This window comes from Pleurodeles waltl, chromosome 12, assembly GCF_031143425.1.
Source record: "Pleurodeles waltl isolate 20211129_DDA chromosome 12, aPleWal1.hap1.20221129, whole genome shotgun sequence".
In the NCBI taxonomy this organism is placed as follows: domain Eukaryota; kingdom Metazoa; phylum Chordata; class Amphibia; order Caudata; family Salamandridae; genus Pleurodeles; species Pleurodeles waltl.
This window is the reverse complement of record NC_090451.1, coordinates 104,854,202-104,926,290: the sequence shown is the minus strand read 5'-3', so window position 1 is coordinate 104,926,290 and position 72,089 is coordinate 104,854,202. Positions and strand designations below refer to the sequence as shown.

The window sequence follows — 72,089 nt, the reverse complement described above, 5'->3', positions numbered from 1 at the left end:
GTAATGAGACGGCGGGCAGACGACGCCTTGTACAATAATTCCAGCGCTCGGCACAGAGGGGGCTCTGCGGGAAAGCAGGAGTACCGTGCCTGCAACAAGGCCCGGATCCTAAAAAAGAACAGGTGATAAATCACAGTGCGCTCCCAGTGCGTCCTCCAAGGAAACAAACGTTCCCGCTGAAAACCAAGACCCCAAAGTAACCATATTTAACTCCCAGAGGTGTTCAGCTATCTGGCCATCCTCCAACAGAGGGAGGCCCACTGCATCTTGTACTGGCATCGAAGGCACAAACACATCACGCACTCCGGCCCACCTCAGCAAGCACGTCCAAGCCCCTGCCGAACATACCACGGTGACCACATCCCGCCGACGGGACCTAGATGGTCCGCTGACTACCCCCTCCAACCTGTCCTGCTATACCGACTCATGTTCAGGAGCAAGGTGCGGCAAATAGCGTATGAGATGCAACCAAAAATACACAAAGTGGGCCTGCGCGCAGTAATAATAAAGTTCCAGATCCGGGGCCGCAAGCCCTCCCTGCTTGAACGGTAGAGTCAGAGTTTCCCATGAAATTCTGGGCTGTCCCCCTGCCCACGCAAGAGCCACAAGCGAAGATCGAAGCCGCTTCAAGAAGCCAGTCGTGAGCACCAGAGGTAAGTTAACAAAAAGATAAAAAAATGTAGACAGAACCACCATGTTTGCAATTGCAATGCGTCCGGTCAGCAACAGCAAGAGCCAGACCACCACTTTATCCTCCAGCCATGCAATTGCCGCGCCATAGTTAGCCGACCACAGTTCATCCACCTTCCGACTCAGCCAGATAGCGCAAAGGCCCATCCACCCAACACAGGGGGTAGATAGATCGGCACTGCACGGTGGCATCAGACAGATGCAGCACCACCGACTTGGACCAGTTAATCAGAATCCCAGGGAGCCAGCCAAATTGAACAACCTCATCCAGCAGAACATCATAATGCACCTGCAGGTCGCGGACATACAACGTAACGTCATCTGCATACAGGGAAATTAGAATAGGGCGCTGTGGAAAAGACCAACCCCCTATGGTTAAAGTCGCCACCACAAAAAGTAGCGGTGAAAGGGGGCCACCCTGACAAATGCCCCGGCAATCGGAAAAGAAGCCAACAGTATCCCGTTGATTCTCAATCGAGCAGTCGGCCTGGACTACAGCAGACGGATCAATTGAATGAACCTAGTGCTAAGCCCCACTCTGGCTAGTATATACAACCAATCCAGCGAATCGAATGCCTTCGCGGCATCCAGGAAGACTGCCGCTGCGCCATTGTCAGGCCCAATAATATGAGAAATCGCAAAAAAGGTACACAGATTATACAGTGTTGAACGTCCTGGCACAAAGCCGGATTGGTCCGGTAATACCACGGATGTAAGTAAGGGCTGCAGACGCGTCACAATGAGTTTTGCTAAGATCTTATCTATATTTATATAGTGGCTGATACGAGTCGCAACTACTAGGGTCTTTCCCAGGTTTCAAAATCGTCACTACAAGAGCCTCCGGCAATGAAGCTGCAAGGACACCACCCTCAAGCGCTTCAGCGTAGACCTCAAGAAAGAGCGGCACCAGGACATCTGCATACTCCTTATACAGTAGAAGGGAGGCATCAAGCCATCCAGTCCCAGGGCCTTATCACTTGGCAAACTACGTATAGCCTAAATCACATCCTCAACCGAAAAAGGAGCTTCCAGGAACTGTCTATGGGAGTTCTCAAGCCAAATCAAGCTAACCTCCTCAAAATGAGCAGCAGCATCCGAACCACTCAACCCCGGCTGTTCAGCATACAGTTTCAAATAGAAGTCTGACATGACACGCTGAACCACTGCCATACCCGTCTGAAGCGTCCCCGTCGAGTCGGTCAGTTCTACAATATAATTCCCAGCCCACGACCTACGAAGCATGGCTGCCAATGTCTTTCCAGCCCGCTCCCTGTCACCATAGCGCCGCGCCCTCGCCTTCTTGCCCAGGAAGCACACCTCGCAAAGTGCTGCCTCCACATAACAGGTCAGCGCCTCCCGAAACTCAGCCAGAAGGTCCGCAGACTAGTCAGAAGCCAATTGCCTCTCCAGGTCCGCAAGTCGCGCTTCCAGTTCTGCCAAATGGTTGAATGACTCAGCACCCCATGTTGCTTAGCCAGACAAATACCGCGGATCACAACCTTAAAGGCTTCCCAGAGGGTATCCGCAGAAGACACCAAGCCGTGATTGATCTCAAAGTAGTCCACGACAGCAGCATGAATTTCCTCCCAAAAGACACGGTCTCTCAGTGCTCTACAAGGCAACCGCCACAAAAACGCGCAGCCAGGACCCTCGGGCACATGCAGCTCCAACAAGACCGGCAAATGATCCGATAGAGTGCGAGGCATATGCTTAATGGACTTCGTCCAGAGTTCCACATCTCTGATGCCCAGCCAACTATCTAGTCTAGACCAGCTGTCATGTGCATAATTAACACACGTGCCTTGCCTATCCCCACCGTGTCTGGCCCTCCACAGATCCACCAGAGCTCCCTCAGCCATGATGTGCGTCAGTGCCCTCGCAACCGCCACATGTTGAGGTCTGGCACAGCTCTCGCGGTCCGCCTCCAGGTTCAAGACCACACTGCAATCACCACCCCATAAGATGGAGCCAGGACCCAGCGAACCAATCAAGTGCCAAACTTCCCCAAAAAATTCAGAGTCGACGACACTGGGGTCATAGAGGGATATCATACAGAACGGCTCATCATACAAAGTCCCCCTGAGCATGACACAGCGCCCACGCCTATGCACCACGGCAGTCCCTTCCGGATCAAAATCGCCACCTCTCGCACATAGCCCGAATACATCGCCATGTGACTCTCCCCGATCCAGCCAGCCCTCACCCTCACTCTTGTGCCCTCGACCAAGTGGGTCTCCTGCAGCATGAAGATATCAATCTGGTGACGCTGCATATAGGCCAACAGCAATCGCATCTTGCGTCCATCATTCAGCCCCCTGACATTCCAAGTGAGGCACCTAACAGCCGTCGCGCTTGTATTCACCATCCCAACAGCCATCCAATCGCATGCCTTCCTCAGCCATTCTACATAAAGCAGCAGCTGCTAAAGCAAGGGAAAAAGAAAGAGGGGGAAGAAGTATAGCGCCAACAACCCCAACTACCAAAAGTGCACAACCCCACGCACACTGGCCCCCCAATCAGACCAGTCCAGTAAGCCCACCTGCACCCAAACTCAGAACCCATTGCAAAACAGCAAACGTCTTATTAGGACTCATCGAGTGGGGCCTTAGCGAGGCCATCCGGTAACCGCCCTGAGTGGAGTGGATGGGCTGGAGCACCAAGATATCGTTCATAGCCCTGGACCGACCACTGCAGAGCCAGCCCAAGTCAAATCTGATCCAGGTCCATCAGACAGGCAGAGGGGCCATCGCAAACCTCAGCATCAGAACAGAGTTTAGTCGGTATCGCTACCATCAGGGAGCTCCGCACCCACCCCATCTGCCTGTCCGCAAGCCGGAGGCAAATTTTTTGGGATGGTCTTGACGTATCTGGCAGCCTGTTTCGGGTCCGTAAAGAAATGTAGCTTGTCCTTATGTAGTACACACAGCTTGGCAGGATAAATTAGGGAAAACTTGACATCCGTCTGACTCAAAGTGCGTTTAACTGGAAGAAACGCCCTACGAGCGGCTTGCACCCCTGGAGTAAAGCCCGGAAAAATGCTGAGCTCATTGTTGTTATGGATCACTGGGCGACGTTCTCGAGCCAGCCAAAGTATTGTGTCCCTCTCTCTGTAATTCAATAAGCGCACAATGATTGGCTGTGCCGGCGCTTCCGGAGGGGGCCAAGAGACCGGTGCGCCCGCTTCACCACCAGCAACTGAGAGAGCTCACCAGGGAAAAGGGATGTAAACATAGTCTCCATATAATCCTCCATCCGTCCCGTGGTGGTCGACTCCGGCAGACCCAAAATGCAAACATTATTGCGGCGGGGCCTCAAGGTCCTCGTTCTTATTGCAGATAAGTTCTAACACCCCCTCCATCCGCAGTAGCTTCTCTCCATCTTCGCGACGGCCATCTTCTAGATCCGATATGCGAGACTCCACATGCTCAAGACGAGTGGTATAACCATCCACCCTCTCCTTCAAGTGTTCCATTTGTTCACTCAGATGGTCCAGTTTCCCATCAATGCTAGCCAGGCTATGTTTAAGGTCTACGAACATAGCTTTCACAGATGGCAATTGCGTGTCCTCTTCTTGGGGTAGGTCGTCTGACGAACTACCAGCTTGGCCGCTTTTCTTTTTGCCCTCAAACGTAAGTTTGGGCTGCTTCTGATCCACCTTCCCCATGGCAAACAGCTCTCACTGCACCACACAAGTCTACACCATGAAACACGCCAGCATGGGCAGCCACCCGGGCCAAAGGGAGGACAGGAGACGTCGTCTATCTCTCAACTCAACTGGGGCCAAACACCCTCACCTACAGCTACCAGACGGTATCAGCACGCCCCGTCAAAAGTAGAGGTAAATAGGACCCCACCTGGAGCACCAGCTCACTCCAATGTGAGTGCCGCCTCCCGGTCCCAGCAGCAGTCACTGCCATTGCGGCCACGTGTTGCGGGGTTTGAGCGCCACCTCCAGTAGGCCGCAGCAGGAAGCCCACAGTAAAGGCGCCAAGCAAGGCCACCGGAACACACTTCTGAAATCAGGGGGGCTGCCATCCAGCCGCGACACCCTCACCCTGCGCCAGGACTCAGGCGCGTCTTTGGGGCACCAACGTGCCCCCCCCCTTCAAATGGATCCAGGCTATGCGGAGAAGCAGAGCACAAGCGTAGCCCCGCCCGCCTAGGCTACCAGCACACAAACACCAGCAGATTTTAGTAATCAACCTTACATCAATCTGAGCAAAACTGGAAAGTAAAGTGAAACAAAAGGGCACCCAGAAAGTCTCTTATCTTCGTGTGATATTGATTAAATGAGGGGCCCCCAGAAATAGCCATAGGAGGTTACAAGGGTGCATGTATGGCTAAAGTTTACCCAAAAGAGGCATTTACATGCTGCCCAGTCTGAAACAGAGTTTTCTGCTTCGGGATGGCAGGCAGAGAAACCTGCAATTGTTGATCCGTGGGGTCCAAGGGATCAAAAGCTCTTCGGTGTCCCAACTTGTCACATAGGGTCACCTGTCAAGGGCAGGACATATAAGCCAAACTTTTGTCTCCTTATTAAAGATGCTGCAGAAATGGCAACCCCTTCTGGAAGCCCCACAGTCTGACCCGTGTGTAGCATGGGTTACCGAGAGGATGCTCTCTGGAAAGTAGTATGTGAGAGCGCAGGAGGAAAAGCCCAAAGACATTAAAAACCGTCCAAGTGCTGATAGTAGGGCAGTTCTTGCCAAGGCTGAGGTTTTGGATGTGGGTTATACCAGGACTCACACACAAAAGAATAAGCGATGTTCTGTTAACCTAATGCACGTCTAAAGTTCCTACACCGAGAAGGGCTCCAAAACAGTTGTAAATGTACTCCAACCCAAACCTGCAGTAAGTCGAGTACCATACATGGCTAATTACTGGAAATGCAACACACTTCTATACAAAACTAATAAATTCAGGGATTTACCCCTTAAGGAAATAATGGTAAAAAATTATTTTGACTTTTGAAAAACATATATATATATACATTTAATATTAAAGTGTATATTTCAAAACCAAATATTTTAAAGTGTTTTAATAAACCTAAAATTTTAAAATACATATAACAATCTTTTTGTATTAAATCTTCTATACACAACTTTTAGGAATGTATAATACATATGAAAAAATACACATTTTACTGAAGGTGGGATGTTTTAAATACTTAAGTGATTACACACTAATTAAAAATATTTAAAGTAATTAATTTTAATACAATTTTCAAACCACAGTTCTGTCACTTTACATGACTTCTAGGTTCATGAAAAATAAATAAAATTAGTTTACATTAACACATAACTTATTTATACTAAATGTTTAAAAGGTTATTAAACCTTTTTACTTTTCTCCATACTTTACCATAGGCAGATCTTTGTCCCAGTGGCGGAGACCTTCGCCTGAATGTGCAAAGTTATTAATAGTAGTAGTAACTTTATACTCTTAAATGTGGCTCCACGCAATGGTTTCAGGGGTTGTGGGGCATGCAAGTCTACACTTTAGATTACCTTTGCACTCAGAAACGTTGAACAGCCGAAAGCAGCGAAGTTGCTACACAGGCAAATGTACACATGTAAATTTACCTTTGTGAATAGGGTCCATTATCATGGGCACGATTCAAAAATACCTAGAATTCCGCCATGTCCATTTTCATACACTAGATTTTACCATATAAACTGATACATGCTTGGTACACAATAAATAACCATTATAAACTGCAGCTCAGTTATCTCTAGGCAGTGGTTAATTTGAAAAAGAATGAGTGCCAGTGCCCAAAGCTCTGCTCAGAATCCCGCTGCTGGCGCTGTTACAGTCACAGCACTGAATACAAAGGTGGCATAGTCTTGAATCCACCTCATGCCTCTTTAATCAACTACCAGATACTCCCTGCCCGTATATTTCACTTTTACATGTTCCGCCTTTCTCCCTCTGCAACGGTTTTCAGTCTTTCTCGTTTTCCTTCTTTCCCCTTAGTTTGGTCTTCACTCTCTTGGGAAATATCCAACAAGGAAAAATAAGAGCCGGTCTTCAAAACTGAGTGAAGGTGGGCCCCACTGGCAACCACCGGCTCAAATTAAGCACTGTCTTTAAGTATCTTCAAGCCACAAAAAAATAGGGAAAGCAGAATACCACTTAGAAGAATGCAAGAACTGCAGTAAAAATTTCAGCACATCAACCCTTTTGTTGGTGCCAGTTTAAAAAATTGCACTTTCGTGCACAACACTCCCCCTCTCCAAACAAAAAAATGTTACAATTTAAGCTACTTACTAGGATCCCTCCAAGCGAACCCACAAACCATGGGTAGCTTTAGAATCCACATGTGGAGGGAAAAAAGGATGCAAATTTGGCCTGAATGAGCTCTGTGGAAAAAAAGTTCTGAAGGACCAAGCATGAACTGCCCTAAACATCGGACAAGCACTGGCAAAGCCAACAGGTCGTGCCTTTCGGACCTAATGGATTTGCCAATGCTGTCTGCACAACACTGGCAAAAAAAAGCATTTGCAATGAAGTGGGTCTTGCGTTGGCTCGAGTTAGAGCTATTAGCGTTTTAAACTCCCAACTGGACTTTTCTTGCCACCTAAATTGAAAATGAAAAGTAAAACAGTTGACATAAGCGAGCTGATTCAAAGAGCCAGGGCCGCCATCAGCGTGAGCACAAAGGAGAGACACAAAAGGAAAAATAAGTTCTCTCGCAGTCAAACGTATGAGCAATCGTGCAATTATACATGTAACGGGGTCGATGTCCAAGACGGTAACAAAACTGCCCCAAGGAGGGAAAAACGGAAAGCATTTACCAATGATAACACAGGATTTTTGAAAGGCAAGCCCGTGAAAGAGTGACAGTGATGGCATGCCCTAGGCGTGGTTAAAAGCCCACATAGATACCAACACGTCTGAAAAGCAGCACTTGCGCGCTTCTAGGCTCAACCTAGAGCCTAGAAGAAAAGTGCTTTGGCGCAACTTCTGTTGCCGGTCTCGAAAACCTGTAAACATGAGTCAGCATGTTATGTGCGCACCTATGGAAAGAAGTGGGTGCCGTTTGTCATTTTTATTTACTGATTCACGATAGCAGGCAGTAAATAAAAAATAATAATTTTCAGTGCAAAATTAAATATAAAGTAAAGTGGTGCAGTGGCACTGGAGGAGCAGGTGGTGGACATTTAGGACATATGCACACAGGTAGTCGTTTGTTTTGGTGTAAAAAGATTGTAAATGTGCATCAGGTGGACTTTGTAGAAGTAAGGTCAATGGGAGTTGATTACAAGAGTTACTGTCTTTGACAAAGTGGTTTAACAATATTGTGCATTAACTGTTTTAGGAGCACGCTATTATCAATACAGAAAGGAAAGCTGTGGCCATTCTGCTTATCTGTCTAATGAACTGCATTGACCAAGGGAAAGGGTGCTGCAACCCATTTGCAGTAGATTTCCTGCAGTGCTTTCCGTGTGTGTCGAATCTAAAGGGGGAAAACTAAATTCCTCTGAAAGGTTTCTGGGAGCAAGATCGTAAAAATGAAACCAGTTGCCACTGACCAATGAAAAGAAAACGAATGAGAGTGACGAAGAAGCCTACCAATGGTAAGTAATGGGCAGACTTGGGCCCTCATTCTGACCCTGGCGGATACAATCCGCCAGGGCCAAGGGGCGCGGGAGCACCGCCGACAGGCCGGCGGTGCCCCTAAGGGCATTCTGACCGCGGCGCTAACGCCGCGGTCAGACAGGGAAAACTGGCGGTCTCCCGCCAGTTTCCCGCTGCCCTGGGGAATCCTCCATGGCGGCGCAGCATGCTGCGCCGCCATGGGGATTCCGACCCCCTTCCCGCCGGCCTGGCTCTGGCGGTTCTTACCGCCAGAACCTGGCCGGCGGGAACGGGCGTCTTGGGGCCCCTGGGGGCCCCTGCAGTGCCCATGCCCATGGCATGGGCACTGCAGGGGCCCCCTAACAGGGCCCAACTAGGCTTTTCAGTGTCTGCGATGCAGACACTGAAAAGCGTGACGGGTGCTGCTGCACCCGTCGCACGCCTTCCACTCCGCCGGCTCGATTCCGAGCCGGCTTCCTTGTGGAAGGCGCTTTCCCGCTTGGCCGGCGGGCGATCTGATTCAGATCGCCCGCCGGCCCAGCGGGAAAGTCAGAATACCCCTCGCGGTCTATTGACCGCGGGGCGGTATTCAGGCGGCTTCCGACGGGCGGGCGGCAACCGCCGCCCGCCTAGGTCGGAATGACCACCTTGATGTCCTTATTACGTTTTTTTTTTTATTTAGATAACAAAAGCTCTCGAAGGCAAAAGTGTGGCTCCAGGTGAGACCTAAAAACTAGACATTTGTGGTAATTATAAGTTTACATTTTGGTAGGGCTGACTTTGGGCTTCGCTCTTCTGAGAGACTTAGCAGCAATCTAGGTAAAAAAAATGTATATACTGTGCTACAGAGCATGAAGACTATAGCACAAAATCCCATTTCACCTGTGAAACTAAGAAATCTTTTTTTTTCCTAATTCTGACATCCACACTTAATGAGACTGTGAATCCCGGGCAGATCGCCTTACCTCCTGTGGTTTTGGACCATGTAAAACTAGCAGAACCGCAGTATTAGAAACTGTTGCTTCCCAGGTTCAATTTCTTTCAGGTGCCTACTCCCCATTGCTAAGGTAAGAGAGCGTCCGCTACTTACCATAGTTGTCACTTTAAATCCACTCTCTGCTAGGACCAAGTCTCGCTGCTGACAGTCAGGCCTGCCCAAATCGCCGGGTTGGCGTCACATCCCGACCCCTCACATGCAAGGAGTTCAGCTTGCGATGCAGGTCACCTGTTGTGTCCTGATAGAAGTCCCCACCAGAACAAGGGGACGAGGGTTGCACAAATCAGATCCCGACATATATTGGTTGCTCCAGGGGCACAACTAGAGCTGAACTTCGGGGAGGGTTAGCGCACCTAGCAGTAGGGCGGGGCTAACACACCAAGGGATGGGACGGAGCTAACATGCAAAGCAATGGGGGTGGGGGGCTCACATGTTGCCAATCTGATAAAGTGTGAGAGAATGCATCCATTCCTCCACTGTGTAGTCATTCTTGCATTTACCCACTTACCCCCTGCATAAATCAGACATAAACTCTGTAAGCAAAGACAGAATACATTGAAAGAATGTAATTAGGATGAGCAGCCCTGTAGGACTGCCTGGTTGCCAAACACCACAATACCTGCAAATACAGTTGGACATTCTGTGTAACAAATAACCTGTGCATAGGCTTTTACCCAGTATAATAAGAATCTACCCTTAAAAATCTATTGGCTTTAACATATGATTCTCATGATAAGTGAGGCCTAGTACAGTGCTTGTAATTTTTTTTATAACAAACAGACTGAACCAATGGTATTGGGCATTACTTTTTCTTAATGAACCAATCAGGCCTATAACCTTTATAATTGGCCTTCTAACTAGGCAGCCGTGTGGGAAAGAGTCAGCAAAGTCACCAATCCATATAAAATTAATGTTGGCAAAACTTCTCTTAGGAAGCACTAACAAGGACTACAGCAGTGGCAAACTTCTGCTCCAGTAGATAATTCAGGGGGGAAACCAATAGCAAAATCCTTGCATACTAAGGTAACTTGTGAGATTCATTGTAGCAAAATTCCGGTCTACAGCTGGCCTGTTTGTTCTGATAAAAACATTTAACAATAGATTAGTCAGGTCTACTTCCTTTATAATAAATGTAAGCTATGCTTTTACAATAAGTAAGTCAGACATACTGTCGTTATTGTAACAAATCAGACCAGATCAATTCTCAATGCAACAGTCAAGCATATAGACTTTATACCTGGTTTCTCACCATAACCAACACAGGCCTAATGCATTAAGCATAAGCTTTCTCAGAAGGTAATTGTCAGGCAGAAAGTCGTAAAAGTAAGAAAATGTACAAAGTTAGAAAGGTACCACAATATTCAACCTATCCCAAAAGGACCTAGCAGGTATTATAACAGTGCAAATTTTCTAGTGACAGGGTTTGACAGGGGGGTAAACAAAACCGGAATACCTGTCTATGATACTGATCTGTGAGATTCCATGTAACAATATATCTGAAATACCTACCTAGTCTTTAACACAGTGTAAAGCCAATCCACCCTTAAAGTGCTATTGGCTTTAATATATGTGTTTCAGAATAAATATGTTAGGTCTACTGACTTTTTCATCTTTTCATAATAAACAAATTAGATCTATGGCATCTATCAATTTGTTCCAAAGAACCAGCCAAGCCTACAGCCTTCATCATTGGCTTGTCACCATAACCAACTGACGTCTCTTGTATTATGCGTATACTGGCAACCATCAAGTATACAGGCATAAGATTACAAATATATACAGAAATATATTTATCCTGAAATGCCTAGCAAGGACTATTCCATTACAAATCTTCAACATCAAGTGTTTGTCAGAGGAGATAACCAATGCTGGAAACCTTGATTACATTTAACTAAACATCTGTTTATAGCTTTTAATGCACCCAAATGGAAACCCACTCGTAAATGCCTACTGGTGCCAACAAACCCTTTTTACAATAAATTTGACAGGCCTACTTCTTTTGTTGTAACCTTTCAAATCACAAAATCAGAAATATGACATCTGACATAAATGTTCCTAATGAACCAATCAGGCCTATAGCCTTTATCATTAGCTTGTCACCATAACTTAATCAGCCCTACTGAATTCTGCATAAAGGTTTTCATAATGCAACCCTCTGGCATAAAGTCAGAAAATTATAAATATTCACAAAATAATATTAAACCTCCACCTACTAGGCTAAATAAGGACCATTAAAGTATAAATCTACTTGTAGGGTTTGTCAAAGGGGGAGCAACACCAGAAACCTTGCCTGCTACGGTACGTGTCCATAGGCACATTAAAAAAGTGTGATAACAATCCATCCTTAGAGGCCTATTGGCTTTAACATATCATTTTCACAATAAATAGGTCAGGCCTTCTGCGTTCTGTCAGAAATGTTCATAATACAAAGGTTAGACCTAAGAACTCCAATATACCTCATCCAATTACCTAATCTTCATAAAATTAAAAGAATTTCTCCTCTGGATGTTGCCACTTATTTGCTCACCAAGGTACTGCTTTTCTGTTGCGGTGGTGCTATTATATCTTCAAGGTACGCCAACCCCTTGCTCTCTCCTAAGTATAATGAAAGGCTCCCAGCTCCACAGTATCCTGGCCACATTTTCTCGTAATGTATCCCTCTCAGTGTGCTGTTTTTAAGCTCTGTCATTCTTGCTCACTAAATATGGGAGTTTCCTCCTTTGGGGTGCTGGTCTTTTGTTTTCAGAGAGTGGTTTTCTGTCACACTCATGGTATGTGACGCTCTCTCGTAGGATGTTGACCCCTATTAAGTGTGACTGCCCACACTCTGACTGCTACATCTGCCTCCTCATTAGGGTGTCATTCTCTCCTTTCCTAGTACTGTCCTGTTATTCTGAATGTGCCGCTATCTTTCTGAATACTCCCTCCCGCCAGGTGAAGTTCTCTCCTCTTGATTCCCCACTGTCCCTCACAAAAACACACATACTCTCAAGGGTGCTGCTCTAACTACTGCTTCTTTCTGAGGGCATTGCTACTCAATCTGGTGTTATTTCCCAGTCACTGCCCTTCCCTGTGAACCCTTAGTGCTGATGTCTCTTTATGATACTGCTCTCTTTTAGGATACCACCTTGTTTCTTCTGCCTCTCAAGCTGCTCTCCTGTCAGTCTGCACCCCACCATTATACTGTTCTGTCTTTCTTGTGAATGTGCTGCTCTCTCTTGGGATACAATCAAATCCCCTCACTGCATGCAGCTTTCTTGAAGTGTGCTGCTCCAAAACACTGATAGTCCCCTCAATGCACTACTGTACCCTAAAATGTTGGTGCAGGCTTCCTGTGATGCCCTTCTCAGGGTACTGCTCAGACATTGTTTGCTTAGGTTACTGCTCTTTGTGTCCACTGCTCTCTCCCATCCTACAGGTCATGGTGCTGGCTCCTCTCTCTGGAAACCCCTAAGGGTGCTGTGCTGATTTCTCCTTTTGTGTGCTGCCTTATCTCAGGGTACTGCCCCCTTCCTATGAAACACCTCTCCAGAAGCAACTCTCTGACGGTGCTTCTCCATTCTAGGGATAGTCCTCAGTTCACTGTTGTTACTCAAGGTGTGACTCTCAAGGTGCTGCTGTCCTCTATCTTTTGTGCTATTCGTCAGAATGGTTTCACTTCCCCCGGTCTTCTTATCAGGATAACCCACTTGCTCAGAGTCCTGCGCCCTCTGCTACCTTGCAGATTACTGTCCTTTCCATCTGCAACCCTTAGTTTTCTGTTCCACTCAAGATACTGCTGATCTCTTAAATGCACCTAACTGGATTTCCCATCCACTCAGGTTGATCTAGCTTTCTACCTACATCGTTGGCATGGTATCCACTTTATCCTTGCTTGGCCATCAGTCACACACTTTCACAGAGTGGGCTTTGTGTCACAAAACTGTCACTGTTCTGCCCACGTGTCTAAAAAGGAGTGCCCATTTGTTGTTATTCCGAGTCATTTCTAATCGTAATTAGGCTTTTATGTGTGAAATAAAGCTGTGATTTACAGAAATCTAATATGTTCTTTTCACATTCTATAAGTGATTCTGTTTATTTTATATGCTATTTTCAGCCTTGAAATTCTCCATCCATTAGCACTGATTTCCCTTTTCAATCCATTGGATTTGTCTCTCCAGCCATCTTGGGACTGTGTACCTCCTTGCTTCTACTGCTCCACTTGCTATTAACCCTTGGCATTGTCTTTTTGTCTACCCATGGTCTCTTCCCCATCCCTTGTACTACCTTGCCCATCCATCCATTCACCTTGTCACCCGTTCATCCCTCTATCCTTGCCTCTCCACCTTTCCTTTGGCCCTCACTTTCCATGTTTGTCTTGTCTCTCCCTCCATACCTTGATCATGTATCTGAAAGTATCCCTTTGTCTGGGTCTCAACCCAGTGTGTCTAGTATCCTCAGTTTCTCCACTAATCCGTGTCTCGCCACATATCGCAAGCCATGACTCACATCCCTCCAGTCTTCCTTCAGCCCACACTTTGGCTCTGTGTTTCCACCCATATATATCCATCTATCAATTCCTTAAACCTAGTTTCTTCACTGGTTGCTGGTTACTCCACGCAGACAATGGCCCTCTGTCTTTATCCACTCTCCCAACCTCCCCTTGCCTTTATCTTCCCTTGTCTCCACACATATCATGACCATCCATCTAATCCGTTCCTTCACCCTGCCCTTGCCACTAACCATTCCGTGCTCCCTGAGCCATACTGTTCTCTCGGTCTCCTTCCTGTCTCTTTTCCCTCCACCCATCCCTTGGACTGGTATTTTGAGAAAATCCACATTTTAAATTACAGACACAGCTGATTTTGTTGTCAAGTTTTAGAGACTTGCACAGTAATGTCTGATATTGACTAACAAGATAGCCAATGATTTGAATCCCCTACAGGAAAGCATGTGTAGCTCCAGAGGCGATCAGCAGCTAGCCTGCCGGTTATGTTTACATCCTATCAAGGCTGGTCCGGCTAAGTATTTCATCCTTCTGAGGTCAACAAAGGGAGCCTGAAATACGGAGGGTAACAAATCCATTTGCATAAACTTAGAAATGTTGTGCTGCATTCACTCAAGGCCCCCAGTTCCCTCTCAGCTGCCTCCCAGTGCACAGGGTTCGCCATCGGACCTCTGCAGGACTCCTGGTCTCCCAAATGTACTTAAATCCCCTTTTCTCTCTACTTCTACTCCTCATATAGTTTCTCTACCCCAACACAGCAATTTTTAGGCTTGCGCTCCACTTTAGATAATGTTGTTCTCTGGTGTGGGCAGAGCCAGTTGCTTCTTAAAAGACATAGCACCGCAGGTCACACTTCCAGTCCCCCTCCCAATCAGGCTGCCAAATTCGGTTGCCCAGTTGTTTGGTGGGCTCCTAATGGTCAGCTGAAATAGGTGTGCTTATTTCTTTACTAATCTTGCTGGCGTCACTGACCATTTAAATGGTGTCCGGCGCTGAGGATGTATATTGAAAGCCATGAATGAGGGGCTACGGCGACAGCAGGAATTTGGGGATTAGAAATTGTTCCCCAGAATCTTCCACCCAGGTCATCCCGTGTTTTTCCCTGTTGCATACACCATCTTCCCGTCCCTTGCACATGTTGCACAGCGACCGGAGGTCAAATTCGTGATCTCAAGTAGAAGTTGCAGCCTTTCTCTAGCCAGGCTGAACAACGGTGGTGGCTGAAGCCCTTTTAGCCTAATGTGTGTTGTGTTTTTCTATTTGTATCTTGTTTTATGCTCATTCAAGTTAGGCCACCATAACTGTGTGCTCCGGAATCTGGCAGAAGGATTCCAGATGACTGAGGAATGGAAAAGAGGCAGCAGTCAGGAGAGCTGTCACTTCCAGGATAGGGCTAAAATAACAGGAACTTATACTGAACTACTAGCTTCTGAGTGGTGAATGCCAAAATTGACAAAGAGTTAGCAGCCGTGTCAAAATATCCTACTGGAGACACTTCAAGAATTGCCCTGGATTGCTTGTATTTCAAAGATCGTGACAAAGTGTACTGAATTAAACACAGAATTGTGTCGGATTAATTATATTTCAAGATTTGTGACAGCATGTACTGCATTGAACGTGCTTTCTACAGAGGGGCAACTCGTGGACAAACCCTGAACCTTACTGAATTAAGTAACTGAATAATGGCAATGAATAGTAGTTGGAACCATAGCCCATTGTCGAGCACCATCAGCCTGTGAAAAAATGTATTTGCCCTAAACTCCACAAACAGTTAAAACATTTTGTCAATGTTTTGTGGAGCACTCTGGCGTAATACATCATCACGCAAGGTTATGCTACAAGACCTTCCACAGAGCCATATTGAGTAAGTAATTAGGTGCAGTTGGAGCACAGAGTGCCATGTATTGAACAGCAGAATACAGTAGATGTTTGAGCCTTCTAAAGAATATTCTGTTTTAAAGAAATACAACATATTCAGATGTCAGCATCAAGTTACGGCGAGAAGCAGATCTAATTCCTATCAATCCTGTTCTAGTGACTATATAAATTAAACTGTAACGTATCGAACATTTATAAAGAAATTACAGCATAGTTTTAAAAAACTGCATTTTGTAACCATAGCAGATTTTAGCTGTGTGTAAGGACATCATGTGTGCAACGAACACCTTTAATCTCACTCCTCCCTAACAAATTTTACCTACAAATGCAGACCTTTAACTGAAGTGGGAGGACTGGGGGTAATATTTTATTGACTATATTTTTATGACCGATGAGAAAGATTTGACACCGGAATGGAAAAATATACATTTTATTGCATTGCTAAGGTCCAGAGCGATTGAAAACGTACAATCGATTTTAAAAGAAACCTAGATAACCAGTTCAGGGAGATGCATTCCAACATACACTAAAGGATTTAGATACATACTTTCCTTCAACCATGTACACAGCAGTTGATCGTTGCAGGTTTTAGCTCAGAGCGCAAAATAAAGAAGAAAATATAACTGATTATGTTGCTACACTTAAAGAAAATTGGAATTAACATGCTGGTTGGATCATTACACAAGAAACTCTTTAAAACCCAAACAGCCATACATGTGAATAATCCAAAAATTCAAGACAGGTTGTGGGTGAAAGGAAAATCAGATCTAAAAGAAGTATTAGCAATAGCAACAAAAATGAAGAACTGAACTTAGTGGTAGATACTCGAAAGCTGCCTAAAAGGATGAAGAAAAATGATATAGTAGGAAGAGCAAAGGTTAAGAAAGATGACAAATGTAAGGATCCAAGGAGAACAAATGTGAATTGGAATAGAGAAATTCCAAAAGGAAGTCAAGAAAGATGCTATCGGTAGTACAGAACACCTAGCAAATACAAAGAAGTGTTCAGCTTTAAGCCGAAAATGTTAAGGTTGCGGAATCAAAGGGCATTTTTACAGTTTTTCTTAAGAAGGAATGATGATCATGTTAAATCAATTATGGAAGTGGATAAATATGGTTGCTCAGAAAACAGTGTGGTACCAAAAATATGTAAAGATAACTATTGTGTATTGAGTGTTGCAGATGACGTTGTGGGAATTAAAGTTTGTTGTTCTCGGTAGAACCAATCTGTGAAAATAATTCTTAAAGATGTGAAGATGAATACCGTTTCTGACTCAGGGTCACCATACTCGATAGTTAATGAGGAGGCGTGGAAAGGTCTTTAAAAAAATGGAAGCCTTAGAAGCAACTCGTGTTAACCCAGAGAGTGTTACAGAAGAACACACAGAAATGTTGGGTTCAGGAAATTAATATTTGAATTTAAAGATGGAAAGGCAGAATGTAAGTTGTGCATCACGAAAAAACAGAGAAGGCAGTTTTAGGATGGAGGGACCAAGGCGAGCTAGGAATGATAATCAATCCCAAAAGCCTGGAGACAGTGAAAGGGAAGAAAAGGTTTGCTCTTTAGATGTTAGACACTTAGGGCCAAATGTACGAACACATTTTCTCATTGACACAAAATGGGTAAAACCCTTTGCTACATCTGGCCCCTAGTGCGCTGTTTTCTCAGGAACATTTTGAATTAGGGTAATTTAAGCACAAGATTGTTTTTATACTAAATATACAGGCGTGTGTTCACAAAGCAAAAAACGCTCCGTTGTCTATAAGCGAGGTGGAGCAAGAGTTGATGAAATTACACGATGAAGTAATTATTGAGCAGGTGGAATGGGTCTGGGTAGCTGGAGAAAAAGGTCGGGGCAAGGACAACAACCGCTTTCAGGATAGCACTGTCAATAAAGGAACTTAAGAAGAAGGGCACAATAAACACTAGTTTGTGAGTATTTTATGCAAGAATAGGTATTGTACACCACCACCGTTAGCTCACTGGCTGCAGACGGGGCGTTTGTGATGCAGTTTTCGCCTATCAGTCCCTGCTCTAGCTCTTGGCATCTCGCGTGCTGGTGCAGTGGTCCGAGTCTGCACGCCCTCCAGCTGTCTCCCGGCTTTCGTGTTACGTCCAAGGACGCGCGGACTTTTCGTTCTGCAGCAAACTGAGTTCCTTGACCCGTAGCCAAATTACCGGGTGCCTCACTCCAACCGCACCCCAACCACATTTCTAAAGGGAACTCCGGTGCACATAATGTTAACCTGTGATCATTCACCAATCACTTCCGGGGCAGTGTGCGGTGTTTCCCGGACCAGCTGAGCAATCTCTTCCGGGTCAGCATCCTTTTCTGGCCAATCGCAGGATAGATGAGGCTTGTGTTGACACCTACCGCCACCCAACAGTGGTTTCCCTTAGCTCGTGGAGTAATAGTAGTATAGTATTTCTATAGCGCTTACTACCCCTGACGAGGCGATGTGATGTAACTTGCCTGTTACCCAATTTCACTATTTGCCTCCTCTGTTTGAAGCCGCCTGGTGTCGAAAGCGAGCGAGAACTGTTCCTATTTAATGACCCTTCGTTAAGAGGTAAGGCTGGTGCCCTAAAATTATCTCCAGGATCGTGGGTGCCCGTTGCCCCACGGTCCTCTCCAGAGACACCCGTCTGTGGCAGAGAGCTGCGGCATGATACTATTATTTAAGCAAATATCTAATAAGTCCGACACAACTCTGTGGCTAGTGTAGATGTTAATAGTTTTAAACCAATCAGGTAAAAGCCTGGCGGCCCTCAACATTATGAACAGGTGCAGCGCTAGACTTGGGATGGCATAGTGCCTGGTTAGCGTACTCCCCAAAACCTTAAGTAGATTTAGCCATCTGACTGCCTCTTTAAAGCATAGTTATGCTGTTAAGAGGCTGCACAAATAACAATGACCTATTAGGTAATAACTAGTTCTTAATACTGTGAACACCAACGAATCAACACAGGTAGCAGGCCTCAAATGGCAGCAGCAAGACTTTCAGGTTGCTGACTTGGAATATCACATAAGCAATAATGCCATTAGAATTTGCATATTCAGTAACTCATCCACCTATGCATTCTCCTCAGTAACTTAGCACCGATCCCAGCTATCGGTTTGCAAGCTATATGTCACTCATGCATTAACTGCGCATGTTTTGTGAGTAAAGAAAGCTAGTACTAATCGGCACCTGTCGGATCTGTTCTATGGGAAATGGAAGACTGCGTGTATTGCCGTATGTGAGAGAGGGATGCTTGCTTTGCTACTGCCATATTGCCCCAGTTATGTAAAAAAAAGTAAATCTTGAACTGCTGTTGTCATCATAAATCAAAAAAAAAAAAAAACACAGTGGCAAAGCCGTTAGGTCACACCTTTGTGACAGCTTTTGGGTTTGTGAACGTTTTATCCATTTTGTATAGCAGTGCTATGATGCTGTCATAGCATTTGCTTTGTTTGCTTTAAGCCATACAGTATAGCAGCTGCACTACTATACAACATGGCTAAACACATTGACGAAGCCGAAAGCTGTCACGTAGATGTGACCTAACGGCTTTGCCAATGTGTTATTTTTTTTTTGGCTGAATGTTGATAATAATAAAGAAGGGGCAATTGTGACTGATTTGAACTCAGAAACAACGGTCGGTCATTTAAGCGAAAAAGAAAGGTAAGTAGAATTATCAGTCTACATCATAATATGCCAAATTAATACTTAAATAACATGTACCACAAGCTGGACAAGCCTACATGTGAGCTGAAACCAAATCCAAACATCTCCTGCCATTTAAAACAATAGACCCTGCACATGAAAATAATTTAAATGGGATCTTTCCAAATGCACGCTTCAGTTTCGAACAGGACTCCTTTCTGTCATCTGTCCCCTCTTTTACCTCGTGGGCTGCAAGAGACCACAGCTAACATTTTATGGGATCGAATGCTACAAACAATAATTAAAGGCTGTGACAGCTTGTGAAAACAACTTTTAAGTTTGGAGATTACGAACAGAACTCTGCAGCAGGCACATGGATCTACTGTGTTATCTTGGCAGCAAATACAAAGTTCTGAACTGTGTGAACGGCGTTTGTGTTGACATAATACCTTTTAGAGGTGTTACTGATGTGTAGAAGGAGCGGGATAGGGGCTAGCAGTTGGCACAAGAAGCAGGATTTGGTGCGGATAGAAAGGCAGAGCAGCAGAGGAAGTGATCAATGACATGAGGCAGTTGCTATATGGAGCACAGAGGGGAATTTTGAAAAGAGTTGGACCTATTTGGTTCACTTGAAGCACCTTCTGTCTATAGTAGTGTTTTAAAGCGGGGAAGACCGTGTTATGCAAAACCATCAGCTAACAGTGGCTGCCTGCAGTCTAATGCTTCTCTTTTCTTGCACGCTTAAAAGGAAACACACTTCCAAGCGGCAAATATTACTGCGATTTAGAAGTGAAAGGAATCCATGAAATCCAGAAAGTCTCCCTGGATACCAAACGGATTCCCTGTCAACAGTGGGGCACAATTTCACACAAGGTTTTAATGACATTGGTGAAAAAAAGATTCACCTTAAGAGCCCAGTCAGTGGATGCAACTACTACCAAATATCAGAAAAAATTGTGCAATTTCACTAGAATTGGAGTGGTTATTTGTTTCCTGTATTGTTCTTTACGAGCCATAAAGTTGTATGTTGAGCGAAATGAAACAGCATTCTCTCGAAGTGTTTGTATGAAAACGCTCAGAGATGCAGTGCTCTGTAAATATGGATTTGTTGTGCAGTGATATATAGCACAAATGTGACCCAAATGTATTGTAGTGCTTTACATGAGCACCAGTCACATTACAAAAGGACTCCTTATATTTTTTGTTTTTTATAGGCACTGGGAAATTGAGTGATTTGCCCAAAATCACAGTGTGTTGATCTGACGCCAACACTCAAACCTGGTTCCACAGTTCCATAGTCAGCAGGTCAGTTGTGGTAAATGTCATGTAATTTGTAACACGTCCCTGATTTGGACTAATGACTGTTACTCCTCTTCTAAACCCCACAACAGATCAGTTTCCTAACTCACATCATATTTTCCGGTCCTGTCAATTACAAGGTTGCTGATTTGAGGCAGGATAAGCAAGAAAGCTGCAGTTCTTTTGCCACTAAAACTCTCATCTTCCTGGGACAGTGAGATGATCTAGCCGAGTCTGCCCTTCTGAGAACCACACACAGATGCTGTCACAGAGGTACTGATGGAGGTTGGAAGGGGCAGAGGCAATAGAAAACAAGGGCTGCAATGCTGACTTTCACTCAATTTGAGTCTTTTGTTTCTCTCTATATCTCCATGTACACATGTGCTGCATGCTAAAAAAGTGTGTACTCCCACAATTCTCACTGCAGCTGTATCTTATGTATACACACCAAATTTCACTATATAGTAAGTGAAAGTGGGTGACGAAGATATAACAAAAAATCAGAACTCACTACTGTTTCACAATATTTGATGTGAGATACCTGTATTCCTAGTGAAGACGCATGATCCCACAGGGGCAATCTTCAAGCACAAAAACATGATGATGGAAAAGAGGAATGGGGTCTTTTGCTTTGCTCTCCTGTTTGTAATCCTATGGGAGGGAGACAACAGTAACCAGCATTTTAGCTCACCCACTTAAATTTTAATATAGATCTGACAGTTTAAAAAAGGCAGAACATAAATGTTGACATAAGTGACATAGCCACACCCAAAATAGAGAACCCATTAACGGAGACTTACAACCAGTGAACATTAGTACTTTTGCATGCTCCCCATTGCAAGATATGGAACCCACTAATATAGCCTACCTCACTATGTAGGTGAGTGTTCTTCATCCTAAAGGAGTATATCAATCAATCAATCTAACAGGATTTGTAAAGCGCAACTAATCACCCTCATGGGCATCCAGATGCTTGCAGGTCTCAGAGCCTCATTCAAATAGCCAGGTCTTGAGAGCTCTACTGAATTCTGGATGAGATATGATGGTTCGGAGAGGCTGTTCCAGGTTTTTGCTGCTATGTGGGCGAACAGATGATGGACGGAATTCTGAACAATACAAACATTCACCCCCCCTCACAGAGATCTGGGTTTAATCCATTGTTTTTTTGCCCACCATGCCACCCCAGTTTGAACCCAGCCATATGCAAATCAGTCCTGACCCTGTTCCTCATGCTAACAGTCCAGCCTGAACTGCCGGACCAGGCCATGATAAGCATCCTGGGACCAGTTTCGAGATATCACCCCTAATCAGCCAGGCTAGCTTGAATCCAGTGGCACAGTGAGCACAAGACACACATCTGGGCATACCCTATCCACTTAGGGCGACAAAAGCAAAAAAGAACAGATGATGGACGGAATGCTGAACAATGCAAATATTCACCCCCAGTGACAGAGATCTGGGTTTAATCCATCACCCAAACTGGGGTGGCTTGGTGGGCAAAAAAACAATGGATTAAACCCAGATCTTTGTGACTGGGGAGGAATGTTCAAAGGATGCTTGTTTCGGTCTGGCAGTTCGGACTGGACTGTTCCCATGGGGAGCAGGGTCAGAACTGATTTGCATATGGCTGGGTTCAAACTGTGGTGGCGTGGTGGGCAAAAATCGATGGATTAAACCCAAATCTTTGTGACTGGGGTGACTGCAGTGATCAGCATTCTGTACATCATCTGTTCTTTTTGCTATGTGAAAGAAGCCACGTCCTCCACTTCCGTTTAGTTGGAAGTATGGAGTGTGGGAAAGTGTAGGGACGGTTGGTGGAAATTCAGGCGGTTGGTGGAATTTCAGGCGGTGGTTAATGTAGACGGGTTCTTGGTTGTGTAGAGATTTATATTCGTGGGTATGGAGCTTCAACATGCACCTCTTCTGCACTGGGAGTCAGTGGAGTTGCCTGAGGTGTGGTGTGATATGGGATCATCAGAGAAGGTCGAGGATGAGTCTTGCTGAGGCATTCTGTATGGCTGGAATTCCTATGTAAAGGGCGTTGCCGTAGTCTAGTCGACTGGTGATGATGGCCTTTGCCACGGTGCTTCTTGTGCGCGGGGGTAGGCACTTGAAGATGCTAAGTAGCATTCACAGAGTGAGGAAGCAGGTGGAGGAGATGGTGTTAATCTGTGATTCCAGTGATGATTCTGAGGTATCTGGCATGTTCCAAGGGACCGGGTGCGGGTCCTACTTCTGAAAGTCTTGTCTGTGTTTAGCTGCAGTCAGTTTTCTTTCATCCAGTTGGGGACCATGATCATGCATCTGTGGCAGTTGGTGTTGATGGTGGGGTCATCGGTGAGGGAGAGAATGAGTGGGTGTCATCTCCATAGAAGATTACGTTGAGGACATGGGATCTGAAGATGTTGGCTAGCAGGGTCATATATGTGTTAAAAAGCGTGGGGCTGAAGGGTGACTCTTGGGGGACCCCCTCAGGTGAAGTCTTTTGGTTCAGATATGAAAGGAGATAGGTGAATCCCCTGGGTTCTTCCAGTGAGGAAGGAAGTGATCCATCTGAGTGCGTCCCTTTGGATGTCAATGTGGTGGAGTCTTTTAATCAGCGTGGTGGGATACAGTATCAGAGGCTGCCAAGAGGTCGAGGAGGGTCACAGTAGCTGTTTCTCCTTGGTCAAGTTGGGTATGGATGTTGTCTGTGGCTGCCATCAGGGCAGTTCTTGGTGCTGTGATTGCTGTGGAAGCCGGATTGTGAGGTGTCGAGTAGCTGGTTCTGCTTCAGGTAGGTCACAAGTTGTTGTTGATTCCAGTACCCTTGCTGGGCAAGGGAGCAGGTAGATTGGACGGTTGTTTGTGAGTTCACTGGGTCTGCGGTGGGTTTTTAGAGAAGTAGTTTGACTTTGTCATGTTTCCAAGTTTCGGCGAAGGTTGCATTGGTGATGAAGGTGTTGAGTAGAGTGATGAGTTTCTGGCCGATTCTTTGGTTTCTGAGATTGAAGATGTGGTGCGGCAGGGATCTGTGGGGCTTCCGAGAAGATGGATTTCATGGTGGAGGCGGTGTCCTCGGTGGAGAGAGGGTTCCAGGTGGTTAGTGTTGGTTGTGATAGTGGCAAATCTGTGGATGAAGTCCGTAGGTGTAGGTTGGGGTTTGAAGTTCCTATATATGGTTGCAGTCTTGTTGTGAAAGAAATCGTCAAGGTTTTTTCCCCGCTTCCGTGAGTGTGTGATGATGCTTTCACTAGCTGCCGGATTGGAGGATGCTTTGACGATGTTAAAGATTTCCTTGGTGTTGTTGCTGCTGGTTTCTATACGCATGGCTAGTGTTGCCTTCTTTGTTGCTCTAGCAGGCAATGGTAGATTTTGAGGGAGTCTTTGAAAGCTGCCCTGTCAAAGGTGTCTTTGCTGACACGCCTCTTCCTCTCCAGCTGGTTGCTGTCTCGTTTAGTTGGTCTGAGTTCAGGTAGTATTCGCTGGCCTTTTTTGGATGGTTTTCCCTGGATGCTGCATTTGACGGGGACGGTGCTGTTAGTGCAATTGGTGATCCAGGTGTTGAAGTTCTTTACTCCTTGTTCGAGGGCGGTGGTGGGGCTGGAAGTGTTAAGGGCCTTAGTCCAGTTGGTTTCTGAAACTGCCCCACGCTTGGGGATGCTGGATATCTTGGGGGTGTCAGTGTATGGGCTGAAGATGTTGAAGTGGACGTGGGAGTGGTCAGTTCTTGTGAGTTTGGTGATGTGGCTGTATGTGACATGTCTGCTGAAGGTGAAAATGGGGGTCCAGCATGTGTCCTGCAGTGTGCGTTGGGTCGTGGATGATCTGGGTTAATCAGAGGCAGCTCATACTGTTGAGGAGGTGTACGGTGTTGTTGTTGGGGTTTTCGATGTGGAAGTTAAGGTCGAAGAGGAAGATGTAGTCCTTGGATCTTAAGGCTAAGAGCACGAAGAAATCTGCGATGGCATTGCAGAAGCTGGTGCGCAGGCCCGGTATGCTTAGGTACCTAAGATGGTAGCCTTGTCGTCTGTGCGGAGCTTGAAGTTGAGGTGCTCCATGGGGGTGGTAGTGTTGTCGGTGGGGGTGGTAGTGTTATCGGTGGGGGTGGTGCACTTTATGGTTTCTTAAACGTATATTAATTCCATTAGAGTTTTGGCAGTTTCTACTGTGAGTTTTGTACTCCTCGTATGTTTATAGAAATCATACAGTAGTCTTTAACTTGTCTCTCTCCTTCTTTAGAGTGTTAGCTATCTGTGTTGAATCTGTCCTGTGTGAGAGAATCGTGTTCTGGTACTTCTGCTACTGCCACCTGTCCTTAACTTATTTGTGTTGTGGATGGTTGTGCTGCAGCTATGAGTATTGTGCCTTTATTGTGTTGTGAAGCTCCGTATAAACATTTTCTATTATGCTTAAGCAAAAATGATTCAAATTGCCAATGCTTGTTTTAATGCATATTTATGCAGAGTTTAAGTTTGGATTTACTCAAGAAACAAACAATTTTTAAATGGAGTATTCAGCTTCGTAAAAATTTAAAACGGCTGACAAGTCAGCTTTGTAAAATTAAAAAACACATGGCTCCCAAGTGGCCAATTCTGTTTTTTTTTAGCTAGAAGCAATTGTATACTTGGTTTTTGAGTCCATGAAGAAACTGTGCAAAGGAAAAGTACAAGCCTCACAATGCAACATGCCGTTGATTGAAAAAAAATAACATAAACGTAGCGGCAAAGTTCATAGTTGTGAAATGAAAAATAAAATGTAATTTCTTTGTTCTCTTCTTCAATCTTCTTATTTATTTATTTTAACAGTAGACAATCACAGGTTAAACAGCCCAGCGAATGAGAGGGCAGTGCTAGTTTTCAGATGCAAATGGTAACATCTCCAGCTAATCAGTTAACATTAACGCTCATTAGAAAACGTGCAAAAGGATGTTAAAAGGCATCATATACCACAACAATGTGAGAAACAGCAGTCAGGGGTGTAGCTTCAGGGGGGCGTTTGGGGTGTTACACCCAACATAACAAATGTAATTGTGATAAATAGTCGGGCGCAGGCGCTTTCAGTCGGGTATGGTGAGGTGTCTGTCATATTTGTATTTATTTATTTTATTTTTTATTCTCTCTCTCTCTCCCTCCACACACACACTTCCTCGCTCTGTTTGGAAATACTTAAAAAATGTTGGTTGTTTCACACAAAAATGTGCTCCCATGTTCGTGGTAGAATATATTTTAACATTATGTGCCAGCTGATTGGAAATCTAAAGCTCAGCCAGTCTTGCAGACCAAGCTACGCCCTTGGCAACAGTTAGCGGTCTAGAGGCACGCAGAAAGGAAAGCTAATGTCTGCTGCTGCTGTTCTCCCACACGTCTCAGCTTAGAACTTGATGCGATTTAGATGGTGCAGTTACAACACTACTTTGAGGTGCCCTGTGCTAAAGAAGTACAGCACGTGCCACAGGTGCTACCCCGCGAGGGTCGCCAGTGATGTTAATGTGCCACAAAGCGGGCATTTTGCGCTTATGACTCGTTCCCGGTGTGATCAGGTTAGTGCTCTTCCTGAGTGGCGCGCCCATTGAAATCAATGGCGACAAAAAGTTTTCAGGAGTGTGAGGTTCCCAGCATGCATGATTCAACAAAGCCTGTTGGAGTGTGAGCAGGGAAGAGATGTCTTGGGATGGTGACGCCGTCCCAGTGAAGGTGCAACCAAGGGCTTTAAGTGGGATACAAAAAGTGGGTGGATCCCTGAAAGGGGCAGGCCCTATAGAATTAAAGGCGTCGCTTAAACATATACACTAAAATTCGCATAGTGTGCCACCCAACCCAACATCTGCTTAGAATCACAACTAAGAATTGAATGGCCATGTATTCTGAATACCTTGTTTACTCCTGACAGGCACTGAGAGAAACTCGCACTGCCTTCAAACACAGCTCAATTGTGCCCTGTTATAAACACCTGGGTACGACTCAATTCAAATTATGCACTAGAGGAGAGTAATATGCTACCTGAAAATAAAAAAAGGAACACAACATCCTGGAAAAGCAAACACTCACAGGGAATGCAAGATTAAGTAAAGCATGTGAAACATAAGCAGGAACAAAATGGATTATCTTGATGTTTTTACACCCATTGTTCCGGAATCGTTCAGTGTTTTTCCATGACAAGTTAAGGGCATGAATACAGGGCCCAAAAGTGGTCTGTTTCAGTGTAGGGTGGAACATAACGTGCCACACTGTGGTCCAGTGTGCGAGTGCCTCTTTATTATGCCGTTCAAGTACATGCCTGCCAGCATCAGTTCCCCCTGAAAACTACCCTGGACTGACGACAAGAATTTGCAAACTTTGCACATTCTTAAAATCACATAATCCATGCTACATACTTATTATCGTCACTTGGCTCAATTTCGCGCCCACATGCTAAGAATATCACCACACGTCTACATTGAATAACAGATCATCAGCATCACACAAGGTATCCTGTTATTGTCACTCAAACACATTGTCTGCTCAACATGTCATTGAGTCCGGTAGTTTTTGTCTTTGATACACTTCTCCATGTGCATGACACTACTCTGATCATCTGACCCATCTGAACTCCAGTCTTTGCACTTCCTAACTCAAGAGTTTCTCCTTGTTTCAATCTGGTACTTTGTACCAAATAATTTCTTGTGCTTTTGCGTTTTTGGAAGCCACACGCATGCCCTATGTGTGAAAGCTGCAGTTAGCCGCAACAGTTCAGAATTATTGATAACAGACTTTGTTCTTCTCAACCAAGCTGAAAATCACATTTCGGAACTAAACATGTTGCCCACAACCTACATTTCTTTAAATACAATATTGCCTGTAAAGTAACCATCATGTTTAATCTTTGTGCTTCATATGTGTCACAGAAGGTACGTGGCTCACATTGACATTTTAATGTTTTGATTTCATTTTTCTTGTACTGTTCCTTTTAAATTAGTTTGTAACTGCATACTAAATCTGTGCACCTGGCCAGCTCTAAGTTTGCTTCTGGGTGATATTTACCCCACTTATCTTCAGGTCAGTTCTTCCTTTTCCCAGGCTTCCTTCGCCTGTGCTTGGCTGCCAAGGTTTAAGATCGCTATGTGTGACATTTTCATACGTTCAGTGTAGTAATGAGTGACATTTGAACGACTGAGTGACACTCTCGCAAGCAAAATCAAGCAACGAAGACAAGAGAAACACTGACTTACCATAGCTGCCAAGTTTCCAGCTGCTTATGAGTGACATTTCCAAGGTTGGAGAGCACCTGTGTGTCACATTTGTATGCCTTCAATGTGACACTTTGCGTGAGGCTTTGTAAGGAGCAGGAAAAGGATATAGATGTCAGAAAAAATCTCAGCCTTTTGGTCTACAAAGGGTTTAAAAACAGCTGTGGCACTCATGAAATGCTTAGTTAAGCTATAGAATCGAGAGGGCGCATATGGAGCAGAGCACGACGTAAGTCAGGCCATCCAGCCCGGCACAGTTTGGTGTAGGTGATATGTATACCAACTAGTAGCTAACTACTTGTAAAGTGAAAACATTTGCTTCCTTTCTGAAAGTGCACAATGTATCAGACTGGCTAAACACTCCATGTTGTTTTAAGTGCTCCAGGCAATGCAAGACAGGAGAACACTTCTTTGAGCCGCCTCAAACCCTGCGATCACACCCCACAGCCCGATCGCCCGCCCGCCCGCCCACTGGGCCTCTGCCGGTCAGGGCCAGCAGGGCAGGCCAGAGGTTGGGAGAAGCTGCACAGTAAGCAGTACTCATGACTGCAACTCTGCCAGTGCTGCTGCTGCTGCCCTCTTACCTCAAAGCCAGTGCTGGGAAAGATATTTACTTTTTGACTGCTGATTTGAACTTTTTTACATTAAAAAAGCACAATCTTGCGAGAGGACTCTTCCTTGGAGCTGGTCCATGACTGGTGAGCGCGGAGCCTCAGATTACGACTGTCTCACAAGTGCGAGATTCTTTCAACTGGTGAAATGTTTCTTGAAATAAAACTTGGCAACTGTGCTGGGGTCTACAGCAAACGTGTTGCGATATATTTAGTGTGTGTCTGTACCTGCAGCTCATAGGGATGCGTGCGGCCCACCTGTAAATAAAATACATTCATTAAAGTGTGACAGCCATAATTCTTTCCTAAATCAAGGCTTAGTAATAATATTTTCCTCTGGGTTCAGTCCTTACCTTGATTAGAGCCAGGGGTCCCATCCACCCACTGATAGGCCGGCTCAGGTTAATGCTTCGAACATCATTGTTCTGGGCAAAGCCATTGGTCCCTGTGCAACTGGGTCTTGCATGGGTAGCCTTGGTAAAATCGTGGTCACTATCTGTCTAAACCTTGTTTTATGAGGTATGCTCTGTCTAGACCCTGGACCCGTTTAATAGGGTGGTCACTGGAAGGCATGCACTGAGAGCTCTCTTGCACCCTCAGCCAGCAAACCCTTAGTGCTTCGTTGAACGGGCAGAGAGGGCACCCCTGTAAAGTCACCTTGGCTTCACCAGCCCTCTCCTCTGTCCCTGACCCTCATGGCCTAAGTAGACTTTCGTAAGCTTTGCAAAGGACAGGCACCGTCCACAGCCATTACCACCACAGGGAATGTGTTCTGCATGGGGATAAGGGAATGTGAATGCGGCGCACGTCCTGGACATAGCGCAGTGCATTGCTCCCTGCGCAGTCGGCTGGTCTGGTGGATCCCAGCTCGCATCTCTCGAACGCCTGCATCTTTGGGCACCTGTCACAAGATGGCCATCTGAGCTGCTTGACCTTGCCTGGGAAGTATTGGTGTCTTGGAAGGAATAGAAGCGATGAGGTTACTTTTCACCCCATCAAGAAGCGACTAACCTATCCCAGAGACCTGATGCTGCAGGTAATTGCTGCTGTGTAAGCAAGTCAAGTGAAAGATAAGACCAGGTGGGACTGGCAGCCATGATCCTGTGGCAACAGCACCATTGCCAAGCTGGAGAGTTTGTTGTCACTTGCAGAGATATGTATACATTTCATACAGACGTGTAGCAAGGCACAGGGCTGGCTCCAGTGTGGCTCAGGCTCTAGTTAGGAACTGTTTGCACTGCAGGAGCTTTTATAAGTAAGACTCTGGAGAATCTGAACTAAAACTAGACCTCTTCAGTTAAATCCTGATCATAAACTTCTTCAGCCATCGCTGTGGGCTGGGCGGACACTGTTTAGCTTCAGGCTGGACAGGAAGAGTGGACTCTCTAAGATGCTATAGGTCGGCATGTTCGCAGCACCACTTAGATTCTTGAGTATACCAACCAATCGGGTATTTCTGAGACTTACATTAATCAGGCACAATCTGATAGAATGAAGCTATTAGAATAAAAATGGCTCCATTGATGCCACTTTCCACCTCCTTGCCGGCGACGTCATTGTGGAGTTGGAAAAGACAGCAGACTGGCGCTCTCCACTGCAGGCCTTCCTGCTCTAGAGGCAGCCCAGGGCTCCGACAGATGACACAAGGCACTCATTCATGCACCTCATTCTTTGGGCTGTCAGAGATGCAGTGATGTGCTATAATCATGTATCATGTCAACGAATTAAAGAACGACTGCCTTTTATTCAGTGCATAGACGGTAGTGTGCATTTGTGCACGTAACTGTTTTTTTAAATATTTAATCTGTTTTTCGAACAAATCATAGTTCATACTGTAATATTTCGTACCTTTGTGGTTTTTCCTCCAGTTGCCACAGATGGGCCCATCTGCCTTCATCACCGACCCTACGTTGATATTAAAACCCCAGGCTTAAAGTTCTCATGTTTGCAACAGTCCAGTCGTCTTTTAATGTGACATCTTGCAGCTGCTTTTCAAGGTAAGTGTCTTAACCCTTGTAGGGCAGCACTGCGATCATTGTGTGGAATCATCCATGATTGAATGGGTGGATTGCTTCAGATAAGGTATTGTGAAAGAAGTGGGGCTGAGGAAGCACCCCTGCGCTTACGTTTGTGCAGCCATATGTGCTTCCACAGTTCTAAGGCAGGTTGAGCATAGTTAATAAGGCCTCATTCGTTCCATCAAAGAAGCCATTTTAAAAGTCAGCAGTTGTTACCTTATTGATTAAAGCTGCTCTGAATGGCTCACTGATGCAGATCAGTCACTGCATGACTTACATGTCTGGTGTGCTGACTCAATCCTTCATCCTTCCTTGTTGGCCACATTCAATTCCTTTGAAATTGGATTTTGGTAGCACTGATTATCCTAGTTACATTCTAGTATGCTTTGCCGGACTTACACAGGATCTCACTACAAGATGCCTTTTCATTCCTGTGAAGGCGGTAACCCTGCTGCGAATCTCTGTGCCATCAAGCCAGCCACTACTCAACATGATGCTGCCTCACTGCACCACACAACACAGAGGGAGAATTCTCCTGTGCTTCCTGCAAGTTTTCATGCACCTACCCACACCCAACACTCAACGCACTGATAGCACCCAGCACCCCACTCTCTGACACTCACACAGTTCTGCAACCACCAAGACAACACTCCACAGTCGCATGCAAGCTCCTCAACATCTGCTCACTCATGATAAACGTCACAGGGATCTAGGACTTGCTGCACGAAAATGCCCCTGATCCACCTTTTCTCACAGAAACCTAGTTAATCCCTGCATCAGCACCTGGCATTGCCATATCTATCTCCCTTAGCTACAAGATTGCCCAGCAAGAAAGACTTCATAAGTCTGAAGGCAGAATCCCCTTTGTTGGAAATGGCCCTTTTTGCAGGGTTATCCCCAAACCTTTTGCCTTCTTCCTCATATTTTTTCAGGCCTGTTTTTGGTGGTTTGTTGTCCCTGCACACTTTACCACTGCTAATCAGTGCTAAAGTGCAAGTGCTCCCTAGGTAAATTGTACTGTTGATTGGTTTATCCATGATTGGCATATTTGATTTACTGGTAAGTCCCTAGTAAAGTGCACCAGAGGTGCCCAGGGCCTGTAAATCAAATGTTACTAAAGGGCCTGCAGCACTGATTGTGCCACCCACTTATATAGCCCTGTAAACATGGCTCAGACCTGCCACTGCAGTGTCTGTGTGTGCAGTTTTAAACTGCCAATTCGACTTGGCAAGTGTATCCACTTGCCAGGCCGAATCCTTCTCTTTTACTACACGTCAAGCACCCCTAAGGTAGGCCCTAGGTAGCCCCAGGGGCAGGGTGCAATGTTTGTTTAAGGTAGGACATATACTAGTGTGTTTTATATATCCTAACAGTGAAATACTGCCAAATTCGTTTTTCAGTGTGCAAGGCCTATCTCTCTCATAGGTTAACATGGGGGCTGCCTTTAAATATCCTTAAATCACAGTTTCCCTTTGAGAGCAGATACAAATATGAAGTTTAGGGTCTCTGAACTCACAATTTAAAAATACATCTTTTAGTGAAGTTGGTTTTTAAACTGTCTGTTTGAAAATGCCACTTTTAGAAAGTAGGCATTTTCTTCCTTAAACCATCCTGTGACTATGCCTGTTTGTGGATTGTCTGTCTGGGTCAGTTTGACAGTTTGGTTGTTTTGCACCTCTCTAGACATGATGAGCCATCTGAGCTAGAGGGGAGGGAGGAGTGGTCGTTCACACCTAGAAGGACTGTGCCTGCCCTCACACAATGCAGTCTCCGACCCCCTGGTGTGCGTCTGGGGCCTGGTCTGGACAAGAAAGGATCTTGCAAACACCTGAAACTTTGCTTTGGAGTTTGCCAACTTCAAAGGCAGAACAGTGAATAAGAAGAAGACCCAAAACCCCAGACTTTTAGAATCTTTCTGGAATCAAGAGGAACCTCTGCCTAGGAGAAGAGCTGAATGAGGAGTACTGTCCCTTTGCTGCTTTGCTGGTCTGGCATGCAGTTGCTGCTTTTGCCTAAAAAGAGGGCAGAGGGTGAACTTTGCTGTGTGTCCTGCTTAAGAAAGTTCTCCAAGGGCTTGGAGTAGAGCTTGCCTCCTGTTGGAACTCTCAGGGACACCAAAGACTTCAGTTTCCTCTACCTGTAGCACTGGGAACTGTGGGCCCTGCACGTCGCATCGTCCCCCTTCGCATCACAGCCCCAACGCCATCCACGCCAGCGCTCCTGATTTCATCAGCCCGGAGTTCGATCTGCAACGCGTGTGACTTCCAGGGCCCGACGACTCCTGCACTGACTTTCGAACCGACACTGCGACGTCAGCTCACTGCGAGAATCACAACGCCCTACAAATCCAAGGTACTGTTTGCGGGTCTTCCCAAAATCGTAGCTGGCCCGCGACACCGCGGGCAGCCTGAACTGTTGGTTTTGTTGATCATGACGCCGCAATAGCCCCAGGTGGAGCTATTGACTTCAAGAAACTGTATTTTTGAGTAAATCTTGAAGAATTCCTATTTTTATTACTGTAAGTTGGATTTTTATCGTGTTTGATCTTGTTTTAAATAGATAAATAATGGCTATTTTCCTAAAACTGGTGTGGTGTCCTTTTGTAGTGTTTTGACTGTGTTACTGTGTGTTATGTGCAAATGCTTTACACATTGCTTCTGAGATAAGCCTGACTGCTCGTGCCAAGCTACCAAGGGGGTGAGCAGCGGTTATCTGAGCAGGTATCTCCCTTATCCTGACTAGAATGAGGGTCCCTAGTTGGACAGGGTGCAAACCGACTGCCAGCTAGAGACACCATTTCTAACACCCTTCATCCACAAGAAAACCATCTGCTGCCCCCTATCCACAGACACGTCATTCTCCAACATGGCACACCTCCGATTCAAACTGTGTGTCACAGCCAACTTTACCTTAAGCGGTGCTCTCATCTACAGCTCACAGGACTGTGCATAAACTTATCCGACACCATCACAGACCTCATCGCACCACTCGCACTCGATGCTAGCAATTCCGTCCTAGTCAGACACCTGAACGTCCACCTTGAAGATCATACTGACCCCCAACTCAAGAGCATTCAATGAAGACTTTTAAAGCCTGGGCCTCAACCAACTAGTGAAGGCACCTACTCACATTGGCGGACACCTCCACAACCCTGTTTTCATCAACTTAGGCTACATCCAAGTCGATGAGCCCACCTCAGTTCCCTGAACAAGCCGCACTGTCACCAAGTTCAGCATACCCGCCCCAGTCCAAGGCACATGCACCACCCTCAGACCAGACCATCAAAACTAGAACTGCATCACTGACAAGGACTGGAACACACCTCTCAAAAAACACACCAACCTGAACAAAGCATCAGCCTCCCAAGGCCATCAAAATGTTCAGCAACAATTGAATCAGCTCCCATGTCTACTCCGTGGCCCCCCTCAAACACAACCGTGCAGCAAGATCCAGGTCCGTTGGTACACAAAGGAACTCAGAGTGATGAAACACCAGTGCAAACAACTGGAACACAAATGGAGAATGAGCCAGGACCATGCAGACAGGAGCTTGTTTAAATGTGCCCTGATACTCTACCACAAAGTAATCTGGACCACAAAATGTATAGCTATGGTGGTCCGAATTTATATCAGTACCAACAGAAGCAAAGAAATCTTTGCCATTATGAACGATTTAACTCACTATCAGCCGCCTCCAACTCGATCACTCCCTTGCAGTACCTCTGCAACAATCACTTTCAATCCTTCAGCAACAAAATCACAACCATTTACAGCAACTTCAGTCTGCACCCGGACACTGCAGACCTCACCACACACCTCTCAATCTTATTGAGAGAAACAAATTACTAACCACATGGCCAGCCATCAACCCAGGAGAAACGTCCGCCATCATGAAGTCCATCCACTCAGTTGCCTTATGGGACCCCTACCCACACCATGCCTACTCAGAGGACTGCAAGCCATCTGCAGCATGCTCACTCCCATTCTAAATGCCCCCCTCCTCTTCTTCAAACTTCTCAGATGCTTGGAAACACGTAAGCAATTGCTGAATAAATCCTCGAGAGACCCTTCAATGCTCGCATAATGGAGATGGATCACCCAGCTACCATTCCTTTCCAAGGCAAGGGCTTAGAGAAAGTCATCAAAAGACACTTCACCAATTAACTCAACTACCACAAATTCATTGACTCCACTCATTCTGGTTTCAGACCCAACCACAGCACGGAAAGTGCCCTCATCGCTGCCACGGATGACATCTGCATGACTGTAGACAGAGTAGACACGGGCAGCCCACATCCTCCTGGACATCTTTGCAGCAGTTGAATGAGTCCCTCACCCCATCCTCATCCAACGCCTTCAGGACATTGGAATCCAAGGACACGCACTTCGATGGATCTTCTCCTTCCTGACCCAGTAAGTTAGCCTGGCGCCATATTCCTCGGACGCCCGTGACCTCATCTGTGGAGTTCCATAAGGATCGTCTCTAAGCCCGACTCTCTTCAACACACACATAATCCTCTAGCTATCATCATCCGTTCTCACAGTGTCAATGTCCTATCCTATTCTGACGACTCACAACTGATTTTCTCCCTCGCTAATAAGACTCCTAGTAGCCGGATCAAGTTCAATGCCTGCATGCCTAAAATCGCCCCTTGGATGAAAACTGTCTAAAGCTGAACACCAACAAGACCAATATTGTGATCTTTGTGAAGCTCATTGAGGAACTCCATCTGGTGGGCAGCAGCACTAGGACCAATACCCACCTCCACCACCCACGCCAAGAACCTTGGGATCATAATTGACAGCAAACTCTACATGACCGCCCAAGTCACTTCCGCCTCATGCCTCCCTACCCTGAAGATGCTGAGGAAGATTTTCAAATGGCTTTCATTAGCACCCGGAAAACTGTCACACATGCCCCGGCCACCAGCAAGCTGGACTATGGGAACACCCTCTACTTCGGGTAAAAAAAAAAAAACTCACCGGAAGGCTGGTGGCCAGAATCACTCTCAACCTCTCACGCTGCACTAACATCACACCACACCTGAAGAAGCTCAGTTTGCTCCCCATTCACAATTCAAACTCCTCACCCACACGCACAATGCACAACGCACTACATAACACTGGTCTAGCATACCTCAACAACCATATTTGCTTTCACAAACCTTCAGACACCTCTACTCGTCCCGACTCTTACATACACAAATCACACGCCTATGGAAAACCAGATCCAGGGAGGGGAGGAGAAGCTGAGAAGAAAGGGTGACTAAAATAAAAGATTACAGTCAATAATAAAAAATTGGAGCACACTTTTGGATACCAAAGGTTTATTTCACTGCATGGGGTTGATTCACACATCCCTTTCCTCCCACATGTGCACTCCCCTCCTTTGCCCTTATGTATACCCATAACGTTAGGTGATTCCAAATCTCTTCTTCTGTTCGGAGCCTCTCCTGGGACGAAACAAGGAAGATGAATGATGAAACCTAACAGAAAGAAAAAAGGCATAACGAATTAAAGAACAAACTCAAACCACAAGCACGAAGAACACCGGAAATTGTAACTTTTGGCTTTAGTAATCCCTCTATCACAATATATAATAAAAAGTGATTGTGATATTTCATAGTTCAGAGAGGAGTTGTCGTGTTTTATCGTATACAGACCAGTGCAGGGTGGGAAACCCTCGACCCGATAGCAGTAACACAACTAACTATCCTTGCCGAATCTCCCAGGGCTGATTGTCACCTAGAACACATGTCACTCAAGTAGTGCATTTTGGGGCTTAGTAAATTGTAGGGTGGCTGCAGTACACTGGATTGTCTTTCTTAAAATGCAATATTGAATAAGTCATTAGTAGCAAGAAGATCTATAAAACCCGTCTGGCTGTGTGCTGGAAAGGAATCCAGAAAACGTTTCAGGCCAAACTCTCTTTTTTAAGGAGTGGTCTGATAGAGGAGGTTTTCAGCTTGGGTGGGGATGAACTTAGTTCCAAGAATTGTTGAGTAAGCTTCCACCTAGCTCACCTTCAGAGGTTGTGGAAGGATACTTTTTAAAGACTTTTGGAAGCACTGGATTTGAAAGTAATCCTGATGGCCTTTCCAACCCCCTCTCTTCACATGCTTTGAGTACTACTCAGCAGACATTGATGGGGTGACAAATAACAAATTGGGGTATATCTCAAGCATTACTTAAAGTGATTGTCTTCCTCTCGTTTGACACATGGGTATTTATTAAGCTTAGACAGGGTGATAAAGTCTCAGAGAAGATTTACACAAATAAGGGTCTTAAACAAGGGTGTGTCTTGCCCTCCTTGTTGTTCAATCTATATAATGATAACCTCAGTTGGGCACTAGCTCAGCCGGAGGTATTCCCGCCTGGGACAGGGCCTGATACGATGCAGATTCTACAATATGCGTACGATTTTTAGATCATACAGGGCTGCAGCGGGTGTTAGATGACGTAAACAAATATAATCTATGAGATAAACTGGTGGCAAATGTTAAAAAAAAACAAAAGTTATGGTTTGTGTAGGAGGCTGGCCTGGCTTGTAGTGGTACCTACACTCTGTGCCAGGTCCAGTTATCCCTTATTAGTGTAGAAGAGGTGTTTCTAGCAGCTTAGGCTGATAGAAGGTAGCTATAGCAGAGCAGCTTAGGCTGAACTAGGAGACATGTAAAGCTCCTACTATACCACTGGTGTCATATGCACAATATCATAAGAAAACACAATACACAGATATACTAAAAATAAAGGTACTTTATTTTTATGACAATATGCCAAAAGTATCTTAGTGAGTACCCTCAGTATGAGGATGCCAAATATACACAAGATATATGTACACAATACCAAAAATATGCAGTAATAGCAAAAGGAAGTAATGCAAGCAGTGTAAAGTTACACTAGATTGCAATAGGAGCACATAGGTATAGGGGCAACACAAACCATATACTCCAAAAGTGGAATGCGAACCACGAATGGACCCCAAACCTATGTGAGCTTGTAGAGGGTCGCTGGGACTGTAAGAAAACAGTGAGGGTTAGAAAAATAGCCCACCCCAAGACCCTGTAAGGTAGGTGTAATGTGCACCTACAACCCCCAGAGAGCACAGAAGTTGTGATAGGGGGATTCTGCACGGAAGACCAACACCAGCAAAGCAACAACAGTGGATTTCCAGACCTGAGTACCTGTAAGACAAGGGGACCAAGTCCAAGAGTCGCAACAGTGTCGAGAGTGGGCAGATGCTCAGGAAATGCCAGCTGAGGGTGCAAGGAAGCTGCCACCGGATGGAAGAAGCTTTGTGTTCTGCAAGAACGAAGAGGACTAGGAACTTCCCCTTTGGAGGATGGATGTCCCACGTCGTGAAGAAGCTTGCAGAGGTGTTCCCACGGAGAAAGACCGCAAACAAGCCTTGCTAGCTGCAAGGGTTGCGGTTAGGGTTTTTGGATGCTGCTGTGGCCCAGGAGGGACCAGGATGTCGCTACTTGGATGAGGAGACAGAGGGGGCGCCCAGCAAGTAAGGGAGCCCTCACAGAAGCAGGCAGCACCCGCAGAAGTACCGGAACAGGCACTTAGAAGAGGAGTGAACCGGAGTCCACCCGAAGTCAGAAAAGGGAGTCCCACGACACCGGAGGACAACTCAGAAGGTTTTGCACTGCAGGTTAGAGTGTTGGGGACCCAGGCTTGGCTGTGCACGAAGGAAATCCTGGAAGAGTGCACAGGAGCCGGAGCAGCTGCAAATCACGCGGTACCCAGCAATGTAGTCTAGCGTGGGGAGGCAAGGACTTACCTCCACCAAACTTGGACTGAAGAGTCACTGGACTGTGGGAGTCACTTGGACAGAGTTGCTGAGTTCCAGGGACCACGCTCGTCGTGCTGAGAGGGGACCCAGAGGACCGGTGATGCAGACTTTTGTTGCCTGCGGTTGCAGGGGGAAGATTCCGTCGACCCACAGGAGATTTCTTCAGAGCTCCTGGTGCAGGAAGGAGGCAGGCTACCCCCAGAGCATGCACCACCAGGAAACAGGCGAGAAAGCCGGCAGGATGAAGCGATACAAGGTTGCAGTAGTCGTCTTTGCTACTTTGTTGCGGTTTTGCTGGCGTCCTGAGCAGTCAGCGGTCGATCCTTTGGCAGAAGGTGAAGAGGGAGATGCAGAGGAACTCTGGTGAGTTCTTGCATTCGGTATCTGAAGAATTCCCCAAAGCAGAGACCCTAAATAGCCAGAAAAGGAGGTTTGGCTACCTAGGAAGGAGGATAGGCTAGTAAGAAAGGTAAGAGCCTATCAGAAGGAGTCTCTGACGTCACCTGCTGGCCCTGGCCACTCGGAGCAATCCAGTGTTCCAGCACACCTCTGAATCCAAGATGGCAGAGGTCTGGGGCACGCTGGAGGAGCTCTGGGCACCTCCCCTGGGAGGTGCAGGTCAGGGGAGTGGTCACTCCCCTTTCCTTTGTCCAGTTTCGCACCAGAGCAGGGCTGGGGGATCCCTGAACCGGTGTAGACTGGCTTATGCAGAGATGGGCACCATCTGTGCCCATCAAAGCATTTCTAGAGGCTGGGGGAGGCTACTCCTCCCCAACCCTGACACCTATTTCCAAAGGGAGAGGGTGTAACACCCTCTCTCTGAGGAAGTCCTTTGTTCTGCCTTCCTGGGCCAGGCCTGGCTGGACCCCAGGAGGGCAGAAACCTGTCTGAGGGGTTGACAGCAGCAGCAGCTGCAGTGAAACCCCGGGAAAGGCAGTACCCCGGTTCTGTGCTAGAGACCCGGGGGATCATGGAATTGTCCCCCCAATGCCAGAATGGCATTGGGGTGACAATTCCATGATCCTAGACATGTTACATGGCCATGTTCGGAGTTACCATTGTGACGCTGTACATAGGTAGTGACCTATGTACAGTGCACGCGTGTAATGGTGTCCCCGCACTCACAAAGTCTGGGGAATTTGCCCTGAACAATGTGGGGGCACCTTGGCTAGTGCCAGGGTGCCCACACACTAAGTAACTTTGCACCCAACCTTCACTAGGTGAAGGTTAGACATATAGGTGACTTATAAGTTACTTATGTGCAGTGGTAAATGGCTGTGAAATAACGTGGACGTTATTTTACTCAGGCTGCACTGGCAGGCCTGTGTAAGCATTGTCAGATCTCCCTATGGGTGGCAAAAGAAATGCTGCAGCCCATAGGGATCTCCTGGAACCCCAATACCCTGGGTACCTCAGTACCATATACTAGGGAATTATATGGGTGTACCAGTATGCCAATGTGAATTGGTGAAATTGGTCACTAGCCTGTTAGTGACAATTTGGAAAGCAGAGAGAGCATAACCACTGAGGTTCTGGTTAGCAGAGCCTCAGTGAGACAGTTAGGCATCACGCAGGGAACACATACATATAGGCCACAAACTTATGAGCACTGGGTTCCTGGCTAGCAGGGTCCCAGTGACACATAACAAACATACTGACAACATAGGGTTTTCACTATGAGCACTGGGCCCTGGTTAGCAGGATCCCAGTGAGACAGTGAAAACACCCTGACATATACCCACAAACAGGCCAAAAGTGGAGGTAACAAGGCTAGAAAGAGGCTACTTTCTCACAGTTTGGAATTTTGATTATCGGATACCTTAAACGGCTTATACAATTAACCTTCATCAAGAAAAAAGCAAACAATAGAACCTTCACCCTATGCCGTTCAAACACACATTTACGCAGCTCTTCCACAGAAGCTATCAAATGAGTCGCAAAAAAGCTGATTCCAAAAATCTCAGATGGCCATCAATCTTATCCCGAAAAGTTTTCATTAGTTTTAGATAAGTTGCAAGGTACTGTATATAAAAGGCTTTTTCAGCTTCTACAGTACACTTGATGCTCCCAAATACAGTTAGAAATTTGGTCTGACTAGACACGATTTACAGTGCAAATCGTCTTTCATTGAATATTATTTATGCATGCTAAAGTTGGCTCACTCAAGATGGCGTTACAAGAGATCTTTAAGTCAGAAGGCAGTGCATGGTCTAAATAATTAGTTACGGCCAATCATGATTTATAAGTGGATATTGCCATACTCTTAAGTAAATCTCTCTTTTACTCATACACTCAAGTAACTCCCTCTTTTACTCAGTATTAAAACCTACTTTTAAAAAAGCAAGTTATGGAGCTATCAAGGAAAATAAGACTTCAAAATCATAGAAACCTGTGAGAATTTTAAACCAATCCTCCCCTCATATGAAGCAACTTGAATGCAGTACTACCTAAAGGAACGTCTAAGTAGGGACTTCAGGAGTTACATTCTGCAAGCAATATTTATGACTTCCTATTAATTGTTACAGATCAAATTGCAGGAATAACGCAACTGTCAGCCCGCAATGTATGTTTTCCAAATATAAAAGTGAAAACATAGCACATCTATTCTGTTGCTGCCCAAAACATATATCATCCCACGGCATCCTGCTCAAAAGATGTTTTAAAAAACAAGATATACATCTACACAGACGCATCAAAATTCTGCTTCAATGACTGGAATATTAGGGATCTTGTCCGAATCGGCAAAACATAAGAACAATTTCCATTACAATTAAAGCTCTGACAAATACCGAATAATTATTATAACTAATATGGCAATTATTTACCCAAAGAAACAGATTCATGAGGCAGCAAAAGGAGTAAAGCTTTAATTGACTCTTTAATATTTTGCACACTGCTTAAACAATAATTGCTGATGGGTGGTAATAAACTCCCCTCAGTCCAGATGGCATTGTTGTTTGAAATCTTCACCGGCCATCTTGGAAGCACAAGAATTTGGGCAAGCAATCTTCCATCTGCCCAGACATCCAAGTTGTTGTTAAAACCAGCAAAACTAATATCCACGGAGCAGGATGTGCAGTCATTAAAGGGAAAGGTGCGTGGCAGCTGGGTAGCCAAACTCTGTTAACCTGGTGTTCTTCCTACCTCTCTCAACTGCTTCGTAAGGAAATGAAAAGACATCTGATGAAACTTAGATTTAGACTAAGGGCCATATGTATGAACACATTTTCCCATAGACATAGAATTGGTAAAAACCTTTGATACAGGTGGCCCTAATTCCCTTAAAAGCTTATTGGTATGGTCGGATGGAACACAATGAAAACAGGGAATGTAGATTTTGTGCTAGAGGAGTAGTATCCTTGACTCCAGTCTTCTGCATTTTTGCACCAATAATTCAGTATAGAAGATTCTGACTGTGTCCAATATTTTGAGTGCGAAATAATCGGACTTGCCACAATGCCAAACAATCCTGCTTGAAAGGCAAATAAATCCACACAGTTATCTTCTAGTTTTTTAATGTTTTTTTTAAAGTCACGATCGTACTCCTACAACATGGGACAGCTGAAGCATTAGAAACCGCCAGATGACAGCCATTGTAGCCACGACAGGCACAATTTTATTTCATTAAAGAAAAGGACTGCTCTTTTTATCTTTGATTATAAGGCTCTTGGCAGTTGTGGCTAAGAAGTTATGCATCGTAATTTAATAATGTTGGGAAATGATCTTTATAGATTCAATTTGATGCATACAGCATTTTATTGGTTCTATAGTCTTTAAAAAATAAAAACGTATCGGCCTACAATGTTTACATCACATTTTAAATTGTTTTAAATCACCCAAAGATAAATGTTTGAGTTACAAACAAGGATGCTTTAGGTTATAGGCCTAGTTATAAGTTGATTTGTTTTTATATTGTGTTGAGAATGATCAAATTATTGTAATGATTTTAATTAATCACACCATAAAAATCAATTCAGTTCAATTCAGCTGAACTTTTAACATTAGACTATTTTTATTTGACAAAAGATGGTGTGACAAAAGTGTGACAGTAGTAGGTTTTTCATCGAAAGCTAATGGCTTATGATTGACCTAAAGAACTGTATGACTGGATATGATTGATCAGATGAATTACAATTAATTTCAACTTACTGAAGATTTTAGTAGATTCTTAACTGTTTTTACCCTATTGTTTTTAGTATTTTGTAATTATTTTAGGTAATTAAAAACAATAATGTTTACTTACAAGTGATGCTGATGGTTATCTTGTGATTATAATGTACAGGAAATATTTTCCTAAGATGGTACTGAAAGTATTTGGTTGTGGAAGATTGCTTTTGTCTCTCTTTATGGTTTTATGGTGATTGCATATTCTTTTGTGATTTTAGGCATACTTGCTAATTTTGCAGACTAATGACTGCCTGTTAAGAATGCTTATGCTAATGAATATAGGCCACTGTTGGTGTGGTCAAAGCAATAGGCCTGATTATTTCATTTGGGAAAGTAAGGTCAGGCATCATAGGACAGATCTTTTTATTATGAAAAGTTATAATCAAAGCAATATGTCTGACTTGTTTATTCTGAAAAGTATATGTTAGAACCATTTTGCTTTTAAGGGGGATTGTATCCCTACAGAGGTAAAGACTATAAACATCTATTTTGTTATATGTAACCTCAGAGATTACTGATGTTTGTTACCCCGGTGGCAAAACCTAAGGCTAGATTTGGCCTTTGAAAATCTTTATTATGCCATTTCAGGAGGTGTTCTGTATTGTTCTGTCAGCTGTAATTGTAAACTTATTTTACATGTTATGAGGGTACACATATCGTTGTGTTGTGGCAAACCATGTGCTCAGAACTGTAGGCCTTAGCTTTTTATAGTAACAAGCCAATGATAAAGGCTACAGGTCCAATTAGTTTGTTCTCTTTGTTATAAAATGTTATGTTGGAGGATCGTGCTCAAGTAACCCCATTTGACTCTGTCAAAAGCCTTCATTGCCTCCAAAGTCATAACCGCCAGAGGGACGTCATAAGTAGTGCCAGATCTAAAGCCCCAATCAAATTAAAGGTTAATTCATATAGCAATCTGCCTCTGATAAGCCCTTTCTGGTCTGGATGAATCAATCCTGTCACTACCCCACTTAACCTATCCGCCAGTGCCTTAGCAAATAACTTATAATCGTTATTTAAAATCGATATTGGCCTATATGATTCACAATGAGCCGGGCTCTTTCCTGGCTTCACAATCAGTGTAATGATTGCATCATTCCAAGAAATTGGTAATGGCTCTCCTCAAAAACCTTGCTGGGTCGGGGAAATCAAGTAGATGAGAGAAGACCGTTCTAAGTGGCTCAGTATCGTCGAAATGTGGACCATAAAACCCAACTAAAGTAAGTCTCATACCACATAATTGGAGTTTAATTATAATCCACCTCCTGATTTATCCGAAACCACCTTCAGCATTACTGCTTTAACCTGCTGTTTAACCAAAATCGCAACCCCCTTAGTATTAAAATAATGATCTGTGCAGGCAAAGTATCGAACCCATTTTTGAGACTTGAACAATTCCATAAATTCTACTGTAATTAGATGAGTTTCTTGCTAAATGAATATATGGTCTGGAGAGTCCCTCAAATACTGCAGAATTTTGCTGCTTTTCCCTTTGGTGTGCAGACCATTTACATTCCATGACATAATCTTGATCAGTCTCCTACTGTCGTCTTGGCCTCCACCGGTACTATCCACTTATTAAATTCAGTAAAATATTGACTGAAGTGTATGAGGATTTTTTTTCTTTATCTCCCACATGCTCCCCACCCTGTGCCCCTCATCCCCCCCACCACCAACCCTTTGAAAAAAAAAAACTGCATTGTTATGGACTGGGTGTTAGTCCAATTTTGGTGTGCCTATGGGATTCCTGGGATTCCCGGCCATAAACATCATTACAGGAATAGCCCTTCACTTGTCAGAGGCCCCGCTCTTGATGACCTCTAACAACTCATCCGCTGCCCTTTGATCCCTCATATTATACATTTTATTGTTGTGTATTACTCGAAGAAAGGCCGGAAATTTGAACTGTGCAGATGCACCTAGACTTTTGTATTCCTCCAGACGTCTCCCCAATTCCCACTGCTTATTTATAGTTACTCTGGACAAATCTGATCTAATCTCAAAAGAAAAGTCCTCCCCTCTAAGTGTTTTCATTTGTAGTGCTTTTAAAAATATATTTTCTTCTAAAACATAGGACTGGAATTTTAACAGAATTTTGTGCAGCTTCTTTTTGTTAGGATTTCTCCTGAAAGGGTCTCTATGGATCCTCTGGATGTCACTCTTCTCCATCAAAACTGCTGTCTTAATGAGGGAAACTACATATGCCTTTAGGTCAACTCCTTCCACCCCCTCTGGAACATTTAGAATTCTTAGGTTATTCCTTCATGAACTATTTTCCAACTGTTCCAGTTTGTTCGACAAATCTTGCTCATTCCTCTTCAGCAATTGGATTTCCTCCTTAATTCCTCTTTCATGACTCCGACTGTCTCTTCAAGAACTTGGGTTCTAATCGTCAAGAGGTCAATCCTTTTTTCTAGAGCTTCGCAGGCTTCCCTTATCTCCTCTTGTTTGACTCGGAAACCGCAAAGCCCCTTTTGATGTCATCCGAGAGGAATAGGATCAAGGACACCAAAGAAGTACATAAAGTGGTGATGGGGTGAGCCATACTGTTCATCAACTCTTAAGGCCTCCTGTACAGGATCCCATAATACAGGAGTAGTCCCTACTGAGGGACTGCCTTACCACTGCTTAGCTGTATGGCTGTAATCTCCCCTCAAGCCCCACTTACAACCTCAGGGCTACCCTCCAAATTTTCTGAGACCTTATATATGCTAACGCCCCCTTAGCTCCTCACTGTCTCATTACCACTCTCCATATGTTGTGGAATTAAATCCGAGAAGGTGCATGTTTTGCTTATTATTGGCAGTGCCGATGACCGCAAACTTGCACCGACCTCTGAGATTTTCACATGGGTGGATGTAACCAGCACATATCGGGATTTGTGACTTCTTCTGTTTATATATGTATATATATGTAGAAAAATCAGCTTCAGGATTTTCTTTTTAAAAATAAAAAATAAAGCAGTTTGGTGGGGGGCACCATCAAGTTGGCGCAGCCGTGCACCAAACTGTAAACAACACTAACAGGAACCGCTGTGAAAGAGGTTCCTGCCTATGCTTTAAAAATGACCGCCAGCTTGGCGATCGTTACTGAATTAAGTGGGCAGCACTTCCATCAGTGGGCGTTGAGTCGGAAGATGGAAGACATCAGGGTGACAAAGTAATTTACTCCATCGCTCTGACAGAGAAATGAGCCTCCCGCCTATGTATAAATTAGGCCCTTAGTTGGTACACCCTCTTCCTTTCCAGTTAGGAGAAAGCAGCTTAGGTGGGAGGATGAAGGAAATGGAGGGCATGATGGGGAGAGGAAACAAAGGGCAAAATAGCAATGTAGAACGGATGGAGGAGAAGCGCATGGTTGAGAAAGAAATGGGAGGAGGACACGATTGTGAGCATAACCTAGAGAGGCTGGGCCAGGGAGAAGCATATGGGTGACAGTGAGCAGCACAGAGAGCAGGGGAAGAGAAGTGCATGAGCGAGGTACCTGGAAAACACATGCATTGTTGTGGAGAGCATAGCTAAAAAGAAAATAAAAGTAGTACAAGGAGTAGATACACAGAAGCCAGCCAGTCAAAAAAAAACCACAAAGAGGCCATGCCTCATGGGAGGGAGAACACACGGTTGACAATCTGGGACACAAATAAGCAGGCAAATGAGATTGACCAGAAAGCCCACCAATGACAAGCAATGGGCAAGCTCCAAGTCCTTGTATGTTCTTGGTAAGTCAACAATAAATCTTTCGCAACCAGACAACTGTGCTGTCTTTTACGTTTGACCTAAAAATGGACAGACTGAATTTTCCTGTCAATGTCAATCTGTTATCGAATTGTGTGTTTCAGGCTTTCGCTCTTTAATCACTCTAGATGTAGTTGTCTTAAAAGAACAAAGTTGAGTTGATCCAGTGCTTGTTTTGAGAGACCTTTGCGCAAATGCCATGTGAACTGTGACCCTGTATGTAGGGTTTCCTTTAGAGATATTGCTTTCTCAGCCCACCATTATTAAACCTGACATGCCTTCCTTTTTTTCCCTGAATTTCAGCTTGAGCACAACTTAGCGAATAATGAAACCCCCAGTGAGGAGGCGTGTGGCACCTCTGCGCCTTGCAATAGACCCGAAATTCCTATGGCGCCGCAGGAGGTGTATCTGGGCGAAGAAAGAAAAGATCCGCCTACTAAGGGCACTGAAGGAGCAGGCCCACTCAAAGGAGCTGGACATGGAGAGGTTCAGGATGGAGCTGCCAAAGAAAACAGAGGACGAGGTTTGTATGAGGATAAGCACTTCCTCTTAGAATTCTGTTGGGCATAAACAAGGGCCTACCATGTTCTCACTGCATAAAAAAGCAGATATTTTGCACGACAGATATTTTGACAAAAGATGGTGTGACAAAAGTGTGACAGTAGTAGGTTTTTCATCGAAAGCTAATGGCTTATGATTGACCTAAAGAACTGTATGGATGGATATGATTGATCACATGAATTACAATTAATTTCAACATACTGAAGATTTTAGTAGATTCTTAACTGTTTTTACACTATTGTTTTTAGGTTTTTTTATTTTGTAATTATTTTAGGTAATTAAAAACAATAATGTTTACTTACAAGTGATGCTGATGGTTATCTCGTGATTATAATGTAGAGGAAATATTTTCCTAAGATGGTACTGAAAGTATTTGGTTGTAAAAGATTGCTTTTGTCTCTTTTTATGGTTTTATGGTGATTTTATATTCTTTTGTGATTTTAGGCATACTTGCTAATTTTGCAGACTAATGACTGCCTGTTAAGAATGCTTATGCTAGTGAATATAGGCCACTGTTGGCGTGGTCAAAGCAATAGGCCTGATTATTTCATTTGGGAAAGTAAGGTCAGGCATCATAGGACAGATCTTTTTATTATGAAAAGTTATAATCAAAGCAATATGTCTGACTTATTTATTCTGAAAAGTATATGTTAGAACCATTTTGCTTTTAAGGGTTATTGTATCCATACAGAGGTAAAGACTATAAACATCTATTTTGTTATATGTAACCTCAGAGATTACTGAAGTTTGTTACCCCGGTGGCAAAACCTAGGGCTAGATTTGGCCTTTGAAAATCTTTATAATGCCATTTCAGGAGGTGTTCTGTCAGCTGTAATTTTAAACTGGAAAAGTGAGAGATCCAGGAATGAGAATTATATACCCAGCATTGCCCTCTCCCATGAGCGACTGTGAAAGAGGATACTGTAGACACAAAAGCAGATTGAGAAATTTGATTCTCCAGCATGAATTATCTTTCAGAGGTTCTCATGCTTGTGTAATATATCAGTCTAAGAATCCTTACATTTTGTAACCCCTTGGTTGCTAAGCCTTTCCCCCTAGAAGGCTAAGGCTTTTTTTTTGCTCTTTGGTGTACTTTGCACGTATGCCTCCATAACATTTTTTTTTTTCACATATGGTATCCATGCCAAATATGTTTTTTTTTTTTTTTTTGTCACCTGTAGATTGTAAAGGTACCCAGGGTTTGCGGATTCCCCTGGAGAATGGCCAAAATATAGCTACATTTTGTGGGGGTTTTAGAAAGAATTAAGGGAACGTGCCCCACAAGAAAACCAGTTTTCTTTAACCACAGTTAATACATTTTTCTAAGAGGTGGTCCAATTTTTCCTAATTTTTGTGGTTTCAACCTACTTGCTGTTTGGTGGAAACAAGTGCAAAACCCATTGGTGATCCCAGAAATGTTTACATTTTTTAAAAGTAGATAAAATTCAGCAAGCGGTTATTTGTTTAGATTCCTCAAGCTGTTCACAAAAAAACTAATTGTTGAAATAAAACATAACTAAAAATATTAGGAAGAAACAGCCATTTGTGACTACATTTTTTTCTGTAACTTTTTATCACACTGGTCCATTTACAAACACAATACACCATTATGTCTGGTGGACGCTTCTGGTTGCAGTGAGATGTAAGGTCTGTAGGTTTGCCACAAACACAAGATGCCCAGAACAAAAAACTGAGCTGCTCCTTACAATGGTTTGTCATTGTTTACTGACTATAAAGCAATTTGTATGTTAGAATAAAAAGAATGAGAAATGGTTCTGAAGGAAACCTTTGTATTTCTGAAATGTGCACAAGATACTGAGTTTAGGAACGGTGATTATTTGTACACATCCAAATTTTGGATTACCCTAAATTACTATGGGTATTTTGCAAAATATTTTCTTTCTTGCACACACTGTTACATTTGGAAGCCATAATGGAAGCCATAATTGCAGAGAAATGAAATTGATAGTAACAAGTGTACTACTTGTCTGTAGTCCCACGTCTCCCATTAGAAACGTACCCCACTTGTGTGTCTGGGCCTAGCGCCTGTGACACAAAACATCCCGAAACGCAACCTGAAGACATCATATTTCATCCAGCAGATTCCATGCTAAAGGCGCAAGTTATGCCTACCTTAGGGTATGAATTATATATTTTTGAGATAAGTATAACTGGTGAATTTCTCTGGTTTTGTGCTTGTAAAATCTGAGACTAACTATAACGCCCATGTAACCTTTAGTTTTTAGTGAATTTCTAAGGTTTTTTTTTAAATTCTACAGGGAGTGCAGAATTATTAGGCAAATGAGTATTTTGACCACATCATCCTCTTTATGCATGTTGTCTTACTCCAAGCTGTATAGGCTCGAAAGCCTACTACCAATTAAGCATATTAGGTGATGTGCATCTCTGTAATGAGAAGAGGTGTGGTCTAATGACATCAACACCCTATATCAGGTGTGCATAATTATTAGGCAACTTCCTTTCCTTTGGCAAAATGGGTCAAAAGAAGGACTTGACAGGCTCAGAAAAGTCAAAAATAGTGAGATATCTTGCAGAGGGATGCAGCACTCTTAAAATTGCAAAGCTTCTGAAGCGTGATCATCGAACAATCAAGCGTTTCATTCAAAATAGTCAACAGGGTCGCAAGAAGCGTGTGGAAAAACCAAGGCGCAAAATAACTGCCCATGAACTGAGAAAAGTCAAGCGTGCAGCTGCCACGATGCCACTTGCCACCAGTTTGGCCATATTTCAGAGCTGCAACATCACTGGAGTGCCCAAAAGCACAAGGTGTGCAATACTCAGAGACATGGCCAAGGTAAGAAATGCTGAAAGACGACCACCACTGAACAAGACACACAAGCTGAAACGTCAAGACTGGGCCAATAAATATCTCAAGACTGATTTTTCTAAGGTTTTATGGACTGATGAAATGAGAGTGAGTCTTGATGGGCCAGATGGATGGGCCCGTGGCTGGATTGGTAAAGGGCAGAGAGCTCCAGTCCGACTCAGACGCCAGCAAGGTGGAGGTGGAGTACTGGTTTGGGCTGGTATCATCAAAGATGAGCTTGTGGGGCCTTTTCGGGTTGAGGATGGAGTCAAGCTCAACTCCCAGTCCTACTGCCAGTTCCTGGAAGACACCTTCTTCAAGCAGTGGTACAGGAAGAAGTCTGCATCCTTCAAGAAAAACATGATTTTCATGCAGGACAATGCTCCATCACACGCGTCCAAGTACTCCACAGCGTGGCTGGCAAGAAAGGGTATAAAAGAAGGAAATCTAATGACATGGCCTCCTTGTTCACCTGATCTGAACCCCATTGAGAACCTGTGGTCCATCATCAAATGTGAGATTTACAAGGAGGGAAAACAGTACACCTCTCTGAACAGTGTCTGGGAGGCTGTGGTTGCTGCTGCACGCAATGTTGATGGTGAACAGATCAAAACACTGACAGAATCCATGGATGGCAGGCTTTTGAGTGTCCTTGCAAAGAAAGGTGGCTATATTGGTCACTGATTTGTTTTTGTTTTGTTTTTGAATGTCAGAAATGTATATTTGTGAATGTTGAGATGTTATATTGGTTTCACTGGTAATAATAAATAATTGAAATGGGTATATATTTTTGTTGTTGTTAAGTTGCCTAATAATTATGCACAGTAATAGTCACCTGCACACACAGATATCCCCCTAACATAGCTAAAACTAAAAACAAACTAAAAACTACTTCCAAAAATATTCAGCTTTGATATTAATGAGTTTTTTGGGTTCATTGAGAACATGGTTGTTGTTCAATAATAAAATTAATCCTCAAAAATACAACTTGCCTAATAATTCTGCACTCCCTGTATTTCCTAACTATAACGTCCCTGTAACCTTTGTTTTTTTTCAGTGAATTTCTAGGTTTTTTTTAACGTTAAGTAAGATGCCCATCGCAAAGAACAGTGGGTGGGGGTTGGATTCAGGGCCCAGCCGGGCATTGTGCTACCCTCTATACCCCCCCAAGCTTGCTGCTCCCCCTCCTCCTTGCTATCCATTGTCGAAGTTCATGTCCCTGCTCCCTCATTACAGCCCTGTGTGGCTGTTGTTCTGCCACTGCCCTTCCCGCTTGCCCTGAACAATTAGCTTTGCTGCCCCATCCACCTCCTTCCTACCTCTGTTGCCCAAGTCCAAAACCAGCCCCCTCCCTCTTGCCCTGCATGGTTCAATGTGCTGCCACTGCCCTCCATTTAGCTTGATGTCCCTTCCCACTCCTCCTGCCCTGCGTTACCAAATTCCATGGCCCATCATTGACCTCAAGCTGAGCTTTGTGCTCGCACCCTCCTTCCCTCATCGTCAGAGTGCATGCTCCTTCTCCCTCCTTTTTGCCCACCATGTTCCATGAACCTGCCACTGCCCCTCCCGCCTGCCTAGCATGGTCAGATGGCTGTCGCCTGTCCCTGCCACCTCCACCCTGCCTGTCCACGGTCCATACCTCTACCCCTGCCTTCTGTCCTCCATAGTCCTTTGTGCATGTCCCTGCCCCCGCCCTCCTGCCCACCATGGCCATTGAGCTGCCACTAACCCTCCCGCTTTCCATGCATGGTCTTGTATGCTGCTACATCCCCTCCTACCAGCCCAGTGTGGTTAGCTTGCTTGCCCCTGACCCCTTCCCACAGTCCCTCCATTGCCTGTGTGTATGCCATTATAGTCTCACTGTTGCTTTCCATGGTGTGTAATACTTCCAGTGCCCAGTCCTCCATGGTCCGCTTGCTGCTCCTGCCCCCTTGCCCTCTTGCCCACTGCCCTCTGTTTTCTATGTGCAAGCCCCTATCCCCTCCCTCATGCCTTATCTGGTCCATTGTTGTGCTCCTGCCTATCCCCTCCTACTCTTCATGGTCCGTTATGCTGCACCTGTTCCTCCTGTCTGTCTGGTATGGTCAGCTTGCTGCCTTTGCCTCTTTCCTCTTTGTTGTCCATGTGCATGGCCCTGTCCCCGCACTATTACTTTCCATGGTCTGTTGTGCTACACTGCCATCCTGCTTGCCCTTTATGTTGTATTGTGCTGCTGTAACCCCTGATACCTGCCCTGTATGGTCAATTTGGTGCACCTGCCCATCTTACTCCTGCCCTCTGTTATCCGAGTCCACGCATCTACCTTATTCCTCTTGCCCTCGCAGTCCAATGTATCATACTTCCCAGCATTTTGAACTTGGTAAGAGGGAGATTTTGAGGGCTTTTTTATGGGTAAAATCACCTTAGAACACACCCCAATTCCTATAATTAGCATGGAACTATCATCAAATGATTTATATTGTAACTAAAATCTGTTATCACCCTATATATGTTTTCCTTTTTGTGACCCCTAGAACCTACCATTCACTACAAGGTTTTCAGTGAGGACCATGCCTCAGAGTCCTATAAGTGCTGCTGCAGCATATAATCCATGTTGTGGCCAGACAATAAAGGGGTTCCATTTGGGACCCCCATATATGCTCTTTGGGGCCTGGGTGTGCTCACCATACCCACTTACATTTTTTTAAATCCATTTTCTGGACACATGGACAAGACCCTGGGTCTTGTAATGGCTGGCAAAACATATTGTTCAGGTTGTCACCGACCAATCAGAATTTATTAGTCTCCTTTAAATTGGCCAATCAAAGCATATCTGAACACCAGCTACCCAGACCAAATAATAAAAATCATGATCTATGCAAAAGATCTATCTTCCTGCGAAATTTGGTGTAATTCCATTCAGCAGTTTGGACTGTAGTTGTGTCTAAAGACCCAATGGGAAATGCGGTTTGGGACTCCCCTTTTTTCTCAGTCTCTGCTTGGCTGATCACCCCAAAACTTTAAAGACAGCAGCTGAAGTGAGTGGCATACTAATTTTGAAAAGTTTGGTAAGATTTGTCAAACTGTGCTAACGTTAATGGAAAACAAATAACTCTTGGAAATTAGGTCATAACTTCAACGACCTACTGGTGGCCGCCAGTAGGTTATGAGATATATATATATATATATATATTATTCACCTGGGGGGACAAGAATTCAAATTGAATTATTTGTAGCTCTTCTAATAATAATAAAAAAATATGCTTTTAACGAAAAAGCACTGAAATTCGCTTATTAAGTAATTGACACAAGTATAACTTGCACAGCATAGATTTCAGATGTCATCAGTGATGTAATATGTGAGGTCATCAGTATTGCATCATAGTGGTGGTACAAGTTGTACTTATGTCATGAGGACCCGAGAAAAAGATTGAGTGGGCAGCAGAGCACATCCAGGGTACATTAAATGTTAGGCATGCATCTTAAATAAGAAAGGCCCCTTTTCTAAAAAGTGAAAGTTTTAACTCTGAGGTAACAAAGGACCTACACTCAGAAACAGCATTAATATTTGTATATAAATGGAAACCTCAATTTGCGAAGACCCTCCTATCACCTACCACCATGAAGTAAAAGCGAGAACCGGGAAGGGTTCTAGTTTATTTGTCGGGAAGTTATCTTGTATGTATATTTGCCTCCCCTGTTACACATTAGGGGAAGCCAGGGGTTGCACTGTTACGTGACTTATGAAATACTGTTCTGAGCTCATCCAGATGTCACTTCAAGCACACTTCAACCTTCTAGGATAATTGATGCCCCAGAGGAGGAAAAGGGAGACTCAGTTCAAAAGACTTGCATTGCTGAAGTTGGCAGTTCTACTTCTGAGTTCATAGAATTTGGACCCCTTGAAATACATCAGATTGCATGAGATAACATTACGTTCTGAGTTTAAGTGCGTATGTCCAGAACATTTGCAACATGAGGCATTTATCACAAGAACTATACACACTTTGGTCCATGGTGCAGTATGAGAGACTTGCACCCCTTCCTCGGTCAACAATATTACATTTCACCACAATTATTAGAATTGGCACTTTTTGGAGCTTCTATCAGAATGCACACAATGCCACTATAACAATATATAGAAAATGTGCCACAAAGGTCTTTTGCACAGTTGCTAATCAGCTGATCGGCTCACCTTTTTAGCCAATGCATAAGGCTGATTTCTTTTTCCTCAAAAGATTTTTTTTTTTATAGTATAACATTTGCAAAGACAGCAAGTGAGCACAGTGCAACATAAATTAATTGTAAAATTAGCAGCAACTTTTCACAAATGGTTTCTCTGCCAACTTATCTACAGACTTCCTCTACACAAGCACAATAAGGCACTCCACATACTTTGCTAAAAAGGCACTAAGCTACTACATTGGAGATTACAGAATTGGTGAAAAACTGTTCACAGCTTGCAAAAGTTCAGGAAAAACACCTCCCTTCTTTCAAGCAGGGCTGCACGAAAGCAAACACAATTATTTATGTGGAAGGAAAATGTATTTTCTTCTACAAGATGAGTGTTAAAGTAAACCTTTCTAGTAAACTTCCCCAGGCGGATCTGCAAAGAGCTGGCTTAGCACTTATGTACACGCTTCCATAAAGCATTACTGTTTCCACGTGGATGCCGCTGCAGAGATCACAGGGGTACAGGTGTTCCTCAACAATTTATTTAGATGACTGATTGTCATTGTATTGAAACCTATTTAATGCTTGTAGCAGTCAAGTTACTTGTCTGTTAAGGTGGCTCTTCACTGTAGATTTTGTGTATACATTTGCAACCCCCCACCTTCACCATTACACTACTAATAGTGTAAGCTGCTACCCGAATACATCTGAAACGGTGGCTCCAATATTAAGTGTTTGCACAGTCATTGGCTCGTCAAAGAACATCCGCTACAGTAGGGCGAGTAGCGCTGTGAATGGCCACCCGTTTAAAACTCCCAAAGGATTCCAAGATTGTTGGGAAATATTTAAAAAGCAGGTTTGGCTAGCTGTGAGAAATATAACCACTTTAGAACAAGGGTTGCAGGTAGGACACCAGTTTATCTACCGGATCCCATAGGGACCCACCTGCAGCCCTCTCTTATGGGAGGAGCTGCCACCTCGTGGGTGTAGTACCACAGTTAATGTGTACAAAAGTGTACGGAGTCCGCTATCTGTGAATAGTGTTTGTGTGACTGTCACTCCTAAATCAGAAGACTTTCAGCTGTAAACTAAACTCCAAGTCCCATCTTCTTTTGTGCCAGCTGCTGCTAAGGACTGAAACCAAAGAGCCCGCACGTGGCTAGTGCTTATCAAACCTGTCTCCGAGGCCAATGAGTAGGCTAGTGCCTACTGTGTTGTACTAAGGCTTCTTACCTCTGTTTGTTGATATTACCAATTCAAAATGGTCATGAAAAAGCAAATGTTTTGTCACTTCTACTTGCTATTGTTGTGGTGGTGTTTGTGTAAATGAGGAAACTGCTAAAAGCAGAAATGCATACCCTCGGGTTCACAATGATTCCTAAATTGTATAAGAAAAAAATGGTACTCAGTTTGTACTAGACATTGTCATTTTTTTGTTTCCAGATAATGCATTTTATCCGAGGGCTCAAGAGTCGAGTGGCACGAGAGGCTGTACGAAAGCAGTACAGACGCTATCAGGCAGAGAAGTGTTGGGGACAGCAGGTCCTTGCACCCATTGAGGTATGTAGTAGAGAGGGATCACATGATTTGCACACTCTTGCTATCTAATATTGGGCATAGATGTTGCAAGTAGTTGTTTCTCTTTGAAGTAGGTTTAGAGGTGACTCTTGAACCACCCCTGTAATACACCAGGAGAGAAAACTCCAATTTAGATTGTGTTTTTTTCCACCATCAAGCTCAGATGTACCGCTGGGACTGCCACACAACAGGACCATAAATGTCAACATCAGATCACCGGAACACCTACCCACAACACTCCTATGTTGTGTAACTGGCAACCGCTTTAGAACTGAATTGGATAGTAGCTAACCAGATCAGGTTTTATGATAATGACACTTGGGTTTGGGATAGGGAACACTCTCCAGTTCTTTCCTAAGTGTAACAAAACGTTCCTGTGGTCAGATCATCATAGGGTCTGGAACTTTTGTCTTTTGATGAACCATGAGGGATCGACCTGTTCAACCTCCCAGAATATGCTTCTTCCAATTACTCTGACTTCAGAGACAGTCCTTCTCCTGGGCTCTAGTGACACCCACACCCAAGACAGACTTTGCCACAGGTTTCCTACTTAACACCTTCTCAGGATCTTCCTCCCAAGTTGACCTCGAGCAGCGCTTCAGCTCCAGGCCAAGGAAGACCCCCAAGAGGGCAATGCCAGAGCCCTGAATCACCACTGAAAAGACCTCTGCAGTCAGCACCGACCACTGCTCCCGAGCCAGATGTGAACCAAAAGCCAGTCTTAGCTCCAGAAAAGCCTTGTGAACATTGTGTCGAGTGACTCTATCTCTGCACTGAGTTTGAATAGCTGTTCAGAGCCCAGGTGGACTCAGGTGTTGACCTCAAAACCATCACCAGGTTAGGCACCAAGGTAACCAATACAAGAAGATCAGGGCAAGCAGCCTGGTCAACGTAGACCCAATCATGGCGCACATATTAGCGCGATCACACAAACTATGACAACAGGCCAACCCCAGTCAAAGAAAAGGCTCCTGATATTTGAGGTGGCAATCTTTGAGGAACTCAGAACTTTCCCAATTTCCAAAAAGACTAGGCCCTGGGAGCTCATCCTGCCAGCAGCGCAGTCATCTATACGTTCTCTGTCCCCTTCCTACTGCAAATGTTCGCTACCCCTAAGAAGAGCCCATTCCAATAGATAATGAAGAGGACCTTTGGCAGGAATACATTTTATATCCTCAGGAACACCTGCCATTACAATCTTACTGAGTTAAACCATCTCCACCTGAAGACCACACCTCATGACATACAGTAATCCAGCATGTGGGTAATTATGGTAAGGACAGACTGCATGTTGTGAACGAAGAAGGGGACTTCCTCACTGAAACAGATATCCCAGGTCAGCACCTGCCCATGCTAAAATGCTTGACTGTAAACTTTAAGGACCCTGTGAAGATCAGAGCGATCACACTAAGCGTCAACAGAAAATACAAGGCAGCGCCAGAGGACCTCTTCTGCAGCAGCGGCCAATAAGCTACTAGACTCACTAATGCTGCATGTGTCTCAAAAAAGGGCTTTCATATAGGGGACGCCCTCTGCCTGACAAAGACAGTGAGTGCATTGATGCTACTGGCAATAGAATGGCTGTGGGTGTTGCTTCTAAATAGTGAATACGACATGATACTACAGGTAGCACAGTGAGGAGAAGGAACAGCTGGTAAAATGCCTTTCAGAGGCTTAACCGTAGTAGATGTCCTGGAGGGGAAGAGCATACCAAATTCCACCTCTAGGTGTGCCCTCAATGCAGTTTATACTGCATAGTGCTCCCATAAAACAAGTACCTGTGTTCTCCAACGTTATGCCTGGCTAAGAGTCCCTGAATTCTTACCTGAAATCCAGAAAAACATGCTAAGTATACCCTTTGGCTCAGTGCACATTTTCAGCCTTCAGGTGGACACAGTGTTGGAACACTCAAGAAACAGTGTAATAAGTCAGGTTTTAGGAGTCAACAAGCACAAGCTTGAACCAAGTCAGCAGCCATCTCACAATGTCCTCAGTACCAACCACCGCAGTCCTTTCAGGAAAGTCAGGCAACCAAATCTTACTCTGTGAGAGGCTTGAAGAGACACAGCCATGGTGAGGGTAGAGCCACCCGGATTAAGGGCACCCTAGTTGCAAAGCTTGAGCTTCCACACATTCCCACTTATCACACAGAACCTCTCAGTGGGATGAATAAGGTTATGTCTTCACAGTGGGAAGAGATAACCTCAGACAAGTTTGTACTTTTTGTTGTTGGCCATGGCTGCTCCTTGGAGTTTTACCCCACCCCACACAATATTTTATCACTGACCCCAGCATCAATCAAGACCACTAGAGGGTGCTGCACTCGGAAACGGACTCATTGCCACAGAAAGCAGCAATAGAACCAGTCCCACAACTTCAGCTAGGAGCTTCATCCCTGTACCTTCTTATCACCACAAAAGACAGAACGTTGCAGCCGATTCCAGACCTTCGACTTCTCAATCTCTACGCGATATGCAAGCACTTCAGAATGAGAGCTCTGCAAGACGTTTTTCTGTTGCTGTGCATCGGGGACTACATGATGACCCTTGACCTCAAAGTTGCCTATTTTCACATCCCCATTCTTCCGGCACACTACCAGAAACTCAGGTGTGTGATAAGGGGAGGTATTATCATTACACAGTATTACCCATGGGATGACAGCAGTTGCATGGGTACCCCCAGAATGCCTGTCCTTGGTGGCAGCACACTTCACGGCAATACTATACCTGTCTTCCATACCTGTGAGAGTGACTGAAAAAGAGCAATAGCCAAGAGCAGCGCCGCACTCGCGCTTGACAAGCGGTATCTTTCCAACACACATTAGCCTTAACAGGCCATGTCAAAAAGTCTCACCGTTCTATCTCACAACCGCACCCTTAGGAGTAGTACTGAGTATGGTACCAGGCAAAGCGGACCTCCGCAGTGAGACGGGCATTTCAGAGGCTGATTTCCCATTTACCAAACCTATCGTTCTATAATAGCGAGAATGATAATGAAACCATCTCCGGAGAGACTTGCCAGACAGTGGTCACAGGGGACTGGTCAGTGAGAGGATCTGTTGTTGCTGGAGTCACGAGTATAGCACAAACTCTTATGCTGTAAGAACATGTTACTAAGCAGATTGTTCCTCGAGTGATCATCAAAAAAGACCCCTCCCTCAGTGGGTAGGCAGATGTCTGGGCCAACTGACAAATCCAGGGCCAATGGTCGTGTCTTCAAAAAAAAGTCTACATATTAATGTGGTGGAATTAATCGTACTTCAGTAAGCGCTCAGAACAACAAAACACAGCTCCTTCGCAGAAAGAACATTACCGCAATGTACTACCTCCAGAAACAGGTGAGCAAGCACACGCCACAGTGTCCTGGCTAGCACAGTCTAGCATCGGCCCATTCGGCATTAGCCTTCTCTGGGAGGAACATCTCTAGAGAGTAGATAGTGACGTCTTCGACCTGCTTAACAGGACACATCAACAAACATACGAATGAGAGATCAACACCCAAGTTCCTCAGTAATCCTTCCATCCCTAGGGGACCCTGGTGGTGTACCCCTTTGGCACTCCAGCAAACTCAAAATCCAAAAGCTGCTTCTTCAGGTATCCACACCCATAGTCCATTGGCAATGCTGGACTGATCAGAAATATTTGTGTGTTCCTTTTCTACCACTACCACATATACTGTATGTAGTTAGAAAAATGAGGCAGGGTCCTGTGAGGCTTACTCTTACAGCACACCACAGCGCCAATCACTTCTTTTGGAAATGTATCTGCATCCACACAAGAGGCTGTCTGTTAGGGAGACTTCCACTCACAACATTACAGTCAGCTGTAACACCACAACCTCCAGGTGCTATTTGTTTTTTAGACTTTGGGTACCTTCATCTCCCAAAATAGTGCATGCTAAGTTTTAGAGAGTCCTATTAGCCCACAACTAGTGCTTTTTATGCCACCAAATGAAAAAGATTTGTTTACTACTACTATTGTTTAATTCAGCAGTCTCCACAGGCCTCTGTGCAAGACATTATGTGCTACTTGTTCCACTTACAAAAGCCAGAGTTAGCGTATACGTACACCAGGGTACATTTAGCCACTGTGGTAGCCTACTTAAAAAATTGACAACAGCCAGACCATGTCCAAAATACAGGTTATCAAAGTCTTTAAGGAAGGCCATAAAATGGTGATCCTTCCTAGAATACCCCTAGTGCCCTCAGTGGACCTTACCATTTTTCTTACCTGGGTCATGGGGCTGACATTTGAGGAGTTTCACTCTCCAACTGCAGCTTTTGCCATGGAAGGTGGCCTTCTTCATTGCAATCACTATCTTTTCATAGTTAGCTAACTGTCACTGTGGAGCAGACCTTTATTCAAGTCCACATGGAGGAAGTTGTCCTTAGAACAAACCTTTGTTTTGTGCTTTGGGTCATCTCCCTTGTTCCATGTTAACCAAATCATTGATTTGCACAATCTCCCCCCCCCCCCCTAAATATTTTGTGGAAAGGGCCTTACACATGCTACATGTCACGAGCCCTCGTGATGTATATTGACCATGCAAATGCCTTTCGAAAGACAGAGTCTGTGAGTAGCTCTTTGCAAACCCCATATAGGGAACCCAGTTCCAAAGCAGGCCTTGCTAGATGGGTTTTTGAGAATATTGAGGTTTGCAGTACCAAACCAGACCTACACTACATGTTCAGTTACTTTTTCCCTATGGTTTTCGTAGGTAATATCCCACTTGCACACATATGTAAAGCTACAACAAGGTCTAGCATCCACCCTTTCACCAACCATTATTGTGTGGATATGCATGCCTGCCAAGAAGTACAGAATAGGCAACCCGCCCATAACACTTTGTTTCAAAACGCTAAAGCTGGCAGTTTAGGAAGAACGGTGCTGCTTTTCAGTCTGTTGACAGTATCTGATCTGTAGTTCAAGCTACAAATGGAAAATGTTATTTACCTGTAACATCGGTTTGCAGCTTGTGGTGTTGTAGATTCACATACACTCAGCTGTCGGTCTGAATTTGATCCCACAGTATGCCATTTGCAACATAAATGTACTCAAAACACATTTCTACATTACTTCAGTATACATAGACTGTAGTGCTTTGTATCGCAACACCTACTTACTTGCACCCTAATGGGAAAGCACAATAGGGGAATCTGTGTCCTGAATCATTGTGGATTTGGAAGGAGGGATCACAAGTCACCTCCAAACCGAAAACTCCACTTAAAGAAAAAGAACCCACCCCCCAACACTAGATGGCAAAGGTGTGCCGAGCATGTGAATCCACAGCACTACAGTCTTCAAAATGATTATTACACTCCTGTAATTTAAGTAATGTTTGCCTTGTACTGGGCACTGGGAGCCCATGGATAGAGTTAAGGCACTGCCTCCTGTAATACATACACATGATGTTAGACCACTAGTCCCATCCTTAATTTCACTGACCTGCGAACTATAAAACCTTTGAAACAGCTTTCACTTCAGCTCCATGCAACACAGAAACTCTGAGATAAAAAAGTAATTCCTACATCAACCATCATATTTTACAGAGGGAGTAAAACATTAAAAATAAAGGCTCTTCAGACTTTAAATGTACCTTGTGATCTCTTCGTGCATACACCAGGTTGCTTACTAACTTCACATGTATGAGAAAAGCTACCAATGTGTTTATGTCTTCTCAAACGCAGAGCACAAACTAAAAGTGCAAGGCACTGGGGAGAACCGCCTAGGCCCAAAAAGGCTTGATGATTCTGAAATAAGCATTTGTTAACTACAACAAAATCATAATTGAATGACCATTGGTGAAGCATTATGCCTTGACTTTAATATTGGGCTGTCATTGACCTATTGGCATTGCCAATGGATTCCCTCCCCACCCCCAAATAGTGGCCGGGCATGTGCTTTTTCCTGTGCTTTAAGAAACCACACTTCAAGTTGGCTGCTGCACGCGTGCGCATCTTGCAAGGCTATTCTGTAAGCTTTATGACAAAGCATAACAAGATGGCCACCTTTCCTGCACGCAGTTGGTGGCCTGCTTAGAATTATTTGTTTCTTAATCCATATGGCTGGCTGGATGGGTGAGACCATTGGCTTTGTCACGACTTGTGCCTTAAATCAACAAGCATTGGCAAATCAAAAAAACATGAGTGATAGCTGCAGTAAACAACTGCGAGGCCGCAGTCAACATATGAGAATGAACATGTAGAAGGTGATGGGCTACTAGGAGAAGGGGAAATATTATCAGAGGGGACTGATTAAAAACAAGCTGTATTACAAAAGTCAGTGCTAAACGCATGGGCAAAGCCATGGAACGTATGAATGTGCATAGCTGTGTGGCCAGCCCACCCAACCAGGGATCACAACATGCCAGCAGACGGTGTCTGAAAGCCCTGACCAAACGCCCCTCTCTGTCTGTGTATAGTGCATGTAGGAGCGTGTGGGTAACATAAGATCTCCAGCAGATGGCTGCAGCTGTCTGTAGATGAGACCTTACAGTTGGGTGAAAGAGGGGTGTTACAGCACGGAATGATGGTGCAGCTCTCAGTACTGAGTGGAAATGCATCAGACGCCTAAACTTTAATAAACAACAGTTCTAAACTGTGTAACAGCTGATGACACACTGCTATACTTTTGTCTGCTTTGCCCCTCAGTTGAGGCATCCTTGAAGTAACCTTCTTGCCCTGTGGGTTGGAAAACAGGTAGTGAGATAAAGTACCTCAGCATCCCACAGTTAATGGGACTGAAGGCTGTTTTCCCAGTCTTGGAAACAAAATGTCAGTGTTGTTTTCTCCAGATGGCAGTGGTTTGTTCTTCTCACTTTCTCTGCTCTACACCAAAAGGTTTTGATGGCAGCTCCAAATAATGTAATTGTGACTGTGGAAAGTGGCAACCTCTCCTCACTCTGCCCGCTCCTCTGCTTTCATAGGTGTGGACGGAACTGGCTGAGAAAGTGTCCGATAAACTGGAAGAAGCGGTGACCGCTGCGTTTTCTCAGGTATGGGGCAGTCATCTCATTCATGTGCTACATATGCCCGCGTGTCTGCATCATTTCCCCCTGGGTCTGAACTAAACGAGTATTAAAAACAGAAAGTAGTTTCTGAAATGTAATGGACAAACATATAGAGGTAAAGATGCAAAGGTTAAACAGAAGTTGTGACTTACATATATGCATATGACATAGAAAAATACAGCGTTACCAATATTTCATGCTACTACCTGTGGCCTTTTATCATTGTGACTGTCAGTTTATTCTGCATCTGTTACTTCTACCTCAGCCCCAACCAGAACCTTTTTGCCCTTACTCTGTCCCTTACCAAACCTAGCCCTGACCACATCCCTTTCAACATCAACAGATGTTAGTGCATCACACCCTCACCCTGGGCCTAAACCGTGTCGTTTAGCCAACACCATCTCTTATCTAACCCTTACCCTAATCGTAATGTCAACCATTCATCTCATCCCATCCATTACTCTGACTTGAACCGTTTCCCTTACCCTCAACCTTAGCTACAGCCCCTTACCCCAAATCTGCCTATCCTCTGCCCTGACGCTTAATCATAACCCTTTGTTAAAATGGTTTCTAATTCATTTTACTTTATTTTAATTTAACGCGAATTATCACTTTTAAAAATATGCTTATTTGCATTCTACTAAAATGTTCTCTAAAATTCATACTTTTCTCAAAGTATTCAACTTTTTTGCGATTCCCTTTATGTCACCACTTTTTTGTTATAGTTCTTTATTGCCAGCGGATTACACAGAGATGTGTTGCCTAGTTCTTTGGCTGGGAAGAAGTGGGCCACAGCCAGGATGCCTGCTGGAGGGTTACACACCTTCATGTTTGTGGTGGGACATTTTGCTGGATCAGAAACCGGTGTCGGGGTGGGAAGGCCATTCAAGTCACTTAGTTTAAAAGCTTAATGCCGAACGTGGTGCATTTTGACAATTTTAAAGGAGAAACGTTTTTATAAAAGCTTAAGGGTGAGGATTTGTTATTAGAATTTGGTCTTGCTTACTAAAAGGCATGCAACAAACTGTTGGGCACGTTTACCTGTTTAGGCAGGGGCAACAGCCATCAAGAGCCATCGTTTTTGGGGTTTAATTATTTACTTTGGGATTATTGATCGAAGATGCGTAACAGAGGAGCAGAGCAGCGGGGGCTGCAGGGAGACGTCCTCTTGTGTGAGTTCTGTTACCTCATGTGACCCCGCGTGTCCTGAATGAGTGTTTCTAGGGTCATTGAGACCTGAGCCAGCCGACATGGTGGTCTCTCCATCCATTTGTGGTTAAATGTGAGCACAGCAGCTGGAGAAGAGAATTACATGGTAGACTCGCACTATCTGCCCGTTGGTATCAGAGATTTTAAAATGCGGCCCCTCTTCGCTTTGTACCTGTGTCTTGCAAAGAGTGAGTGTGTGACAGCACCAGGCACTTTGGTGGAGTTCCACTGACAAAGGCATTCAGCCAAACTGGAGGCCACAAAACTGAGATGCTTGGCCTGGGGAGCGAGTAACCCAATAAGGAGGATCTGGGCCCTCTCTAAGGGTGAGTTACATTGATGGTGTCCTTTGACTGATTACTTACAGAAGTGAATCATGAGCAGGGCCAGCTTCCAGTGTGGTCGGGCTGGGCCCAGACCGAGAGGGGAGCACAGAGGCGTCTGCATCGTGGTCCAGCAGGCCACAGCATCCCTCTCGCTTGGCTCCAGTGACTCCGATGAAAGCGCTTGTAATACTTGTTTTGTTCTTTGGTTGGTTAACTCCCTTGCAGGTACCATTGTACACCCCAGGCCCCATTACGCCCCTTCCTCCCCCTCCCATGTCCCTCTCCCTCCCTGCTGCCACAGTGACGGATGGATCCCCCTCCACACCAACAGCCAGCTTGATGGAGCCAAGCTTTAAATCAATTGGACTAGTTCCAAGGAGGTGTGGGTGTTGAGTGACAGTCACTGCTTTGATATAATCACCTTGCGACTGACCTGTGAACACACAATGGGCCACCTGCTGCCTCATTTTATTCACCAGCAGCAGCGACCCAGTGGCTCATCATGGGAGGGCGTGGCACCAGACCCTTCGCATCACCGCCTGGATTATAATGAGCTGGCATCAGGTGCTGAGAGTCCCCCCGAGACCGCATTAGATACCGTTGGCAGGGGCACCACCAGCAGCTGACAGAAGGTGGGCTCCATCTTTATACCTCTCGATCTATACACTGCCCGCTTCTACAAACCACCGCCCTAGATATATGGCAACAAATCTGTGGGTGAAAGCATAGGGTCCTAGCTTCTTGGTTCCTACAGTACAGGGAGGTGAAAGGCCGCAGGTTTTGGGGTAACAAACTGGGCCATAAATGGGCCCTATGATGGATGATCAGTGACTGCCGTTTTTAGTTCAAGGAGGCCACGAGCAACACCTTCATTGATTACCTCCATGCTGGTGGCGGGAACTTTGCTGATTGCTTCTCCAGTGATTATTTTTCAGTTAAGGTACTGGACCTCCCACCCATTGAATAAAGATGCTGCAACTAGGCCTTTAACATCGTGGGAGAAACTCTTTGCTATGCTGCCTATGCTGGTCCTATGGGGCTTCTCTTTCAACATTTATGCAGCTCTGGGCGACGTGGGTACCGCTCTGGAGTGGTGTTTATGAAAAAGAGGCAGGTCCATCTCGGAAGACACACCTCATTAGGTCAATGGCAGAAGCTTTGGGCTGACATCCCCTCCCCCGGTGAAATTGTACAGAATAGAGAACTGATGTACAAATGTATGCTAGGACGGCATGTTACACTATTTAAGTTGAAACATATGTTTGACAAGACATATGGCCTATGTTGAAGGTGGTATGGTCATGGAGGAGATATGTTAATTGCCTGGTTGACATGTCCAAGGTTTATGTTTTTTTGGAAGGAAATTCTTAGTCCTGTCAAGGGAGTGGTAGGGTACCCACTTCGACCGCACCCAGGGACCATCATACTCCACTTAATTCAAGCGGAAATCATGCATCTGTAGAAGACGGGCTGGGGATTGATAACTAATGTGATTGATAACAAATTGTTTGCATTCAAATTTAAACCACCATTTATTCCTAGAGTGCACGCATGGGATAGCCAACTTTGGATGTTGCTGGACATGGAAAAATTATCTGCGAACTTAACGAAATGGGCCATAAATACAAAAGCATATGGCACCATTCAGAGTATTTAAAAAATAAAGAGTTTCTGTGTGGTCCTCCCGAAACTCTAAGGTCTCCAACTTGCTGGCTAGACTGGGGGTTGGTCATTGGACTGTTACTAGCCATCAGGTGTGAAATATGAGTTTGTGAAAAGTGCACTCAGTAGATTGGCTGCATTTGAGTATCCCTCGGAGGGATTGGGGGGGCGAGGTAAGCACGGCCTAGACACGTCTTAGTAATGGTGCATACTTGTGAACTACTGTTTAGTAGGCCCAATATTGGGGATTTCCCTCTGAAAATAAATAACATTTCTTTGGGGGAAAAAAAGCGAATCATTCCGTGGGGCAGAGCTCTCGACCACCAAATTCCAGATGGCATCTTGGTGAGAATCAAACATATTGAGACTTTTGTCAAGAGTGGGGGGCATGAGTTACTGGAAAGGTTATGGTCCGCTTTCAGGCAATAACCTTTCCAGAACTGCTTTTTGGCATCTATATCTTCTCCCAGACATATAAAAGGCTAGAGAATGATAAAAGATTAGCTACCCTGATAGTGATTGGCTGGCCAGAATCCAATTCGGAGAATAATCTGAGAGGATGAATTGAACATTTTCTAGGTTAGACTGTGCCCTGCCCCAAGGGCCAACAGTCAGTCCAATTAAAGAATGCCATAAAAGTGCCAGTGAAGAGGACCTGAATAGGCAAGGGTGGTGAAGGGACAGTTCTTGTGATACTGTGTTAATCAACGCATTGCACAGCATCAGAGACGTCATAAAAATTATCTAAGTCCACAATAAAGGGCAGCAAAAACATATTCCCTGACATCAGTCCAAATAGGTCCTCCAAGAATGAAGCCATTTAGGATCTCACAAGAGACTTGGGAAAGAAAGGGTTCAGGCCACTTACTGTCTTTCTACCATCTAGATTGAGAGTCGTGATAGGGGACAGGTTTTTGCACGTCTCTGAGGAAGCCTGACCTGGCAGACCTGGAAAGTCTTAAACCTGATGTGTAGACTAATGATACTGCCCGAAGGACAGTTGCCTTTGGTAGATAGGGGTGCATTTCTCCCTGTTCTACCACCGTGACTGATGTTTGTTTCTGGAGGTTAGCGAGCGTATATTTGTTCATGGCCCAGGTGATACTCCTACGTATTCTTGATGGATTTTAGGTATTTACTTAATTCTTTTGAGTACCTGTTCAGATTTGCATATTAACTTCCTCCCTCTCATTATTCCCTCAGTCTTCGACAGTGGGGGTGGTTGCTGGCCCATACTCTGTTACTGGCAGCCATCAGCTCTGCCTCGTGACTTCTGGTACATTGTTTTTGTCCTCCATCCTATTGGTGTTGTGAAGCACTATCTACCCTCCACGGTCTTAAGTCTCATTCATTAGCAGAATTCAGAGAAGCTTATCTCTACCGCCTTCTGATGTTAATGTTTGTTGTCCCCGGTTCATCCCATGTCACTTTCTTGGGGGATGGTTTTTGTATTGAACTTTAAAGCGCTCCTTGAGGCGTTGGCCGATGAGGAGCATGTTTCTCATGAAGACATTAAATAGGCCATTTCTGACCGCTGTTTCTGTTTTATAACCTCTGCCTCCATGGTTACAATTGAGCGCACTTGTGGTACAAGGGCCTTTGGCACAGTTGGCTTTCTTTTGTGCCAACTGAAAGAAGCTGCTTTATGTTTATGAAAGAGGAAGGCAGGTGTTCAAAGATGGGCAAAGCTTAGTGTCTTAGGACTGGGTTCGTACTTTATTCTTGGGCACCAATACCTGTACTGTTACTCAGCTCGAAAAAGCGATTGTTGAATGTTAAATCAATCTCCGCCCCTGGCACTTCCCCTTCGCATCGCACCTCATTGCTGTCTAAGGCTTGTTTTATTACTGCCTGTAGTAAGGCACTGGTCAAAAAAACAATGAAGTGGGATGCAACTCAGGGCAATTATCAATGACTGCAAATAATTAAAGTATTGCACCCATGACTTTTGTATTTTTCATGTGAAACACCCTAAGGCTATTGGTATGCCAAGGCATGAGTCTCCTCCTAGATTTGCAATAGGACTCGAGCTACACCTCATTGATGAGTCCAAACTAGGCGGAGAATGAGCCGGTTACTTGTGTCCCCATTGAAAGTGGCCGTGGCCGATCAGTTCTCGCTGGCCTGTAACTATTGAATGAGGCCTGTGCTGGTTTGTATGCGGTGGTCTTTGCTGCCCAGACTAACACCGGCTTTGATGATTAACACAACACAGCCATCACTCTTTATTATCTGATCTGCTGGGCGATGTGTCATCTTGGCTCAGGTCAACAATGACGTGGTTTACCCCATATAGTGAGTGATACTTTTTTTTGCCTGTGCAGCATCCTTGGATACCCCCGTTTTATCATGGAAAGCATCTTGCAACCCAGTCCTTTCAGCAAGTATGTCACTCACTCGATTTGTAAGACCGTCTCTCCTTCAGCAACACTCAGAACATCTAAATGGTACATTCTTGTGGTAATCTATAAACAAACCATCTACTTTACAGACCTTCCTGACGGGCCTCTACTCCCTACTAAAGGGAAGGCAGACATTGTATGTTTGCAACTTTTAAGTCTGTGAACGGCCAGTTTTCAGATTCAGATTGGAAATGATCAAAGGCCTGTAGTAATCTAAAGGCAGGGGCATTAAACATGGCTTTACAAGTCGGGTATAGACTTTTCATAAACCGGTTCAACTATCAGAGTTATTTTGCCTTGTTTATGTCTTGTAAGCAAGATATTGTGACGTTCATTGAGAGTAAAAGAGGCCTAAATAGCTCACACTCTGCAGCATCTCTTCTATGGAGCAGCCACAAAACATAACACCCTTTGAAATGCTGTGAGCCTGCTGATGCACTTGAACATTACCTTTGCCCTAGACCTGATATCCCTTTAGTGAAGCAGAGCAAACCATGGCAATATTTTCCTAGAGCTGTCTTTTTTTTTCACTTTTTGATCTTTTCACCAAGTGAAAGGTATATTTGTTGTGGGGTGGTGTTCGGATTGATGGCAGCATTCAAAAGCATAGAAAGGCTCTCGGAGGCAGACTCTCCGGATGCCGTGCTTCTCTTTAAGACACCAGTGAAGTGTCTGATTTGCTTTATTCTGGACAGGCCTTTCGCTAATCATTTTGTGGTTCAGCTACTATTGCTAATGAGGAAGCAAAGGGCGTTAACAAGCCATAACTGATTCAAAAGACCACTGATTAACATTGTTTACAGGGGGAAGGGCTGTGGTTTAACTGTGAACTCCATTTTCCACTTGTCTTGTGTTGATAAGCTCTTTGTTTAATACAGAGCACATAGATTCATAAATCGCTTATTGTAGCATTGAGGGTTGAGAAGGGCAGATTGGGAAGTTTCTGATAGAGCTTCCTCATTGTTGTTTCATTGTTCCCATCTGTAGATCCTGACCATTGCAGCAACGGAGCCAACTAGCTTGTTGCATTCGATACCAACAAAGCCCACAAATGTCCCTGGAAAAAAGCCTCTCTTAAAAGCTGAAGGCCCCACCAACCAGGGTTCATTTTCCTCATCAACATCTCAGAGCCCCACAGAACTGAAATCACCGGAGTCTAGCACCCAAAGCTATATGGAATCCCCACAAGCCTCTTCAGGAGATGGCGTCAAGTCTTATGAGGCGGAACAAACTCTGGACTTCGAGAATATCTATAAATATCTTTTTGAACTTTCTCGTGGAGGTCAGGCGCCAGAGCTCTCTCCTTTAGGTGAGTTTAACAACGAGGTTGGATTTGTTTCGAGGACTATAATGAAGAATCAATCAGTCAGTGCTTCTGTCTGTGCTTCCATCATGTTCTCCAACTTCATCTTTCCAACCTGTTTTGTCATTTCAGAATCTGCAGTCCTCTTGGACCTGCTGCTCTCCCTGCCCAAGGAGCTCGAGCAGCTTGACTGCCTGGCCTTGAAGTCTCATATGTTCCAGTCCTTCAGAAACTTAAACATGCCCTTCCCGCAGTCAAGTGGGCCCCTTGGTGGCCTCACCACTACAGTGGGAATGGGATTAGGTAACTGGAAACGTGTTGTGGAACCACCATCCAAGCAAAAGGAACTGACTAAAGAGGACTTACAAAAAGACTCTTCATCCTCAGAAACCAGTAGGGATGAGAGAACTACTTCGGTTGAAGAACCCACCAGTCATGCCCCGTCAACTAGCAACCAGCAGCCTCCATCCAGCCAGCTGTCTGAGACTGCAACTCACTCAGACAAAAAGTCCTCACAAGATGGTAAAGTCCCCTGGAAACACCTTGGGCTCTGTCCACTAAATGTGTTCATGGTCCCCCTAAAACTCTTGCATCGGGTGGCTAAGGATGAGACCTAATCAGATCATTTTAGGTCATAACTGTCATTTCACATGCATGCTGCTGGTTATGGGGTATTTAAGACATCACAACATGTTTTAGGTGTTTTGAAATGTACCCTTTATTGCTCTCTTTTTTCCTTTTCAGCTGCCTCTGGTAAAACAATTAAAATAAAAAAGACTATATGTAATGTATTTCTCCTGATCTTTTGGCCTTTTCTTTCCTACTGCTCAACTTCAGGAAAATAGCTACCTTGTGTTTGATGGTTAGGGGAACAAACAATGTGCCTCTTCATTTTTCAAATGTATGCGACTACGAGCTGTGTGTATATTATTATATATATACATATATGTATATTTTCGGGTCGGTGGCATGTGTAGCTGCAGATACACATGTTGTGCATTATACTTCTGCCATCTGGTGTTGGGCTCGGAGTGTTACAAGTTGTTTTTCTTCGAAGAAGTGTTTTCGAGTCACGAACGAAGAAGTGTTTTCGAGTCACGAGATCGAGTGACTCCTCCTCTTCAGTTCCATTGCGCATGGGCATCGACTCCATGTTAGATTGTTTTCTTTCCGCTGTTGGGTTCGGATGTGTTTCCTTTCGCTCCGAAAGTTCGATTTGGAAATCTTTGAAAACGCGTTATTTTTCGACGGCATTGTATCTATCGGGTTTACATCTTGCATCAACACATCGGTACCGTCGGAGAAGACAACTCTACTCCCCCTTCGGGGCGCGTGCCCCCAACTCGGGCCTAGTCGGGCCGACCGCTTGGAAGCCTCATGGATCGGACTCCATTCCGGTTCTGTCCTTGGTGCCACGCAAAATATCCTTATACAGACCAACATCTCGTCTGTAATCTTTGCCTTTCCCCAGATCATCGGGAAGAAAATTGTGAGGCCTGTCGCTCCTTCCGGTCCAAAAAGACTGTTCGAGACAGGAGGGCACGAAGTCTCGAGATGGCGTCCAGAAGCTCCGAACATCTCGACGTGGAGGAGGAAGAAATCATGCAGACAGCACTCTCTGTCCGAGGTTCCGACTCCGAACAGGAATCCGAGGAAGACAGACTGGTCACGGCAGGACTGCATATGAGTACGCCTGCCCCTGTACCATCACAAAGACAGAAACATAAAGCCTTGGGTACGCCACTGCCGGAAGGCCATGGCTTGGCCCAAAAAAAGACTACCGGCGACCAAACTACCAGTTTGGCGCCGAAAAAGGCCACTCCTCCAAAACCATCGGCAGCAATAAAAAGCTCTGTGTCCGACTCCAGCAAACACCATTTTTTGGAGTCGAAAATTCAGAAATCCCTTTTGGAGTCGAGAACATCCACTACACCAACTTTTTCGATACCAAAAAAGCCGGCTTCGGAGCCGAAAAGGGCAGGTTACACAGAGGAGCATGGACTTTCAAAGAGACAAAAAGAAAGCCACAAAACCTCTGAAGAGGAGTCTCAAGTACAGCCAATACCTGAAGAAATGGATAGAAGGCAAGCCAGGATTCATATCCACGAAGAAACAGCTAGAATCCTAACAGCACCTCCTCTAAAACCTAAGAGAAAGCTAGCCTTTCAGGAGGAATTGGACACTATGCAGCCTCCAGCTAAAGTGCCAAAGCCGAAGGAGAAACCACCACTTCCTCAATTTTCTCCTCCTCACTCTCCACACCTGCATTCTTTTCTTCCTATCAGTCCTACACCAGTGCAGTCATCATCAATCTCTTTTGACTCACAACAGGACAATGTAGATCCATGGGTTCTTTATGATCCAGATCCCATTCCTAGCAATGACCCAGACAGCTATCCCTCTACGCCTTCACCACCAGAGGATAGCATTGTGTACAATCAGGTTTTAGCTAGGGCTGCAGCATACCATGGGGTCACCATGCACTCTGAACTGTTAGAAGAGGATTTTTTGTTTAATACCCTCTCCTCCACACGTTCAAAATATCCGTGCCTCCCCATGCTCCCAGGCATGTTAAAACACGCCGATCAAATATTTAATGAGCCAGTTAAGACACGTATAATTACACCCAGGATAGAGAAAAAGTACAAACCACCTCCCTCTGATCCTGATTACATAACACAACAAGTTCCTCCAGATTCGTTAGTAGTCAGTGCTGCCAGAAAAAGGGCAAACTCCCAATCATCAAGAGATGCACCCCCACCTGACAAAGAAAGCGGAAAGTTTGATGTGGCAGGGAAGAAAGTTGCATCCCAAGCAGCGAATCAGTGGAGGATAGCTAACTCACAAGCACTGTTAGCTAGATACAACAGGGCCCATTGGGATGAGATGCAAGACACAATTCAGCATCTCCCCAAAGAACATCAGAAGAGGGCACAGCAAGTAGTGGAGGAA

The 72,089-nt window shown here is 44.7% G+C and overlaps 1 protein-coding gene across 3 annotated transcripts; it reads left to right on the top strand.

The window, feature by feature from the left end:
• The first annotated feature begins 17,967 nt into the window (after window positions 1-17,967).
• Window positions 17,968-69,928, top strand: SNAPC2 (small nuclear RNA activating complex polypeptide 2). 3 transcript variants are annotated; one of them, XM_069216688.1, is made up of 8 exons: window positions 17,968-18,199; window positions 20,491-20,581; window positions 30,262-30,390; window positions 46,413-46,632; window positions 55,093-55,209; window positions 62,152-62,220; window positions 68,822-69,143; window positions 69,270-69,928. In XM_069216688.1, exons 4-8 carry the CDS (start codon window positions 46,435-46,437, stop codon window positions 69,752-69,754), a joined length of 1,191 nt encoding a protein of 396 aa, XP_069072789.1. In that variant the 5' UTR covers window positions 17,968-18,199; window positions 20,491-20,581; window positions 30,262-30,390; window positions 46,413-46,434; the 3' UTR covers window positions 69,755-69,928. The 3 variants fall into 3 exon arrangements, with proteins under 3 accessions (XP_069072789.1, XP_069072788.1, XP_069072790.1); XM_069216687.1 differs by lacking the exon at window positions 20,491-20,581 and having other exon boundaries at window positions 17,983-18,199; XM_069216689.1 differs by lacking the exons at window positions 17,968-18,199; window positions 20,491-20,581; window positions 30,262-30,390 and adding an exon at window positions 32,651-32,763.
• Window positions 69,929-72,089: the final 2,161 nt, after the last annotated feature.

What these genes read in the sequence shown, in the direction of transcription:
- SNAPC2 (XM_069216688.1), top strand. Translation starts at nt 46,435, where the DNA reads ATGAAACCCCCAGTGAGGAGGCGTGTGGCACCTCTGCGCCTTGCAATA. An exon ending in CAAAGAAAACAGAGGACGAG is followed by an intron (nt 46,633 to 55,092) that starts GTTTGTATGAGG and finishes TTTTGTTTCCAG; the next exon opens with ATAATGCATTTTATCCGAGG. An exon ending in AGGTCCTTGCACCCATTGAG is followed by an intron (nt 55,210 to 62,151) that starts GTATGTAGTAGA and finishes CTGCTTTCATAG; the next exon opens with GTGTGGACGGAACTGGCTGA.